The 72089-nt window shown below is 37.5% G+C and overlaps 2 protein-coding genes across 2 annotated transcripts; one reads left to right on the top strand and one right to left on the bottom strand.

Moving 5' to 3' along the window:
• Nucleotides 1–30072: 30072 nt before the first annotated feature.
• Nucleotides 30073–32348, bottom strand: SERP1 (stress associated endoplasmic reticulum protein 1). The gene is made up of 3 exons (XM_008707175.2): nucleotides 31934–32348; nucleotides 31562–31637; nucleotides 30073–30357 (listed from the first exon to the last, which is right to left on the bottom strand). The coding sequence occupies exons 1-3, from the start codon at nucleotides 32015–32017 to the stop codon at nucleotides 30317–30319; spliced, it is 201 nt and encodes a 66-aa protein (XP_008705397.1). The 5' UTR covers nucleotides 32018–32348; the 3' UTR covers nucleotides 30073–30316.
• A 287-nt stretch (nucleotides 32349–32635) lies between these two features.
• EIF2A (eukaryotic translation initiation factor 2A) lies at nucleotides 32636–67078 on the top strand. Its single transcript, XM_008707160.2, has 14 exons — nucleotides 32636–32715; nucleotides 41730–41799; nucleotides 44746–44820; nucleotides 48082–48200; nucleotides 49423–49522; nucleotides 49875–49957; nucleotides 51364–51437; nucleotides 51575–51719; nucleotides 51902–52018; nucleotides 54474–55045; nucleotides 58599–58712; nucleotides 63804–63932; nucleotides 64706–64771; nucleotides 65381–67078. The coding sequence occupies exons 1-14, from the start codon at nucleotides 32688–32690 to the stop codon at nucleotides 65444–65446; spliced, it is 1758 nt and encodes a 585-aa protein (XP_008705382.1). The 5' UTR covers nucleotides 32636–32687; the 3' UTR covers nucleotides 65447–67078.
• Nucleotides 67079–72089: the final 5011 nt, after the last annotated feature.

Raw genomic sequence — 72089 nt, 5'->3', positions numbered from 1 at the left:
GAAGGTACAGTAATGACGAGCCAGCACATGAAAGGGTGCTCAATATGATTAGCCATCAGGGAAATGTCAGTTAAAAGCCCTGCTGTACCCAGTTACCTTTTCGTGTAGGCAAGGCCTTTACAGATGATCCAGCATCTCAAAACACTGGACACAGACTCTCAGACTGTCACTTGCAGTGGGCCTGGGGGAGGCTCTCAGCCTCCACGCCTTGCAAGGCGTTGGGCAATCTCGTCCAAAGGGTCCCTTCCAGCCCCAGGGAACCCAGAGAGCTGTGCCTCTGGTCTCTCCCACCCTCCTTGACCTCTGGCTTTATTGCTTCTCTAGGCTTTTACAAAAGAGCAGAAGAACTTTTGACTTCTGGTTGCTTCTGCGTTATCCTGCAAGAATCCTGGAGGCCTCAAAGCCCTGAAGACCCCAAATTTAGAAAGAACAAACACGACTTTAAAATTCCGTAAGTTATCTTGCCATAGATATCTCTCTCTCTCCCTTAAATAGCCTGATAATGTATTATTCACAAGACTTCAAGTTTATATGTAAGGGCAAAATGTGGAAGACTGCCCTCTAAGTCCTAATTACAGTACCAATAAGCAATCGCATATTTTTTCTCATGTTTTACTTTTGCTTTTTAAAATTATCCAATTATTATTATGGTCATATTGACCACAATATAAACAATTTTTTAAAATACACAAATGACCCTATTTTGGTTTTAAACAAAACAAAACAAAAACAAGGGGGCGCCTGGGTGGCTCAGTGAGTTAAGCATCTGCCTTCAGCTCAGGTCATGATCCCAGGGTGCCAGGTCATGATCCCAGGGTGCCAGGATCGAATCCTCCATCGGGCTCCCTGCTCAGTGGGGAGTCTGCTTCTCCCTCTGCCCCTTCCCCCCAACTCATGCTCTCTCTCTCTCAAATGAATAATTTATTCAAAATATTATTAAAAAATCTTTAAAAATTCTACTTCACACAAGTGTTCAGAGCAACCTGACAGTCTTTCCTTCCCTGTAAATTTTCCATCGCTCCCCCCATTTAAGAAAACAGGATGCTTCCGCCTTTTACCCCATCCCCTTAATCTCTTCTACTTGAAACCCCAACTGCCTCTGTCAGGTGCGTCTCCGTGCAGGACACTGCTGTTGCCTCGCAGACGAAGGCATAAAAAGGCATAAAACCAGTGAAGAGCAGTACCAGCTGCTTGCCCATTGCTGGAGGAGGAGGTCATCTTTCCTGGCTTTTATCCCACCTGACAAGGACTTTTCATCCCTCCAGCTTCTTTAGAGTTGCCAGGGTTGAGCAGGAAGGGCCGCCCCCCACGTGCTCTCAGCTGTCTGGTAATCTTACATTAGCCAAATCGGCTTCATCTTCCTTCCTAGAAACAGGAACCAGAAGGTCCAACCCTGACATCTAAAGGAAAATCCTGAACGTGATTTCATCTCTCAGACTCCTGTTGTGGTTTTCAGAATAAGCTCAGAAGCATGGCTTAGAGTAGTAGGTAGCTGGAGAATGGAGTGTAACCCTAAAGTACTTGTACCCTCTGCGCATTCTGGAAACCAACAACTGCCCTCCGCTACCTGTCACCCACTCCGCTATAAAGAACCTGATACATTAAGGTCCCAAGGGTGACTACAGTCGAGTGTTTATTTATGGCCCCTTCTATTTTCTCCAAAACGTCAAGAGAACGTGGAGGAAATATTAATGTAATTCCTTTTCTTTCTTTACCCCTGATTGCCACCCCCAAGTGAGGCTCCATCACTTGAGCAAAAGATTGGAGAGAAAATGCTGGGTTTTATTACGAAGATAAAGAAACCATTGTGAAGGTAAGGTCTTCTCTGCAACAGAATTACTTTCAAATCCAAGGCTGCGTTCACAAAATGTACTCATGACACCCGTCAAAGAGCAGTAAGGCAGACTTATTCGGGACCATGTCTATAGTTGTAGGGACCACTGAGATGGGGTTTTGCAGGGGGGAGAGATCAGGCTCAACTCCAAATACAATCAGGAAAAGTGGGAACGTATAGCCAAGGATGGACCTGGGGTCAGTGAATGGACAATTACTAAGAGGAAACATCAGCGGGCAGGGGGACTCTGGCTAAGCTGACTTGACAGGATTCTTGCTGAAGGGGGGCAGGGGGATCAGACATCACCAGGGGGATGGTGGCTGAGGAACCCAACCCCACGTCAAAGAGAGGGGATTCTGGCCGAGCTAACTTAGCAGGATTCTTGCTAAAATTGAACAATGAAAAGGCAAACACAGAAGCCCAAAGTCAGGTCCTAGTTGAAAAGAGATGTCTTAGTCTGAGCTGCTACAACAAAAATACTGTTACAGGATTTTTTTCTCTGTTGGTACCTGCAGTTCTTGGTCACGCCGCTTTGACGAATGAAGAGATAGACCAGACAGAGTGGTGGGCAGCAAAGCAAAGTTTATCGAGCGATAGCAAAGTGATAATACAAAGCTCCCAGGGAGGAAGGGGACTCAAGAGGGTTGCCGCCAGTGTTTCTAAGTCTGGGGGGTTTTGTGGGCTAGTTGTCGCTGCTGTTTTAATCTGATGAACCCTCCCTGCGCCTGTCATCCAGTCAGGCTTTTGTCATCTATCTCTCACATGGGGAAGGGTGGAGGGCTCCTTCCAGGGTGCTGTAAAATCCTTTTAAGGATTCCAGTGTTTCCTCTTAGGGTGGGGGCCCCTTATCCCTGCCTGCCTGCCTTCTAATTATCTTCATCAATAACACAGACTAGATGGCTTAAACACCATTTATTTCCCATGTCCCAGAGTCTGGAAAGTCCAAGATAGAGGTGCCAGCATATTTGGTGTCTGATGAGAGCTCATTTTCTGGTTCATAGATGGCCATCTTCTCATGTGTCCTCACATGGTGAGAGAGGTGAGGGGACTCTCTGGGGGCCTCTTTTATAAGGGCATTAATCCATTCTCAAGAGCGCTACCCTCCTGTCCTAATCACCTCCCAAAGGCCCCACCTCCTAATATCATCACTCTGGGGGTGGAATTTCAACATATGAATTTGCAGAGGACACCACATTCAGTCCACAACAAGGGACTTGAGAGGAGACTGATAAAATTTGGTCAAAGAGAGGCTGGCAGTTGAAAGAATATCTGGAAAGAGCAGAAGAGATGATTGGGATTCTTCAAGGCATAACTAAGCCGTATTTAGAGTCCACTTTTGCAGGTACTCTGACTCCAGCCTTTCACTGCCTGTCTGCCACAGTACAATTCTGTAAACTTATGGACAAGTGACAGCAAGGCAAAGTTATCTTGTCTATAGACGTGCAAATATATTGTTGGCGGATGTTTGGGATTGACTTTCCTCCCTCCCACAGAAAAAGCCAGTTTTCCTGTTCGCTTGTAAATTTGTTTCAACATTTCTTTATTCCGTATAAATTTGTGCTCCTTTCACATCTCCTTTGAACTAGATAACATCCTACCGATTCCTTCATTAACAATGAGTTGAATAAATCTTTAATTAATCTTTAGTGTTCATATTATATCTGCATGAATGTTCTGATTTTAGCCTTATTTTAAAACCCTGTTAACAAGGTCAAGTCTCCCAATTCCAATGAGAGAATGGAAAAATCTACCCTTCCGTTCAAAGAATTGCTAAATAAAATATAAAAATAATCCCCTCAGGAGAATGAATTTACAGGCTATAAGGCACCTGGTTCCACATGGGTTAAGCAGGTGGAGGTGAATAAATTGAGCCCTTTAAAGGTCTACACCCTCAGTGAAAGAGTAGATCAGAATGAAATGTGTCCACCATAGTCGGGAAGATGTCAAGGAAGTCTGTCTCTGTTCAGGACTCAGAAAACACAGTCCCAGCTAAAGATGAGTTTACTGTAAAAAATTGTTAAAGCATGAGAAATCATTCCACCATGAGTGACAGTCAGTGAACACAAGTACCAGAAGTTGAGATAACTAAAAAGACAAACTGAAGCAGAGGAACATAATTATCTTTGAAATTATTTAAAATATTTTTTAAATAATCAAAACTAAATAAAACAAGGCCCTATTTTTTAAAAACAGGCAGATTGTGAACAAAATTTGAGAAACAATTGAAGAAATTTTAGAAGTGAAAAAGAGTTATTGGAATTAAAAAAAAATTCACACGACTGATAAGTGAAAAAAACAATTAAACAAAACTAAAGAGATAATTATCAGGCTAAAAGTGTGGATAAAATGATTCAAAATACCACAGAGAGATAAAGAGAAGAGATTATGACCAAAAATGAGGAGACACAGAACACCGTGTGAGAAGGCTAAACATGGTTGGAATAGGAATTCTAGGAGGAAAGAATGAAGAGAGAGAAACTTGAAGAGATAGATGGCAGAAAAATGTCGAGCCTTGGTAAAAGACATGAATTCCCAGATTCAAGGATCACTGTGATGTGGAAATCAGGAAAAATAAAAATAGACCCACTGTCGCAAACACCTGAGTAAAACCGAAAAACATCAAACACACAAAGAAAGTCTTTTGAGACTTAAGATCCCTGAGAGAAAATACCTGTAACTCACAAAGAAAGAGCAATAAACTGATAGATGATTTTACAACAGCAATACTAGAATGGCCAGGAAGTGACAGAATACTGTCCTCGGACTGCGGAAGGGAAAGAAGTGTCACTGTGGACATCAATAACCAACTCATTCCAGAGAGAAGAAAAAATTAAAACATTTTCATATAAACACTCACTGTTAGTTGCTGAAAGAATTACTGAGGGATGTACTTCAGGAAGAAGGAAATGGAACTCAGAAGGAATGAGATGTAAGAAAGAACGGTGAGCAAAGAAATTGATAAACATGGAGCAAAGTAAAAACATGTTCATAAAGCCAGTAATGACTAATTTGGGCAAAAAAGCCCCACTATGCAACATTAGCATAAAATATGGGAGAGGAAGATGATTGAAATCAAAGCATTTTAAGGTCTTCCTTCAAGAAGGAAGACTAATTGAAGATTAATTTGAGACTTCATCAAATATACCAAGTTAAGTTTTTAAAGGGTTCACTGAGTCAATAGAAAAGGAATGTTTAGGGGCGCCTGGGTGGCTCAGTCGTTAAGCGTCTGCCTTCGGCTCAGGGCATGATCCCGGCGTTCTGGGATCGAGCCCCACATCAGGCTCCTCTGCTATGAGCCTGCTTCTTCCTCTCCCACTCCCCCTGCTTGTGTTCCCTCTCTCGCTGGCTGTCTCTATCACTGTCAAATACATAAATAAAAAAATCTTTAAAAAAAAAAAAAAAAAAAAAAAAGAAAAGGAATGTTTAATTCTGAGAAACATGGAGTGGCCCAAAAGGGAAACAAGGAACCCCTAGTTGGCTGCTCTCCCACACGTGCTAATGCTCTCGCACACGCAGCACCCAGCCTCCCGAGGCCACTGTGCCTCATGCACCAAGGAGAGAGGCAGAGACCCAGACCGCCATTGCAGCCATGCCCAAGAATAAAGGTGGAAACAGGTGCAGAGGTAAGAATGAGAATGAACCTGAAATAAGAGAACTAGTGTTCAAGGACAATGGAGCAGTAAGCCCACGTGACCTAAATGTTGGGAAATGGGCAACTGGAAGCAATGTGTTTTGATGGTCAGAAGAAATTGAGAAAGAAAGGTTAGGATAAGAACTTCAGACATGTAAGTGTTGAGTTTACAAGCCTCCTAGACAGCGAAGTTACACATTTTACATTGTATTGCTAATAAAGCTGGAGAGATGAACTTCCAGGACAAGCTACAGTCAGAGGCAGATTACATTTGTTTCCAGAGATGACGTCGAAATCCTGTTTGATGACGGGGATGATGGCGAAGACACTGAGCATATCCAGATTGAACTCAACATTTTACATTCTGATCTTTCTGAGGGTCAGAATTTGGATCATTGCCACGATCCATGAGGGCGCCTGAAACATTGCCAGCAGGAGTGAAGTTTGCTCAGTGGACTGATTTTCGATGTTTGTTTTAAAGTATTCTGTTTCTTTAAAAATTGATGATACTAAATTACCTTCAATCAATGTTAAACCCACTCTGTTCTTTTATTGTGATGGAATTTACTTGGGCCAAAACCCCACAACATCTGCCGCTTAGAAAAAAAAAGAAAAAACTTATTACTAGTTTCCCTGCTGTGGCCGCTTTTCCTCGAGTATATGGATGTTTTGAAGAAATTCTATGCCATATAATTATCATGGATTAAATATAAACCTCTAGTTTTGACTAGTCTGTTCACTGATCAGAGTCCTTCTGAATATTCTATTTACTTTGATGTCTCGAGACTTCAAAGGAGACAGAAATCTGCATTTGAGATCACGATGCATGGCTCTTTCCTTCATGGTTTAGTAGCTTGAGCTTTTTCTTTTTTCTACTAATTTTGATATCACACACATTCTTTGCATAATCTTATGTTGCCATCATAAGGAAATCAACAAAAGCTATTTCCGAAGACAGTTTTGACAAATTGGGTTTGAATTTGTTAGTTTTGTAGTTGCAGAAATTGAACACTGGGTGGCACCCAATCATCAAAAACATTAATGTATTAGGGGTTTTTGTTGTTTTTTACTTGCTATGAATGAAAAATTTCGCAAAGGGACTACCTTTTTAACCTTTTATTAAATATGAAGTTTTAAAACTCCTCCTTTGGAAATAATGTCAAAGTTATAAAATATTGCAAAAATAAAAACAGTACCCCAAACATACATATATCCTTCACCCCGATTTACCTATTACTAGCAGTTTATACCATTCGCTTTTGTTTCTTTTTAAAGTAAAATTAAAAAAAAAATTTTTATTATTATTTTAATTCCAGTATAGTTAACGCACAGTGTTGTATTAGTTTCAGGTGTACAATACAGTGATTCAACACTTCTGCACATTACCCCTTGCTCATGATGCTAAGCATACTCTCTAATCCCCATCCCCTATTTCCCCAGCACCCCCCCCCACCTCCCCTCTGGCAGCCATCAGCTTGTTTTGTGTAGTTAAGAATCTGTTTCTTGGTTTGTCTCTTTCTTTTTTTCCCTTTGTTTTGTTTCTTAAATTCTACATATGAGTGACATCATATGGTATTTGTCTTTCTCTGACTGACTTATTTTTCTTAGCATTATACTTCCTAGCTCTCTCCATGTTGTTGCAAATGGGGATATTTCATTCTTTTTATGACTGAATAAGATGCCATCGTGTCTGCCCACCACATCTTCTTTATCCATTCATCAGTCAGTGGACACCTGAGTTGCTTCCATAATTTGCCTGTTGCTGACAATGCTGCTAACAACATCGGGTGCATGTATCCCTTTGAATTTAGTATTTTTGTATTCTTTAGGGAAATACTTAGTAGTGCAAATGCTGGTTTATAAGGTAGTTAGTTCTGTTTTTAACTTTTTGAGGAACTTTGCATACTATTTTCCACAGTCGCTGCACCAGTTTGCACTCCCACCAACAGTGCAAAATGGTTCCTTTCTCTCCACATCCTCCCCAACATTTCTTGTTTTCTTGTATACCATTCACTTTTATCATTCTCTCTCTCCTTTTCTTTCTAATAAATCTATCTATGTATGTGTACTTTTCTGAACCATTTTCAATAAGTTACATCATGAGTCTTACCCATAAGTATTTTAGTGTGTATTTCCTAATAACGGGAATACTCAAAAGAATATTCAAAATATTCTTTTGATGGTATTTATAGAATAGAGTATAAAATATTAAAATAAAAAATGTTATTCTTTCCAAAAGCCTCATACACTGTAAGATATTGTTTTGTGTGCTTTATGTACACTTAAATTGTGACTTAGAAAGGAAAATAATTTCAAATTAACTTCTACAAAATATGTTTTTCTCCAATTTTCCCTAAGCTGGAAGAGGAGGAAAGAACTACAACTTAACGAAAAGATGATCTCCAATTTCTGAAATAAAAGAGCTACAGATAAAAATTATAATAAAGAAAATGTCATGCAGGTAAGGTATATTTTACCCTTAAAAAGCCCAGAAATCTGAAGTCCCAGTTGATCCAACAGAAGGTAGGAATGGAAGTTAAAATTAAGCAAAATAAAGCAACGATAATGATGATTACAGAAGTTAAAACACAATCAAAATCCAAGTATATGCTATTTAAACTAGACACAAAACATAGTACCATAGAAAGATTGAACATAAAGGGATAGAAAAAGATACTACAGAAACAACATCCAAAAGAAAGGTGAATATATATTTACACACAAAATAAAATATAATAGACAAAGTCAAAAGGCATTATTAGGATGGATACTACATAATGAAATAAACTATCAAAAAAGATATTCCCGAATTAAAATACACCTAATGGGGTGCTTGGGTGGCTCAATCGGCTAAGCATCTGCCTTCAGCTCAGGTCATGATCCCAGGGTCCTGGAATTAGGCACTGTGTCCAGCTCTTTGCTGCTCGGTGGGGAGCTTCTCCCTCTCCCTCTGCCTGCCCCTTCCCCTGTTTGTGCTTTCTTTCTCTCTCCCTGTCAAATAAATGGATAAAATCTTTAAAAAATAAAATAAAATATATCTAACATATCCTCAAAATATTTAGAGTAAAAATATACAGAAACATTAGAAATTTAGAAACCCATAAATTTTTACCAAGAAGTTGAAACACTAATAAAAATCTATATTTAAACAACATAATTAACAATTTGACCAAAGGAGCAAACACAGGACTGGCACCAAAAACTAGAGAATACACATTGTTATTTTTAAGCTTATATGGCACATTATAGAAGGTAACTACATGGGGATATTGGCTAGGAATGTAAAAACAAAGCAAAACAAAACAAACACAAAAAAAAAACGGAAAGGAATTTGCTAAAGTCTGGCTGCATATATTCTTTGACCCAAAATTCTCACTTCTAAGAATTTATCTCAAAAATGTATTTGCACATCTGAAGGCTGGGAAGATGGCAGAGTAGGAGGACCCTAAGCTCACCTCATCCCATGCATACAACTAGACAACACTCACATCAGTGTAAATAATCCAGAAAACAGGCTGAAGACTAGCAGAACAGAAGAACAGACTGCAGCTAAAGGTAGAGAACAGGCCACATTGAAGAAGGTAGAAAGGGTGAAGATGTGGTTTGGGAGCAAAAGAGACTATGACCACTCATGGTTGAGAGAGAGCCAGGTCTTGGAGAAGGGTGAGAAACAGATTATCACACCAGGGAACACAAATCCTTATAACATTTGCCCTTGAAGTCAAGAAGGGCTGAAATTCATGAGTTCTTACAACCAGCAGAACTTAAAGCCTGGAATTTTAAAAATTAGCGGGCTGTGGGAGAGCTCCACGGCATTAGGAAGCTGCGTCTCCACCCTTCGAGAGACAGCTCCACAGCCAGCAGAAATACATCATAGGAGCAGAAATTTGAAAAACACCCATAGCATATGAGATGAAGAGTGATTTACTCATGTCAGAGCATGACGCTGAGAAGCAGAGATCACAGGGAGACCCCTCTGGGAACAAAGAAACTGGTGGGTGCCATTTCTCTCCTGTGCCCCTCAACACAAGCAGGGGGCCACCTGTGGGAACCAGTGCAGTGTGGACATTTGCTGCCTAACTTGCTTACACCAAGCCCTGTCCCCCTGCACTTTGGCAGATCCACCCTTACCAGTTGTGCTTGCCTCAGTCCTGGCACTGCAGCATCTCCCCCCCACCCCCACCTCCACCCCTGGAAGACCGGCACAAACGTCACCAGCACTGTATCTTCTGACCTGCCTTTTGCAGGGCCTCTGTTCTCACAACAGTGGTGGCTGGTCTCATTTTGCAAGCAGACCAGTGCACACCTGGTTAAAATGTGCCCCACCCAGCAGGGACCAAACACTGCCCACAATAGGCAAAGACAGCCTCTGCAGATGACTGGACTAAAGGAAAAAAAGGCCAGGACCCAACAGCAGAGCACACACGACACACATAGGAGACACTCCCAGAACTTCCAGGTCCTGGGGAACAGAGGCACTGCACTACAGGACACTATAGGACCTTTTCTTCGTAAGGCCATTACCTTAAAGAGCAAGAGACATAGCTAACGTTCCTAACCCTGAGGAAGAGGCACAGAGAGGTAGGGAAGATGAGGAGACAAAGGAATATGTCCCAAATAAAAGAACAGGGCCAAATCATAGCAAGAAACATAAACGAAACAGGTATAAGTAACATATCCCCTAGAGAATTTAAAATAATGATCATAAAGATACTCATAGGACTTAAGAGTGGAGGACATCAGTGAGACCCTTAACAAAGAGATGAACCATCAGTGATAAAGAACACAATAAATGAAATTAAAAATACATTTGATGAAATAAATAGGAGGCTAGAGGAAAGAGAAGAATGAATTAATGACTGGAAGACAGAGTAATGGAAAGTAACCAAGCTGAGCAAATGAGAGAAAATATGAATTATGCAAATCGAGAAGAGTCTTAGGGAACTCAGTGATTCTATTAAACACAGTAACACTCCCATTATGGGGATCCCAACAGAAGACAGAGAAAAGAGGGAAGAAATTTTATTTAAAGAAATAATAGCTAAAAACTTCTCTAACCTGGGGAAGGAAACAGATATCCAGATCCAGGAGGCACAAAGATTCCCCCTGTAAAAATCAACCCAAGGAGGTCCACATCAACACATAGTAAATAAAATGGAAAAAATAGCAATAAAGAAAAAATTTTAAATCAATTAGAGAAAAGAAGATAGTTACATACAAGGGGGAAACCCCATAAGGTTATCAGAAAATTTTACAGCAGAAACTTTGCAAGCTAGAAGAAAGTGGCATGATGCATTCAAAGTGCTGAAAGGGAAAAAGCCATCCAGCAAAGCCATCATTCTGAATATAAGGAGAGGTAAAGAGTTTCTCAGACAAATAAAAACTAAAAGAGTTAGTGACTACTAAACCAGCCCTACGAGAAATATTAAATGGGACCCTTTGAGTGGAACGGAGAAACCGTAAGTGAGAGTACAGAAAGAAAAATCACAAAAGCAGTAAAAATAAGTATTTCTATAGAAGTCAGTCAAGGAATTCATAAAATAAAAGGATGTAAAGTATGACGTCAGATACCTAAAACATGGGAGGGGAGAGTAGTAAAGAATGGGTTCAAAGTTAAATGACCATCAACTTACTATAGACTGCTATATGCAGAGGATGTCATATACAAACCTAATGGTAACCACTATTCAAAAAACCAGTAACAGATATGCAAACAATAAAGAGGATCCAAGTGTATCACTAAAGAAAGCCAACAAACCACAAAAGAAAGCAAGAGAAGTAGAGAAAAACTACAAAACAACTACAAAACAAATAACAAAATGGCAACAAATACACATCTATTAATAGTTACTTTGAATGTAAATGGAATAAGTACTCCAATCAAAAGACATAGGATGACAGAGTGAATAAAAAAATAAGACCCAGCTATATGCTGCCCCAAGAGACTCACTTCAGACCTAAAGACATCTGCAGATTGAAAAGTCAAGGGATAGAGAAACATTTATCATGCAAATGGTTGTCAAAAGAAAGCCAAAGTAGCAATACTTCCATGGTACAAAATAAACTTTAAAACAAAGACTATAACAAGAGACAAGGAAGGACGCTCTGTAACATTAAAGAGGACGATCCAAAAGAATATATAACAATTATGAATATTCATGCACCCAGCATGGGAGCACCCAAATACATAAAACACTTAATAACAAACATAAAGGAACTAATTGATAGTAATAAAATAATAATAGGGGACTTTGACACCCTACTTACATCAACGGACAGAGCATCCAAACAGGAAATCAATAAGAGTGGCTTTGAATGACACACTGGATCCGACAGATTTAACAGATATATTCAGAACATTCCACCCTAGAACAGCAGAATACACATTCTTTTCAACTGCACATGGAAAATTCTCCAGAACAGATCACATATTAGGCCACAAAACAAACCTCAACAAATTTACAAAGATCAAAGTCCTACTGTGCACCTTCTGACCACAACACTATGAAACTAGAAATCAAGCACAAGAAGAAGTCTGGAAAGAGGAAAAATACATAGAGGTTAAGTAACATGCCACTGAACAATCGGTATGTGAACCAAGAAATCAAAGACATAAAAAAAACAACAACAACAACAACACGGAAACAAATAAAAATGAAAACACGTAGGTCCAAAGTCTTTGGGATGCAGCAAAAGTGGTTCCAGGAGGGAAGTTTATAACAACACAAGCCTACTTTAAGAAGCAAGAAAAATCTCTAATAAACAACCTAATCTTACACCTCAAGGAGCTAGAAAAAGAGGAACAGCCAAAACCCTAACCCAGCAGAAAGAAGGAAATAATAAAGATCAGAATAGAAATAAGTGATATAGAAACTAAAACAAAAACAATAAAACAGATCAATGAACCCAGGAGCTTATTCCTTGAAAAGATCAACAAAATTGATAAACCTCTAGTCAGACTCATAAAAAAAGGAGAGAGAGAGAGTAGACCCAAATAAACAAAATCACAAATGAAAGAAAAAAACACCATTACAGACATAAAAACAATTGTAACAGAATATTATGAAAAATCATATGCCAACAAACTGGACAACCTAGCGGAAAATGAATAAACTCCTAGACATATAACCTACCAAAACTGAAGGAAGAAGAAATAGAAAATTTGAACGGACTGGTTACCAGCAATGAAATTGAACCAGTGATATAAAGAAATTCCCAGCAAACAAAAGTCCAGGACCAGACAGCTTCACAGGTAAATTCTGCCAAACACTTAAAGAGTCAATACCTATTCTTTTCAAACTATTCCAAAAAATAGAAAAGGAAGGAAAACTTCCAAATTCATTCCATGAGGCCAGTATCACCCTGGTACCGCAACCAGATAAAGACACCACCAAAAAAAAAAAAAAAAAAAAAAAAAAAAAAGGAGGACTACAGACCAATATCTCCAATATCTCTGGTAAACATAGATGCAAAAATCCTCAACAAAATACTAGCAAATGGAATCCAACAATACATTTTTAAAAAAATCATTTAGCACAATCAAGTGGGATATTTTCTCAGGATGCAATTGTGGGTTCAATATTCACAAATCAATCAATGTGATACATCACATCAGTAAGAGGATAAAAACCATATGATCATTTCAACAGATGCAGAAAAAGCACCTGACAAAGTACAATATCCATTCATGGTAAAAACCCTTAACAAAGTAGGTCGAGGGAATATGCCTCAACATAACAAAGGCCTTATATGAAAAACGCATGGCAATCATCCTACGCACTGGGGAAAAACAGACCTTTTCCTCTAAGGTCAGGAACAAGACAAGGATTTCCACTATCACCACTTTTTTTCAACATAGTACTGGAAGTCCTAGCTACAACAATCAGACAACAAAGAGAAATAAAAGGCATCCAAATTGGAAAGGAAGGCTTAAAACTTAAACTATTTGTGGATGACATGATACTATATAGAGAAAACCCTAAAGACTCCACCAAAAAACTACTAGAACAGATCAATGAATTCAGTAAAGTCACAGGATACAAAATCAATGTACAAAAATCTGTTGTGTTCCTATATGCTAATGATGAAGCAGCAGACAGTGAAACTAAGAAAACAATCACATTTACAATTGCTCCAAAAACAATAAACTATCTAGGAATAAACTTAACCAACGAGATGAAAGACCTGTACTTTGGAAACTGTAAAACACAGATGAAAGAAATTGAAGATGATACAAAGAAATGGAAAGACATTCCATGCTCATGGATTGGAAGAACAAACATTGTTACAGTGTCTATACTACCCATAGCAATCTACACATTTAATGCAATCCCTACCAAAATACCATTTTTCACAGAACTAGAAAAAACAATCCTAAAATTTATATGGAACCACAAATGACCCTGAATAGCCAAAACAATCTTAAAAAAGAGAAACAAAACAACAAAACTGGTGGTATCATAATTCCAGGCTTCAAGTATATTACAAAGCTGTAGTAATCAAAACAGTATGGTACTGGCACAATAATAGACACATAGATCAATGGAGCAGAATAGAAACCCCAGAAATAGGGATGCCTGGGTGGCTCAGTTGGTTTAGCATCTGCCTTTGGCTCAGGTCATGATCCCAGGGTCCTGGGATCGAGTCCCACATCAGGCTCCTTCCTCAGGGGGCAGCCTGCTTCTCCCTCTGCCTACTGCTTTCTCTGCTTGTGCTCTCTCTCTCTCTCTCCCTGACAAATAAATAAATAAAATCTTTTGAAAAAAGAAAGAAAAGAAAACCCAGAAATAAACCCATGATTATATGGTCAATCTTCAACAAAGGAGGAAAGAATATGTAATGGTGTTGGGAAACTGGACAGCCATGTGCAGAAGAGTAAAACTGGACCACTTTCTTATACCATACACAAAAATAAACTCAAAATGGGTGAAAAACCTAATATCAGACCTGAAACCACAAAAATCCTGGAAGAGAGCACAGGCAGTAATTTCTCTGACATGGGCTATTGAAACATTTTTTTTAATATGTCTCCTGAGGCAAGGGAAATAAAAGCAAAAATAAACATCAAAATAAAAAGCTTCTGAACAATGAAGGAAACAATCAACAAAACTTAAAGGCAACCTACTGAATGAGAGAAGATATTTGCAAATAACATAACCAATAAAGAGTTAGTACCCAAAATATATAAAGAACTTATAAAATTCAACACCCAAAATATGAATGATCCAATTAAAAAATGGGCAGAAGCCATGAATAGACATTTCTCCAAAGAAGACATTTCTCCAAAGAAGACATGGCCAACAGACACATGAAAAGATGCTTGATATAACTCATCATCAGGGAAATGCAAATCAAAAGTAGAATGAGATATCACCTCACATCTGTCAGAATGGTTAAAATCAAAGACAAAAGAAACAACAAGTGTTGGCGAGGATGTGGAGAAAAAGGAACCCTCTTACACTGTTGGTGGGAATGCAAACTGATATAGCCACTGTAGAAAAACACTATGGAGGTTGCTCAAAAAGTTGAAAATAAAACCACCCTATGACCCAGCATTTACACTACTAAGTATTTCCCCAAAGAATACAAAAATAGTAATTCAAAGGGATACATGCACCCCGATGTTTTTAGTAGCATTATCTACAATAGCCAAATTATGGAAGCAGCTCAGGTGTTCATTGATAGATGAATGGATAAAAAAGATGTGGTGTATAGATACAATGGAATATTACTCGGCCATAAAAAAGAATGAAATTTTACCATTGCAATGAAATAGTTGGAGCTAGAGCATTATGCCAAGTGAAATAAGTCATCAGAGAAAGACAAATACCATATGATGTCACTCATATGTAGAATTTAAGAAACAAAACAAAGGAAAAAAAAGAGTGAGAGGCAAACCAAGAAAGAGACTCTTAACGATAGAGAACTGATGGTCACCAGAGCAGGTGTGGGAGAAGGGGTGGGTGAAATAGGTGATGGGGTTAAACAGTACACTTATCGTGATGAGCACTGAGTAATGTATAGAAATTGTTATACACCTGAAACTAATATAACACTGTATGTTAACTATACTGGAATTAAAATTTAAAAACTGAATAAAAATACATATTTGCAAAAGGCATATACTATAAGGCAGTTTATTCCAGTTCAGTTTTTAATAGCAAGAGACTATAAAACAGATATCTATGAATAGGTTATTGGTTGAAGTTGAATAAATCATGGCACATCCTGAGGAATATCTCCATATACTAATATGCCCTAATGCCCAGCATATATACTTTGAATTTTGTTTTCCTCGATATATTTTATTTATTTTTTTAAGATTTTATTTATTTATTTGAGAGAGAGAGTGAGTGAGAGAGAACACATAAGCAGGGGCAGAGGGAGAGGGAGAAGAAGACTCCCCTGATGAGCAGGGAGCCTGATACGGGACTCAGTCCCAGGACCTTGGGATCATGACCTAAGCCAAAGGCAGATGCTTAACTGACTGAGCCACCCAGGTGCCCCACTCCTGGATATATTTTAAATGAAAAAAGGAAAGTGAAGAAAAGTGTATATGTACAATGCTACCATTTATCTAAGAAAGTGGATGTGATACATATCTACTTAAGTAGATGATAGATAGATGATAGATAGATAGATAGATAGATAGATAGATGATAGATAGATAGATAGATAGATAGATAGATAGATGATAGATAGATAGATAGATAGATAGATAGATAGATAGATAGATAAAAGATAGATGATAGATAGATAGATAGATAGATGATAGATAGATAGATAGATAGATAGATAGATAGATAGATGATAGATAGATGATAGATAGATGATAGATAGATAGATAGATAGATAGATAGATAGATAGATAGATGATAGATAGATAGTAGATAGATAGATAGATAGATAGATGATAGATAGATAGATAGATAGATAGATAGATAGATAGATAGATAGATGATAGATAGATGATAGATAGATAGATAGATGATAGATAGATGATAGATAGATAGATAGATAGATAGATAGATAGATAGATAGATAGGAAGGTAGAATTAGGGAATAAAACAAAACCTCTTTTTAAAAAGTTGTTTACAACCAGCAATTCCCACTTCTAGACATATACCCAAGAGAAAAGAACACACATGTGTCCACACAGAAACTTGAATGTTCATAGAAGAATTATTCATAATAGCCAAAAAAAGGAAACAACCCAATGTCCACCAGCTGATGAATGAGTAAACAAATTGTGTATATCTGTACAATGGAATATTATTCAGCCATGAAAAGGGAACTCTGAATACATTATGCTAAGTGAAATAAGTCAGTCACAAAAGGCCACGTATTGTATTATTCCATTGATAGGAAAGGTCCAGAATAGACAAACTCACAAAGAAACAAAGTAGATTAGTCGTTGCCAGTGTCTGGGGGGAGATGATTTGGGGTGACTGATAAAAGGGGTTTCTTTGGGGGGAAATGAAGTATTCTGAAATTAGATAGTGACTGCTGCACAACTTTTAAAATATACTAAAACCCACTGAATTTGTACTCTTTGAAAGGGTGAATGTTAAACTATATTAATTGTATCTCAATAAAAATTTTTACTTCATCAATAGGCACAGGCAACAGAGTGGAAAGGGCAGGAATAGGAATGGATTTCTCTGAATATATCTCGTTTACTAGATTTAAGTTTAGAATTGTGTAAATATGTTACATAGTTGTACAATCATGTTAAATTTAAAAATTAAAAAGCAACCCTTAAGGATGTACTCCTGGTATGACAACATTAAGACCTCTGTGGTCCCTCTCCACAGTGAAATTGGTGAAAATCACTTTTGAAAATTCATTCTCTAGAAATGGTCTTTGGGCCATTTAGCAAATGAAGAAACTTTTATTCAAGAAAACCTACTAAAGCTTAGTAAGAACAGTAAGAATCCGTGGCATCTGAACCATGACCCTCTCCCTCTCCTTTGCAACTCAGAGTGATGGAAACTCCTCTCTAGATGGATACAGTCAAAAACACAGGGTTCCCTTCTTCCACCCAACTCCCACCCATGAGACAGAGACTCTGTGTTGGGTTAGGCACAATGAAAGTACTAGCGTCTGATTCCCTTTGTCCCAGGTCATTCATAAAGCAGAGTTTCCATGCCCAGGCAAGCAAGCCAAGAATACCAGTGGTTACAGAGCAGAAATGAAAAAAGTACAGAACGGAAAAATAATAGAGAAAATGAATAAACCAAAAAGTTGGTTCTTTGAAAAGTGCAACAAAATTGATAAACCTTTAACTAGATTGATCAAGAAAAAGAGAGAGAAGGCTCAGATAAAAGAGGGAACATTACTACTTACCTTTCAGAAATAAAAAGGATTATAAAGAAATATTATGAACACTTGTATGCAAACAAATTAGATGACTTAGATAAAATGAACAAATTCCTAAAAAGACAAAAATCTGAGTCAAGAAGAAATAGAAAATCTGAGTAGAAAACAGATTGAATTTGTTGTTTTAAAGCAATCCACAAAGAAAGTCCAGACCCAGATGACTTCATTGGTGAATTCCCTTTTTCTCCCCCAGTTTTACTGAGATATAATTGATAGATTATGTAAGTTTAAGTTGTACAACATAGTGATTTGAGGTCTGTATATATTGCAAAATGATAACCATTTACTGGAAAATTCTACCAAATATTTAAAGAACAATTAACATCAATTTTTCATAAACTCTTCCAGGAAATAGAAGAGGAAAAAAATGTTCCCATTTTGTTCTCTGAGACCACTATTACCCTGATACCAAGACCAGACAAATACAACTCAAGAAACAAAAACTATACCATGATCTTTTATGACTATTAGTGCAGAAATTTTTAACAAAAGTGTAGCAAATTAAAATATCTAACTGAAAAAACCACAGCTAACATCCCACTTAATGGTGAAAGGCTGAATGCCTTCCTCCTATGGTCAGGAATAAGACAAAGATAGCTGCTGTTGCCATGTCTAGTGGCAATATTGTACTAGAGTTTCCAGCCAGAGTAATTAGACAAGAAAAAGAAATAAAAGGCATTCAGATTGGAAAGCAAAGAAGAAAAATCATCTCTATTTGCAGATAACATAATCTTCTTCGTAGAAAATCCCAAAGAATCCACTAAAAAACTATCAGGACTAATGAATTAGTTCAGTAAGAAAGTAGGACACAAGGTCAATATAAAAACAGAAATTGTATTTTTATACAGTAGCACTGAACAAATAAAAAATGAAATTAAGAAAACAGTTCTGTTTATAATGAAATCAAAAAGAATAATACTTAGGAATAAATTTAACAAAAGTTAAAAATATACACCCTGAACACTGCAAACCATTGTTGACAGAAATGTAAATAAATGAAAAGATACATGTTTATGGATTGGAAGACTTGATATTGTTAAAATGGCAATGTTCCCCAAGTTGATCTCCAACATCATCCCTGACTGAATGCAAGTCGGCTTCTTTATAGAAATTGACAAGCAGATCCTAAAATTCATATGGAAACACAAGGGGACCAAAATAGCCAAAATAATCTTGAAAAAGAACTAAGTTGGATGACTCAAAACTTACTACAAAGCAAGAGTGATCAAGACATTGTGTTACTGGCATAAAGCTAGCCATATAGATCAATGGAATAGAATTGAAAGTCCAGAAAAAAACCCATTTATAGTCACTTGAGTTTTCAACAAGGATGCCAAGAGAATCAATGGGGAAACAGTAGCCTTTTCAACAAATGGTGCTAAGACAACTGGATAACCACACACAAAATAATAAAATTGGACCCTTACCTCATACTATCTACAAAAATTAACTCAAAATTGATCCAAGACCTAAATGTAAAATCCAAAATTATGAAACTCTAAGAAGTAAACATAGGGGTAAATCTTCACGGCCTTGGATTCAACAGTGATTTCTTGGATATGACACAAAAGCACACGCGACAAAAGATACAGATAAACTGGACTTCATCTAGATTTAAAACTTTTGTACTTCAAAAGACACTGTCAAAAAAGTTAAAAGGACAACACACTGACTGAGAGAATATATTTGCAAATCATATATCTGATAAAGGACTTGTATCTAGAATTATATGAAGACCTCTTACAACTCAATAACAAGAAATAAGTAACTCAATTTTTTAAATGGACAAAAGAGATCTTACATTGAGTATTTTTTTTTAAGATTTTATTTATTTATTTCAGAGAGAGAGCACATGAGCAGGGGGGAGGGGCAGAGGGAGAGGGAGAAGCAGACTCCCCGCTGAGCAGGGAGCCCAATGCAGGACTCAATCCCAGGACCCTGGGATCATGACCTGAACCAAAGGTAGACGCTTAATCCACTGAGCCACCCAGGTGCCCTGTATTGAATATTCTTACTAAACAAAACTAAGCAAAGGATCTCCAAAAATATTTCACTAAAGAAGGTATGCACATGGCCAATAAGCATATGAAAATCATTAGCCATCTGGGAAATGAAAATCAAAGCCACAATGAGATACCGCTTCATACTCACTAGGATGGCTAGAATAAAAAAGACAGTAATAACAAAGGATGTTGACATCCTTTGACAAGGGTTGACAAGGATGTAGAGAAATTAGAACCTTTATACACTGCTGGAATGTAAAGTGGTGTATCCACTTTGGAAAACGCTCTAGTGGTCCTCAAAAAACTTTAAAACTTTAAAAAGTTAAAGCATAGAGTCCACACTTGACCAAACAATTCTACTCCTAGGTATATATCCAAGAGAAATGTAAACACATGTCCACACAAGAACTTGTACATAAATGTCTATAGCAACATTATCCATGATAGTCAAGGGTGGAAAAAACCTTATTATCCATGATAATATCCATAGTCAAGGGTGGAAAAAACCTTAATCTCCATTAAATGATGAGTGGATCCACGAAATATGGCATATCCATATAATGGAATACTGTTCAGCCTTAAAAACGAATTAAGTGCTGATACATGCTACAACATGCATGAGGCTAGTTATAAAATACCACATAGTAAATGATTCCATTTATATGAGATGTCCATAATAGGCAAATATAGAGACAAAATAAATTAGCGGTTGCATTAGGCTATGGAGTGGGGGGAATGTTGAGTGGTCATAGCCAAGAGGTACTAGATTTCCTCTTGAGGTTATGAAAATCTGACCATGGTGATCATTGCACAACTCTGAATATGCTGAAAACCATTTAAGTGCACATTTTAAAAGGGTGAATTGTATGGTATGTGAATTATATCTCAATAAAGCTGTTTAAAAAAAAAACAAAACCAAATCCTGAAAAGCAAAGTCAAATGGAACAAATGAACCTAACTGGATATCAAGTTAGTGGCATAATCACACAGAGAAATTTCAGATGATTTAAAAGCTAGTAATTTGGCTCTATATCCCTCATGAAATATTGCCTAAGGACAAAAAGAACTTCAAAGACATTTTTTCTTTTTTTTAGAAAACTGCTTTCAGTAGTCATATTGTTAATAAAAGTATTATTTTATTTTGAAACTGTTGTATAGTTAGTGGGATAAAGCAACTAAGTAATCACATTATTGTTGTTAGGAACCAAGATTTTCAAATTAAGAAAAAATAAAGAATACAAATATAAAATTCAAGAAACAAGTGAAAACCTGTCATCTTAAATTTGAATTTGAAATACCACTATAAAATCATGATGTACTTTCCCCTAAAAATACCTATTTTTTAGTTTCACTCACTAAAAGTCTTAGAAACAGTGAGAACACAGCTGCAATAAGCTCCCCTAGAGTTTAGATTGTAATCTCTGTAAACTGTAAAATACCATATTGTGGTAAAAAGAACCATGGCTGACAGTTCCAAGTCTAGGGAAGGAAATATCTCAGATGAATTTGGGGCATCTTGCTATGCCAGTCTTTTTCTATGTGCTTTACCTGTAGTTGCTCATTCAATTCATTTGTAATTGAAAAAACAGAATTAAAAATATTGCCCAACGTCACGAGGGAACAAAGTGAAAAAACAAACAAACAAACATACAAATCAGGCTTCAGAGCCAGCCCTTGAAAAGCTGCTCAACCTTGCTAGTAATTAGAGAAATGCATATTAAAATAACTCTGAGCCAATTTTACCCTCTTATTAGAAGGGCAAAAGTTAACGTCTATTGAAATAAAATTTTACAGAGCTCTCAAGAAAATAAAAACTCTTACATATTGCTGGTGGAAACTTAATTTTTCAGAATCTTTTTTGGGTAGTTAATTTACCATACCTAATTACATTTGAAGATGCATATACCTCGTGCTCAGAAATTCCCCTTCCAGGGGCGCCTGGGTGGCTTAGTCAGTTGAGCATTTGACTCTTGATTTTGACTCAGGTCATGATCTCGGGGTTGTGGGATCCAGCCCTGCATCAGGCTCCACACTCAACGGGGAGTCTGCTTGGGATTCTCTCTCTCTCCCTCTGCCCCTCCCCCCTAAATAAATGAATAAATAAAATCCTTTTTTAAAAAATTCCACTTCTAGATGGAGAAATTCTCTATATATTTATACAAGGAAACAATATATAAACATCCCTACTCATTGCAGCCCAGAGTACAACAGTGAACAAGTAGAAACAGCCTCAGCATCTCTCAGAATTCTGGATGCATTAAGTGTGGCTTAGTCATAATAGGTATACTCTGTGTGGCAATTAAAATGAGTGAATCAGATCCACTGGAGAAACCTCAAAATTATGTTGAGTGAAAGGGAAAATTGCATATAAAATGTACAGTTTGATGCTACCTATGTAAATTTCCAAAGTTCTCAAGAGTATGTATTGTTTATGAATTTATGTATGTGTAGTAAGGTACAAAAATGCATATGAATGGCCTACACTAACTTCATAAGGCAAAGAAAGGGTGTTTTTGTCATATCTTTAACATTTCATTTATACTTAAAAAAAGATTTAAAGCAAATATGCCAAAATTTTAACAACTGTGGCATATTGATGATGGCATGTAGACATCCCGTGTTATTTTGCATATATTGGAAATTTTTTACGATTACAATATTTAAAAATCCAAAGCACAACATTCTATATTAAGCACAGTCTGCTCATTAAAAAAAAAAAAAAAAAAAGGAGTGAAGGCTAAGTTGCAATGTGGTAGCTTGCACTGGATTCTAAAACAAAGAAAGGACATTAGTGGAAAAACTGGTGAAATCCAAATAGAGTCCTAATCTAGTTGATAGTACCGCTCCAGAGTTAGTCTTAATTCTGACAAGTGTACCGTGGTTATGTAAGATGTTTACATTAGGGGAAGCTGAGTGAAGGGCACAAAGGAACTTTCTGTACTATCTTTGCAACTTCTCTGTAAATCTAAGCTTATTTTTTTTAGTTTAAATTTAATTAGCCAACATACAACACATCATTAGTTTTTGGTGTAGTAGTTCAAGAATTCATCAGTTGTGTATAACACCCAGTGCTCATCACATCACGTGCCCTCCTTAATGCCCATCACATAAGTTTAGTTTTAAAATGCATGAAAGTGTCAAATCAAATTCCATATATTTTCTCTAAATGTTTTTCTGTTTTCTTTTTTTTTAAAGATTTTATTTATTTATTTGACAGAGAGAGAGACAGCCAGCGAGAGAGGGAACACAAGCAGGGGGAGTGGGAGAGGAAGAAGCAGGCTCATAGCGGAAGAGCCTGATGTGGGGCTCGATCCCATAACGCCGGGATCACGCCCTGAGCCGAAGGCAGACGCTTAACCGCTGTGCCACCCAGGCGCCCCCCTGTTTTCTTTTAACAGGGATCCAAGCATTTCCTAAGGACAAATTTCATGAGCTTATATATTTACCAAGTGCCCTTTCCATGTCTGAGGTAGCATTGCCTGTCGCTGTGAGCACTACCCTTCCCCAGCAATGGCAACTTTGATGCGAGGTAATAAAAGGGATGTCACAAGAGCCTCTAAAGCGGAGATAACCGTGGGGACAAGCAGTTTGTGAGACAATGTATCCCCGGTTTCTCTTCAGCTTTGCAAATGCAGTAGATCTTCTTACTGCAGTCCTAATTAGCGGGATAGGAGTCACAGCCCAGTAAGTTTTGAAACGCCATTCAGAAGGCAGGACTTTGGGAAAGTACAATTACAGTTCAAGGTATATGAATAGCAAGTGACCCTAAGAAATACGTGACTTCCTGCCAAGTCATACACAGAGGCTACTGTTACTTTCTGTTCTCAATGAGGAAGGCCCCTCACCCTATCAGAGATGTCTTGTTTTTTGCAGTTCATGAAGTTAGTGGATCGTATTTATGTAGATAGAGCATTCTAGCTTTTCAAAGTGCCTTCACTACCAAGGTTTCATAACAGTTGCATGAAACAGGAGGGCAAGTGCTTTCTTTTCTGTAGGCAAAGAGAACAAGGCCTAAGGAGGGTAGGTATTTGTTTAGGAACCAGAACTCTGAGACCTCTTGAACACTTCTCAAAGTTTAATTTGTATATGAATTACCTAAGGATCCTGTGAAACTGAAAATACTGATTCAGTGGGCCTTGGGTGAGGCCTAAGTTCTATTCCTAGCAGGCTCCCAGGTTACTGTGGGTCCCCTGGCCACACTCTGAGTGATAGATTAGACCATTGACATAGGCTGGGTATTAAACTCTATTGGTCTACTTTTCCTGCGATAACTTGTTGGTGCAGATGGACTCTAACATAATGTTTAGCAAAGAAAGGGATCTGGCCTTGGAAAGCATTCTTTTTTTCAAAAGGTTTTGTTTCATTCATTTATTCATTCATTCATTCATTCATTTGACAGAGAGAGAGAGAGCGCACCCAAGCAGGGGGAGCAGCAGGCAGAGAGAGAGGGAGAAACAGGTTCCCTGCTGAGCAAGGAGCCTGATGCGGAACTTGATCCCAGGACCCCGGGATCATGACCTGAGCCAAAGGCAGATGCTTAACCACCCAGGCGTCCCTAAAGGTTTTATTTTTAAGTAATCTCTACACCCAATGTGGGGCTTGAACCCATGACCCCGTGATCAAGTCTCATGCTTTACTGACTAAGCCAGCCAGGCACACCTTGAAAAGAATTCTGATGCTGTTCTCAATCAAGCAGAAGTGACTGTTAGACCTTCCTTCTTCATGTAATCCATCTGTAATTAACAGGAAGTTGTGCACAAGTAACCAAGGGTGGAAATATTCTTGGATATTGCCAGTGTTTATTTATCTTTATGATTTGGGCTTTGTCAGATCTGTCTCAATCCCAGAGGCATTTGGACCTTGGCATCTACAGTTGTTCATTAATTGGTGCCTCAAGTATCAGAACACAAACTTGTAAGCTTTGGTGGCTCATCCTAGTCCCATGGCACTCCTGGGTGTCAGGAGTTAAGTGGTTCTCCAAAGCTCCACATGGCTGCATGGACGGCATTTTCCCAAGTGGGCACTGAGAGTTTCCTTTGCCCAATGTATGAGATCTGGTTTGGTAACTACATGACATGGTAAATGCTAGTCAGTGTGCTGTGGCCTTGCTGTAGGGAATTTCTTTGTGAAGGAAACACGCTGTCCCTTTCAGGGACTGGATCTGGTTTGGGAGGAACAGAGCCATCTGGGTTTGCAGTCTGATTTGGAGAAAGGTGCACCCCTGTGACATCCTTGTCCCTTCCTATGCTCTAGGATCGGGTCTGGGACAGAGGACAGCTAACAGCCCACAGGCACCTGCTCTGAACAGTGTGGTTGTCGGACACCTTCCTTATAACTGGACAGACTGGTGTGGTGAGGTGTCAGCTTTCTTTATAAAGCACTTTTTATCGTTTTCTCAATGACACTTATAATGAATGGTTCTCAAATATGCCTGAAGGACAAATACCACTGTTGATGTATTTCCAAATATCAAGCCTATACTGAAAGAGTTCATTTCAAGGGTAGACTTGGATTATGGTGCTGAGCCCAGCCATCAAGCAGAGGTTGCCAAGATTGGAAGTAGTTGGGAGGGCTGTTGTATCAGAGATGGATTATTTTACGAGACATGTTCTTACTTTAAAGATTATTCTGATGTGATAGGGCATTTGGTGCTCTATCATTCATCTAAAACGTTGAGCTCCCCTTATGTGTGTGAAGTTTTGTGCTAGCCTCAGGGCCCCTGGATGGCTCAGTTGGTTAAGCGTCTGCCGTCAGCTCGGGTCATGATCTCAGGGTCCTGGGATCGAGCCCCATTATCAGGCTCCCTGCTCATGGGGAGCCTGCTTCTCCCTCTCTTGCTCCCCACTGCTTGTGCTAATAAATAATCTTTAAAATAAAAGTTTCATACTAGCCTCAAAGGTGGTGAAAGTAGATGAAAAAAAAGAATGAAAAATATGACATTTGTTCTTAAGGATTTCATATTACAGCTGAGAAACTGAGAAACAAAACTAATAAACATGGCAACATAGTAAATGCTGACTGGTCCAGAGTCATCAATCCCAAAGAGTGTTTCTAATTCCCATGACATGGGAAAACTTCACAGAGGTGGAATTTAAGCTGGACTTTGAAGGATAAATAGTATTGTAAAGTAGGGAAAATGAACAAAAAGAGCACAAGGTATTTGAAAAGTGAAAGTAAACTTTTTGGGCTAATTTGGCTGTGGAGAGAAGCGGTGGGGGACAAAGCTGAAAAGGTAGGTTGGGCCATGCTGTGAAGTCTCCTGAAAAATCAGAGCTAAAGAGGTATTTCATCCCCATGGCAGCAGGAAGCCACTGAAGTTTGGTAAAAACTCAGGTTTTACCTTCACAGAACTGTTACGGGGTTTCATAAGATTCATACATAATCTAAAAAAAAAGAGCAAGAGACATTCCTAAAGAATCAGAATTCCTTGGCACTAAATAAAGAGCCAATTTGGTCACCACAAAACTAGTTTTCTAATCCTTGTTCTGCTACTGGTTCACTGACGATGGGAAAGACCACTTCTCTAGGCCATAATTTCCTCAACGGGCTAATCAAGATAATTTCTAAAGTTCCTTCTGGCTCAAAAATCAATTATTTTCATTCTCCTGATTCAGACTTCTTCATAACAATGAGAAAAGAAGAAAAACCTGTTACTAATGCTTTTAATGATATTGGAATCATAGTTTTATTTAAATTTGCAGATTTGTTCTATCTGCATCCCATAGAAGTTTGCACTGTGAAAAAAAAGTCACACGTGATTTATTCACTGAAATTTTGTAATAATATGAGTTTAGGGAGGGCACATGATTGCATTTTTTTTTTTTTGCTACCAGATTATAAGATTTTTCAACATCACAGGTGAAAATTTTTAAAACAAAATACAGTAAGATTATATAACAAAATACTTTTTAAAAATGTACTCTTGAATATGTTACAGTGGATAACATCACTGATTTGATCTATTTTTTGTGCTGTACAGGAAGTATCAATAGTAAATTTGTCACCTAAATTCATTTTCAAAAGAAATTACATCCATATAAGGACAAGTTTTTTTGTTTTTTTTTTGAATTGGCAACATGCAAAAAAATTTTTTAAATTAAGAGTTTTTCTAAAAGCAGAAGTAAAGAGCTTGTGAAAACAGAAGCGTTCTGTGTGGTTGTTCTGCAATCATTCCTATGGTTTCTCTAGGGTACAGTTGAGTCCGGAAATCTTGGTTCTAGTTTCTGCTCTACTTCAACTAGCTCTGTGAGAGTGGACACCATTTATCTGGTTTTACTTTTGAAATACTGACCACAATTATGGTCTTCATTTTATTGTCTTTCCCCCCCACTACTGGACTGGAAGATAACTTCAACGCTGGGACTCTGTATTCACAGCTGTAACTCTGTATCTGGCACATAAATCAATATTCACTGAATAAATGAATTTTTTCTCTGTAAACTGGGGCAGTTGGACTAAACTGTCCATGTCCTTTCTATCTTTAGGATTCTGTACAATGCACAAATTTACTTTGAATTAACGAAGTCCAGATAGTTGAATTTTCCCCTTTAGCTTGGCTTCTAGCCTTTTATTGCTCATTAGTATTCTTTTCAAATTAGGACGTTTCTGTCCTAATTCAACCTGAAGGTAAAGCACTACAAGTAGCTAGAGCGGGATGAAGTTTTGACAGGAAATGATTCTCTAAGGGAGTGACACAGAATTTGCTGTTGAACCCAACTCCTGCTTGTCGAAGTTCTGGTTTGCATCTAAAACAGTAAGCCAAAAAACTAAAAAGGTAGGTAAAGACGAATCGAACTTCCAAACAATTTCTAAGTGGAAAATTTGATGCTCCCAATTTTACAGATGCTGTAAGAGTAATACAATGTTGTTGACGATGACCCTCCCAAGAACACGATCCAGCTCTCCAGGATAGTCCTTTGTGCCAGCACAACCCCAGTAACCTCAGTGAGAAGAGCCGTGGCCCCCGCAGTTGAAGATACACACTTCTTTGATGTAAGTCAAAGCCCGTTACAATACATCCTGTTACAATGAAAAGCTTTCCTTATTTTGGAAGCCCACTCAATTATTTTGAGTAACATTATATACATCCCAACAGATACAATGAAATCATTGACAACTCCTTGAAATGTTAAAGGTAAATGACAGAGTAATTGGATAATGTAGACAACCTCCCAATATTATCATGCTGTGTTTAACGCTGGATGACGTAAAATTCAACTGGGGAAGGGAGACCGAAAGAACTGTGATTTTTCCTTGAATGAGACTTGGATAATGAGATGAGGGTAAATCCTAGGAAAGGAACTATTTAATTCACTGTGCTTTTAATGTATTTCTTGCTACTTATTCCCAGTTATAAACTTTTAATCTGTGTCTCTGGGTACTATTTATTTTAACTCAAGTACAACATAATACTAGGCATTCTTTAAAATAATTTTCTATTGACCATAAAAAGTACACTCCGATAAGAAATCTGTAAAATCATTTCCTTTTAGAAGGCATGAAATATTCAGGGAACTTTATTTTTAAAGGATAAATCAAATAAGACATAGCTTTCATTGACCCAAACATGCATATTCCATCCTTAATATAAAATGTACTCAATTAGGAAATTACACATGAAATACAAAGGGAATGCAACTTTACATATGTAAAATGACTGCTAGCTATAGCAATTTAACAAATTAATAGACATTGTACAATTAAAAACAAAAACAAACACCCTAACATCTTAAAGCCAATTATCTATAGTAAACCAGGGGAAATTCTAATATGGAATGGTTTGACTCAAAGCAAAGAATAAGGCACCTGCTATAAATTTAGAACAATAACTTTCATTTTTAAAGTTACAATAAAATAGAATTAGTCAACCAAGACACTTGCTTCCAAGAGGGAAACAAGTACAGGGTTGATTTCCTGGGTGAGAAAGGCAGGTAACAATGCAGATAAAAACCTGCTGGTCCAAGGTCCTCAAATTCCTTCCCTATTTCTTGAGTAGTTAAGTTCCTAAACATCCTTACCTGCTCCTCTCCCTCATTCTACCCTTATATTTAGGGTTATCAGAAGCTCTCTCTGAGGTTCACACTGTGTATGACTAGGCAGCAGATTTCCCTTCTGTTCCTCTTAAAACAGCTTATTTTAAAAGAGATATCCTGAGGCAATTAACAAAGCAAATGAGCAGCTTTCTTTCCAATTCATTGATACATAAAGACATTTCTCAGGCTTTTTTTTTTTTTTTTTTGGTAAATCAAGTTATACTATGTATTTAAATAGCCAAAACTTAATAATTTTCAACAGTACCAGAAAACCCAAAACCTGCCTTCTCACCCTTACCATTAGTAAAAAGAAACTTTGATCAATCATAACCTATAAAATTATACAACAAGGGGAAGACTAAAGACTGATCCTTATCAGTAAATCCATTTAATTCCAGATGGTACTTTAGTCTGATGTATCTAGTACCCTAACAAAATTTTCATCATAAATCTAAAAAATTATTTCCAAACTAACTTTTTAGTTGATGTGCCTTTTTTGGTATTAAAAGTGCTATTAATGTGCGAAGATGTCTTATGGCACATTGGACTCATCAGTATGTCCTGATGAGACACCCAGTTTTAGTAGTATTTTTCCCTAAAATGTTGTCTAGCATAGTAGACCCCTTTGATATATTAAAGTAATTCTGGTGAAATCAATGGTGACATAAACTCTCCCTGACTTTACTCCACCATGGTAGCTTTTAGTGAAAACGAAGTGACTCATTAAGTTACAAAATGCTCAATCAAGTTGTTTTCTTATGGCATTTCAGGTTAGTATAATTACTCATGCAAAATCCAAGGTAGTGTAACAGAAATAATATTGTTAAAATAGATGTTGTAGCTATAAGCATCTCCCTTTATATTAAGCATTTAGCTTTTTAAAAATTTAGGTGCTAAAGATTATGGGAAAACTAGGCTGTGTAGTTGTTCCATTATAAGCACTTTATTACAGGACAGTTACATGACCCTATGTGGGAGTGTGCTTTCAATTTAAGATACAGTAATAAAGTGCCTAGCTATATAAAAACCGTAACTCCAAATTTTAAATTAAGCTAATTGCATTTACACATTAGGGTTAACAAAATCTAGACCCTGTCTACACAGATTTAATCTAATTACCTATACTGGATACTGTTTTAATAACCACATTAAAAAAATTTACTCTCTACTGACTGAATAAGTAGGGTCCACTACTGTAGCTTAACAATCAAATTTTATTGCTTTATTCATGTGGTGCTTTTGCAAGGCACTGTGGTATGGACTAGAAAACTTGGAATGACTCGTGAAGAAACCTTGGAATGACAAATGAAGAATGATATGAAAAGTCATTCTGAGGCAGGATGCTTTACTGAATTGTTTTTAACCAGGGTATCAAACATCAGGAATGAGTTCAAGTTAAAATTCACAGGAGAATGGAAACATCTTAAGGTCAGTCACTTCACATGCCCATCCTGATACTTTGAATAATCTGGAAAATTGCTGTAAAGAGAAAGAGCAAATGATTTAGTAAGCACATTTTGAATAAAATAGGTCTGGCAACTGACAAATACTTATTACGGTAGTTCACAAGAATCCAAGAGCACCCTTAAAATTACTTGCAAATGCTATGTAACTTCATTGAAATAAAAAATGAAGACAAGCCTACTCTAACAACTGAATGTCTAAATTATATTTTTAAATTTCAGGTTCTCTGAATTTTACGTCGAAATGTCCAAGAGATTTTGCAATACACAATCGTTTTAGAAAGAACTTAAAGCACCAAAGCAAACAGGTTTTTCTAGCATAGAATTATTTTGATTTATTCCCAAAATATTAAGTGTCTTTTTAAGGCCTGGCCTGTAATATAACCATGTTTCCTCATTCTCACAAAGCTGAAATTTGATAATCTTTAGGTTATATAAATTGCTTGGCTCTTGGCCATTTATCAAGAGAGCTTCTACTAGTAAGTTTAGGAGGCAGGCAAAGTGAAATGTTTAAGAGAAACCTCAGTAACTTTAGAATGTCAGAATGTAAAAACAGAAACATGTACTTCAGTATCAACAACTTGCACATTAAAATAATAAATGGAGAGAGGAAAGATATTCTGTAATTTGCAGAGGCAAGAATCTATTAACAGCAGGCTAATCTGATAACTTATTTTTCCTACCATATGCCAAACGTTTCTTTAATCTAAAAACATTTATCTCATACATTAAGTCAGGTCCGTTTCCTTTATGCGGATTCAATTCTTTGCAAGAGCTTTACTTTATAAAATATACCCAATTTTGATAAAAAGACATTAGATTCTGGGACACGTTAAATTAAGTTCAACGTCCATGCATACACCATGTTCCTAAGCTTTTTGCAAATGTATCGATAATGAGGCTGCAAAACATTCTGAATTCTCATTCCATGAAGGTTTTTTGTTTTGGTCTAAATTTCTTCCAACTTGATCATTACTAACTAAGGATCTGACCTCGTTTTCTGATCTCCTGTGAGCACAAATCAAGCTGTGAGAAGTTTCTGGAGCACCACCCTCTGTGCATATGTGGGACAAGGAATTCGTTCGGATGAAAGAGACTTATGTGGTGCTCCCGGCAGGTGAGTTGAAAACTACGCTGGTAGGATTCACCACTGATGGGTCACCACGTCATCCAAACCCTACATCCAACGCCCTACCCAATGGTAGCCCCAAAACACTTACCAGAACCACAAACAACAAAAATGAAGAGAGCCAATAACCAGGGTCCTACAGACGCCTTCTCTTCGGGAGCATTTCTCTGCAAAAATGAAAATTCGCTTTTCAAATGCAAAACCCCACTCCGACCCCGAGCTCCTGCAGCCTACACCTCGGGCCAGGTGACCAGGTCCTCTCACCTCACAGGTTTCCCCTCCGTTCCCGAACCGCCAAGCTCCAGCACCCACGTTCCCGAACCCCCTCCCCCAGCCTGCCCCCGCCAACTTAGAGTCCAGCTCGTGGCCTCGGTCCCCTAGCCTGGGGGAGAACTCGACGCGGCCCTACGACCCGGGCCTGAGCCCAGGCTGCTGGACCGAGGGGCGCCTGCTCTTTCCTTACCGAGGTCTTGGCGACGTTGCCGCGCTGGGTGATGTTCTTGCTGTGCTTCTCGTTGGCCATACGGATTCGCTGCTTGGCGACCATCTTCCCGGCGCCACCACCTGCCCAGCCACCCCCTGGACTCGCTCGCTCGCCTCCCCTTGGGCCGCCGCGACGCTCTGCTCCCGGAGCCTGTGCCGCCGGAGCTAGGAGGCTCTCAGGCGGGGCGCTAGCTCCGGCCGCTGGGCCTGGGCTAGGCGAGCGCGAGTGCCGAGCGACTGACGACGGCGGACTGGCCGGCCGAGAGGCGGGCGCGCGGGACGACAGCAGGCCGCCGGGATATTCTTGCGCCGCCGCTCTGGCCGCCGCCGGGAGCGTGGAGTGAAAGAGGAAGGAAATGCAACGCAACAACCGGGCAGCGCTGTCCGTAGCCTCGAACTACTTCGGGTTCGGCTGCCAACGTCAGCACTGGGCGGGCTCCGCCCCGCGGAAGTGCGGGCTCCGCCTGCTAAAACAGAAGCAGAGGGAGGACTAAGGAGGGCGCACCGGCCCTAACCCAGCCCCCTGACGCTCTTTAAAGTGTTGTTCCGGAGCTGCGCGTGCGCCTTCGGGCTCCTTTTCCGGGGCTCTCTCCAACCGGAAGTGAATTGGCCCCGAGGCTTGTGATACCGGAAACAGCTATGCGCGGTTTCCACGCCTGAGAAGACGTGTAGGGGCCGGGTTTGGCCCTCGTGAACTCTGACCCAAGCGCGTGGGTTTCTCTTTCCGGGACAAGATGGCGCCGTCCACGCCGCTCCTGACAGGTAAGTCCTGAACGAGCAAGGGACTGTTTTTCAGAGCAGTTTCTTTTTGTGTCTTTGCTCTTGGGGATAACTCGAGAAACACTGGTGTCTGATCCACCTTTCCTTGTGGGCTGTAGAAGAGCTAGAGAGCCTTTTGTGTTTCTTGGTGTAGCGTGGCAATCGGAAGTGAGGCCCCCGCCTCTGGGCCTCAGCATTCCCCTCCCTTTTGGCCCATCCATCATTCCTCCCCGTCGCTTCAAGTTCCACTGGAATTGAGGAAGGAAAATAAGATCGGAAAGTGCTAGTTGAATTTGTTGCCCCGGGTGTACAACACTGGTTTTATACGAACCCTTATCTGGTGACAGACCTTGTTGACAGTGAGAAATCGTTTATCTCTTTAATAAGGGACAAACATAAACAAATGACTAAGTCCCTAGAATGAGCACACACATAAAATACACCCGAACTTAAGTAATACCCAATTCTGCGCTGCTTGCTTTAATGAGATTTGTAGGACCGGATAGAGAGAGTAGAGCTGTGGTAGTGTAAATTTAAAGTGATAAAAGTGTGCTCTGGGGTTGTAGCAGTGAGCAATATAGAAGAGATCTAGCAACGTTTGATGTTGAAATGATTATGAGCATTTTCGAATTTGAACATGAGAGGATTCCTGAGATTTTGAAGAGGAGGCAGAGTTTATAATTTTGGAAAAGATAATTAACTTAGTCTTGGACTGTGCCTGGGAAGACTGGACCACGGTAGTGCTTGGGATTCTCATATGAGTATCAAATAAAGAGAGGGAAGTTGGGAGAGAAAAGAATAGAGGCTTTTTTAAAGTCATGGATAGCTTGCACGGAAGGGAAAAAGTCATTAACAGAAAGGTTGTCTACTTTTGAGGAAGGGGGTTATGTCCCCTGAGACTTGAAAGGAACCTTAAAAAACTTTTGCACTTTTTCCCATTCTACATTTTAAGATCTTTATTATTAAACACCACATCCACTCATATCAATCTGGCTACTGCAGTTCCTTCATCAGATATTTATCAAATACTGAGATAATTTGTTAGATGATTATGGCAGGCAGATACTGTTTAAAAGGCATAATTACATAATTAAATGAATTTTTTTCTTTAGCTTCATGAAGATAACTAGTATGTTTTTCACAGTTTTGGAATGCTTATTTGAACTCTAATAAAAAATAGTACATTAAACTTATCTGATAAATTTTCTCTCCTTTAAAAATCCTTACAGGGTCTTCTCAGTGCTAACAGGGTAAATTCCATCCTGTTTAGCATAGCATATGGAACCCTTCATAATCCTTGAAGAGCTCTTTGCATTTCCTTGTCTGCCACCGTATTTTGTGCTTCATCAATATTGAACTGCTTATAAAACCCTCAAAAAATCTACCTCTTCAGTCTAGGACTATCCTGTTCCTCTTAATTTGGCTTACTTCTTTTCATCTTTTAAAATTCATTTCAAACATCATTGCTTTTTGAAGTTTTTCTTCACTCTTCCCAGATGATCAGTCAGTCCCAGGCTATTTTTGTACCTCATATATATTTGAATTTTTTTTTTTCCACATAGGTTAATTATCTGATTGTTTAGATGCTTTTCTGCCTTGCTTGACTGTGAACTCCTTGGTGGCAGGGGCAAAGTTTTACTCATCCCTATCTTCTCAGTACCAGGTACAGGCATGGTAAACAATAGACACTCTAGATGTTTGATGGAGGAATAAAATAATGAAGGATAATCACTTCATTTATAGTCAGATTAATTAAGAATGACAATTTTCTTACAATGCTTAAAATCAAGGACTTTGTAAGAGCTTAAAGGTGAGATAGTCATTCTTTTCCTCATATTCTCATATTCATAGAGGCCCAGAGAGATTCACGTTGCAAATTAGCAGAATCAGGATTGTATTTAGTCATTCAAATCCATGGTCCATTTTTCTTTTACTTGAACACACTGGTTAATTTTTTAAACGTTGTTAGTATAGATATTTCAGCCAGTAATAGATTCTTTTACTTCCAAAATCTTTTTTTTAAACTTAAACTCATGGGATTTTGGAGTTTAAATTAATTTGGACAGTAAATTTTGTTAGTTACAACTTTTAATTGGAAATGACAAAAAGCCCAAGCACGCCTGGGTAGCTCAATCCCTTGAGCACCCGACTCGATTTCAGCTCAGGTCATGGTCTTGGGGTCCTGAGATTAAGCCTCTCACTGTGGGCTCTGCACTCTGGGGGGGGGGGGGCGGTCTGCTTGGGATTCTTTCCATCTTTCTCTCCCTCTGCCCCTCCGGGTTGCATGTGTGCGCTCTTTCTCTAAAATAAATAAATAAATATTTAAAACAAAATTCATTCTCAGGCTAACATTCTCCATATTTACATTCAACCAGCTCAGCAGCCCCAAAGGAAAGCACATTTTTTGCGAGTCTCAATGCTGGTTGACTTTGGCTCAGCTGGATCTTGCTCATCTTTGAATCAGTCAATTTTTAATCGAATCACCAGGACTAAATTATATTCTCACCCTTGGATAGTTTCCCCTGGAAAATTAGAGTCTTCTAAAAGGTGGGTCCTGGATGCCAGGCATATAAAACAGTGGCCCTTACGTGAAACCCATATTTCTAATCAGCTTATTACGTGAAACCCGTATTTCTAATCTGGTTGAGGCCACTGAGATAATTTTTTCAAAATGGAGTTATTGTCCTACATTGATAGGTACTGCACATTCAGTCACTTCTAATTAAAATAAATTCCTCATTAGAAAGTCATATGTAGAAAAATTGTTTTCGTTATTGAACTTTTGAATCCGTACTTATTTTTGCTTTTATTAACTTGTAATATAGTTTATGTTCTGTTATGAATCTGATTTTATGTGTCTTCTTTTTTTTTTTTTTTAAAGATTTTATTTATTTATTTGACAGAGATAGAGACAGTCAGCGAGAGAGGGAACACAAGCAGGGGGAGTGGGAGAGGAAGAAGCAGGCTCATAGCGGGGGAGCCTGATGTGGGGCTCGATCCCAGAACGCCAGGATCACGCCCTGAGCCGAAGGCAGACGCTTAACCGCTGTGCCACCCAGGCGCCCCTGATTTTATGTGTCTTCTAATACACTTTGTATATCCATTTATTCTTGTATAAGTTACTCAAACTGATTAAATCTAGTAAAGTATCTTAGTGTTCCAAAATGTCTTACAGCACTTTTTCATAGTTATGCTTCTGTGTAAGAACGTATGAAATAAAATATTTGCTTTAAATAGTGATTTATATGTACAAACAAGACTGTAGTGACTCAATATGATTTTTATGATGAATTCAATTGATAATTAGTTCCCCTAAAATAGACATATCTGGCATAAAGAATAAAACCAACAGTTTCACCAGTTTTAAAGTAGCTGTGGTTTGTACTTTTGTTTCATGGACTTTATTTTTACCTTAGTACAAAATCTTGATCTATTCAATTTTTTATTTTAATGAAACACTTTTGTTCGGTATTCCCAAGCAAATCCGTTCTTGAGAAATGTTGAAAAACTCTTTTCCAGAGGCACCTGGGTGGCTCAGTCGGTTAAGCGTCTGCCTTCAGCTAGGTCATGATCTCAGGGTCCTGGGATCGAGCCCCACATCGGGCTCCCTGCTCAGTGGGCAGTCTCCTTTTCCCTCTCACTGTCCCTCTGTGTGTCTCTCTCAAATAAATAAAATCTTTAAAAAAAAAAAAAAAGGAAAAAGAAGAAAAACTTTTCCCCAAACTTTTGATTGGTTTAATTTCTTGCCATATTGTGAACAAACATTATTAAAAATGATGGTCTTTTAAAAAGCCTTATATATTGATATAACTTAAGACTTATAAGAAGTTGCAAAAACAATAAAGGGAGTTCTCATGTACCCTTCACCTAGGTTTCTCCAATGATAATATATAACCATAGTACATTATTAATACCAGCAAATCGGTGCTTGTACAGTAGTATGTACTAAACTATAATCCCTATTTGGATTTCACCAGTTTGTGTGTGTATATGGTACTAAGAAATTTGATCACTTATGTAGATTCATGTAACCACCACTGTCAGAATATAGAACTGCTCCATCATCACAAAGAAGACGCTACCCTGGGGCGCCTGGGTGGCTCATCCAGTTAAGCGTCCGACTCTTGATTTCGGCTCAGGTCATGATCTCAGGATGGTGAAGTCAAGCCCCGTGTCAGGCTCTGCCCTGGATGTGGAACCTACTTAAGGTTCTCTCTCTGCACCACCACCTCCCCCACTGGACACATGCTCTTTCTCTCTAGAAAAAGAAGAAAAAGATGCTCTCCTTTTATAGTCAGACCCTCTTTCCACCTCTAACCATGGGCATCCACTGATCTGTCCTCAGTAATTTTGTCATTTCAAGAGTGTTATATAAATGGAATCAGAATGTACAACTTTCGGATTTTTGTTTTAAAACTGTTCTTTAGGGGCGCCTGGGTGGCACAGCGGAAGCGTCTGCCTTTGGCTCAGGGCGTGATCCCAGCGTTATAGGATCGAGCCCCACATCAGGCTCTTCTGCTATGAGCCTGCTTCTTCCTCTCCCACTCCCCCTGCTTGTGTTCCCTCTCTCGCTGGCTGTCTCTCTCTCTGTCCAATAAATAAATAAAATCTTTAAAATAAAAAATAAATAAATAAAACTGTTCTTTATTTAGAATGTGAACATGTGCATGTTGAAAAGCAGTTGATCAATTTGACTGAAGATTTTTCTTCTCCAGAAACACATTAAAACGAGGAAGTGAAAACCACATGAGACTGATTGCTACTTGAGTGACACTCAAGAGTGACACTTTTCACACTGACTTTTCTGTCAAGTGTTGCCTTTTAAGATTTTGAGTTAACAATCTGTATGAAAGAGTGTGGGTTAAGTAGTTTTTGTTCCTCACTCCTGTTCTGTCTTAGTCCATTCAGGCTCCAGTAACAAAAATATCATAGAGTAGGTGGCTTAAACACCATTTATTTCCCATACTTCTGCAGTCTGGGAAAGTCTGCTCCACGGTGCTGGCAGATGTGGTGTCTCCTGAGAGTCCACTACCTGGTTCACAGACAGCCCATGTCTGCTGTGTCCTCGTAGGGCGGAGGGGCAAGGAAGCTTCCTGGAGTCTCTTTGATACGGTGCTAATCCCATTCCTGAGGGCTCTGCTGCCCTAATCTAATTACTCTCAAAGGCCTATCTCCAAATACCACCACATTAGGGATTAAGTTTCAACATTTGAATGAGGAGGGTGATAAACAGTCTATAGTAGATCCTTTGGAGTTTTCCACCTGTCTTAGTTTGGTAAGTAGGTACGAAATAGAAATTTTAGAGAAGGAAAACCTTGTACTGGTTGCCCTGAATAGTCTGAAAGTTCCCACTGTTGTGGTCAGAAGGCTGCCTTCATGGGTTCTGCAGTATAGCTACCACTTTAGTCCAGTCGACCCTTGGACAAATGTGTTTGAACTGTGCAGGTCCACTTACACATTTCTTTTAAATACAGTACAACACTGTAAATTTATTTCCCTTACGATTTTCTTAATAACACTTTCTTTTCTGTAGATTATTCAATTGTAGGAATATAATAAATAATACATACACAAATATGTGTTAATTGACCATTTATGTTATCAGTAAGGCTTCTGGTCAGCTGTAGGCTATTAGTAGTTAAATATTTGGGGGAGTCAGGTTATTCATGCATTTTCGGTTGCACAGGATTCAGCACCCCTAACCCCTGTGTTGTTCAAGGGTCAGCTGTATAATGTACAAACACTTTGAATTTCACCCCAAGTAAACATTGTGGTTGGTGATAACAGCAAAGTGAACAAATATGGAGGACCAAGGTCACTAGTTACAAGTTCATGAGAGCACGAGAAGCTGAGATGAGGTCGATAAAGCTTGTTTTTTCTTTTTTGCCAGTCACTTCAGGCATATGTTCTCAGGGCCAGCAGTTAAGGCAACAGAACATGGTTTGGTTGCATCATCATATGGCACATTTTCTAATTACACAGCAGCTTCATTGGGGCTTCACTGACAATATGCTGTTTTATTTTCCTAGGCCTTTATGTAAATAAGAGAGCCCTTACTGTGTTAAATTTGCAATAGCATCTTGTGGGAGGCACCTCATTAGGCTGACACAATTTTATGTAACCTAGTAATAATGTGTAATCTGGTAACTAAACTCCCTGGTTTGGTAAATTCACTTTTTATTGATCCCTCAAATAAATGTTTGTTAAAACCATTATTATAGTATTAAGAAAAGAATGGCCTATTTTCTTCTAAATGCTAATGTGTCGTACATGATACTACAGCAATTGATTTGGTGACGAGAAATAGCACTATTTTGCCTGTGCAGTAAGAGAATTTTGATGCTAAATGATGAGAATTATAGTTCATAGTTTTAAAATGTTTTAGGAAACATTTTCTGGCACAAAATGTATTTGAATGTCATTAGGTAACTTCAGTGTTTCAGTCAAGGCATAGCAATAGCCTGAGCTCCTTTGAAATTATTGTCTTGAGTGCAGTTATGGATTCATTTTTTTTAAATCCCTAATGCCTAGCACATAGAGCTGTGCAGGGACCAGATCATATAGTGCCTTGTAAGCCGTGTATTGTTAGGAGTTTAGATCTTGACGTATGCAGAACACTTTGCTAGGCTTCATTCTATTCAAGGCCAAATGACCTGTAACAGTTCGACAATTCGGCCTAGTGCTCTGCATGTGAGGAAACATGGTATCAACTTGCATACTTGTGGATATTTAACAAGAAACTCATTATTTAGTGACATGTTTATTTATCTTATGTCCCTCCACTAGAATGGAAGCTCCATGAGGTTATAGGTTTTTGTCTTATTCATCAGTGCTGCTTTTCCTTAATAACTTTCTAACCTTAAATTACTTACTTTGGGACTGTAAGTTATATTACTTTCAATATCTGAAAATTGAGCTAGTTAATTCTCAGGTAGAAAATCAGTGTTAATGAGAAGGGAAATGGAGGCAAGAGTGACCGCTATTTACCAGTTTTGCTTCTTTCTCAGTAAAGAATGGAAGATTTGTGAACAGCTGGCAGAAACGGAAGCAGATAAAATTAAACCATGAACCTCAGTATAAGTTTTTCTTCTATTCAGAGCTTAAACTGTTGCTGCTAGCAAGAATTGTAGCTGATAAAATAGTAACTTATCACCAAGTTCTGCCAGTTTTATCTCCTAAATATTCAACACTCATTCACCATTTCCACTGCTCCCCACCAGTCCAAGTTTCCATACTCTCTTATGGGACCACTGCAAAACTGTCTTGAATAGTCTTATCCACTCTTACTCTCTTCCAGTTTATTCTCTGCACTGGACCAGATTGACCTTTTCAAAATGCAAATCTGGTTCTGGAAATTCACTTAAAACCCTTTTGAAGTTTCCCACCTTAGGCTTACAGACCAGTGTTGCCTAACTTAGGCCACAGGATCTTGCTTGGTCTGAGCCCTGTTTGCTTCTCCAGCTCCAGTTACTTCCATAAAGGCCTTCTTCACATTCCTCTGATGCTCTGTCGTCTCTCTTGCCATGGAGTTTTTGCACTTGTTCCTGTTCTCTTTGCTCGTTAACTGCTATCCATCCTCCCGATCTCTGCACACAAATCCTGTATTCAAGGACACTTTCCCTGATCTTCCATTTTTAGATCAAAACTCCTCTTATTTGCTGGATTAGCCCCATAGATCTTTACTTTGTAGCACTAAGCACACTTAACAGAATTCCATGTATTTGACTAATTATGTGATTAATGAGGTCAGGGACAGGGCTGATTTTCTTCCCTATTGTATCTCTGGTACTCAGAAGAGGGTCTGGGAGGTAGTTTTTATTTTTTACTCAGTAAACATTTTTCAGATGAACAAATCAATTTCTTTGATTCAGCTTTAGAAGCTTCTGACTCAGCCACTTAAAAATATGTAATTAATGTGGAGCGCCTGGGTGGCTCAGTTATTAAATGTCTGCCTTCAGCTCAGGTCATGATCCCAGGGTCCTGGGATTGAGCCCCGCATCAGGCTCCCTGCTCAGTGAGGAGCCTGCTTCTTCCTCTCCCTCTGCCTGCTGCTCCCCCTGTTTGTGCTCACTTGCTCTGTCAAATAAATAAATAATCTCTTTTAAAAATAAAAATATATAATTAATTCTGTTGATGTTTTTGCTTAATCTTGAACTCTGTTCCCACTTTACTTTTTAGGATATTACTGTTACTGGGAACTTAGTAAGTGAATGTGTCTCATCCCACTTGTTCTCTTAGTTTGAGAAATTGTAAATATATTAATAATGCCTTACATTTTTTAAGAACTTTGAATATATTCTGTATTTTTATGTTTTTTTTTTTTTTTTGTATAAAGCACACAGCCACCCTGTTTTCTAATATTTCCTCTTCTTCCAGGTTGCAGACTGCCAACTTTTTATTGTAGCTTTACATGGCAGAAAGAAAGCTAGCTAGCTCTCTGGGGCTCTTAGAAGGGCACTAATCCCATTCATGAGGTCTCTACTCATGATCAAATTGCTTCCAAAAGGCCCCAGTTCCAAATACCATCATCACATTGGGATTAGGGTTTCAACATGAGAACTTGATGGGGGGGGGGATAAACATACATTTTACCTATTGATTTCTCAGTAGTTGCATGATTTCATGCAATAGGGTTAAGAAAAATGTACCCTTTTTTAAAATTAATTAGTTTTTTGGAAAATGTACCCTTTTAAGGCTAACATTCTATAGTTCTATGAAATGTTTAATAATTTCATTGATACTTTGAATTTTTTTTTTTAAGATTGTATTTCTTTATTTGAGAGAGAGAGAGTGAGAGAGTACATGAGCTGGGGGGAGAAGCCGCCTCCCCAGTGAGCAGGGAGCCCGATGCGGGACTTGATCCCAGGATCCCTGGATCAGGACCTGAACTGAAGGCAGACGCTTAACCAACTGAGCCACCCAGGCACCCCTAAAAGCTTTTTGTTTTTTAAAATATTTGTGATTACTGAGTATTTGTTAACAAACTAATGGTGGTTCTTTCCATTTTGTTTCTGTAGTCCGAGGATCAGAAGGACTGTACATGGTAAATGGACCACCACATTTTACAGAAAGTGCTTTGTTTCCAAGGTATGGTTTATATTGTTGACTGATGTTATAGGGAACTATATGATACATCCTAAATTATTTTTGTTATTGTTATATTCTGAACAAAAAAGGAAGAACAGATAGGCTGGTTTCTTGGGGTGTGTTATATAATATTAACAGAAGATGGAACGAATGCATATTCTTTATCAAGAAAAATGATCGATCTTTAGATTTGAAAATAATAGCTTCAGCATGTTTAAAAGAAAAAATGTAGACATTAGTATATTTGAGTTCAAGCCTTTAGCTCGATTGTCATCTTTAAACACCGTTCTTTACTAACAGGAACTAGTTCCTTGCAGAAGCAACTGACTTTAGGTCTAGAACAGAAGACATACAGATTGAGCTAGAGACATCTTGGGCCAAAAAGCAAGGAAGCTATAAAAGACAAACAGGACTTTGTTAAAGGGTCATAGGAGTCAACTTTAGGGGGTTCACACTAACTTAAGATGAGACATTTTGAGCATTGGGAAGAATCATGACTGAACGAATTAAGACATTCAAGTATATAAACACTCTCCCCAAAATTCCTCTCTCTCCAAATCTTATTGGTCAACATTGGAGGTTGATGGGGTCCTCATTCGTTACTTTGAAACCTGATAAATCAAGAGAAGGAGTCAAGCATTTATTTTGCCTTTCCTGTACAAATAGTTTTTCAGAGTAAACAAATTATTGATGAGGAAATCTTATTTATAGGGGAATTCCAGTTAATACAAAAGGAATGATGGGATTAGATAATCATTGTAATCTTAAAGAAATCATGTGTCAGTGGTTCTCAGACTTTAACATGCATCAGAATCATCTGAAGAGCTTGGTAAAACACAGATTGCTGCTCCTTCCCCAGATTTTCTGATTCATTGGATCTGGGGTGGGCCCAAGAATAGGAATTTTTAACAAGTTTTCCAGTAATGCCAAAGCTGCAAGTCTGGGGACCCTACTTTGAGAACTACTGATCTGGGCAAATGATCATCAAAAGATGCTGAAATTGTTAGATGAACCATCGATGGGGAACTGTATAATAAGGCTGACATCACCTGAATCTATTGCCCAATTTTTTTACTAGACCCAGTTCTGTAGAACCATGATACAGGAAGTATGGGCCCGAGAACAGCTGTATTGGCTTCACCTTGAGCCAATGCAGAAATACAACATCTCAGTCCCTGATTCAGCTTAGTGAATCAGAACCTGTGTTTTAGCCAGATCCTCTGGTGATTTGTATGCATGTTGATATTTGAAAAGCACTGCTCTAGTAAACAAGTCTGTTTTAGAGCTTTTATGCTGCATGCCCTTCACTGGGGTGTATAATCCCAAGGCAGCAGGAATGGGGGGGGGGGCGAAGAGAAGGGAATAAGTCAAGGAAGACGTGAAAGCAAATATACTGTGAGGTGCACTGAGCTGACCACAGATTCACAAAATATAGCCAGGCTGCTTGGTCATGCAAAATGTCTCTGGAGAGGCTATAAGGAACCACTGTGCCCGAGAACATTCAGTTGTGGAGAGGAAGCGTAAGAAATGTATCTGCAGCCGGAGCTGCTTTTGGTCTATTCAGGTCGAATTTGAGTGTCGGAACTCCTCTTCCTGCTACTGCAATAGGCATAGCGGAAGCCATGCTAAAATGTGGCCCTCACTCCTAGAGAGTCTGAGGCAGCCAGTGGTGTTAGGAGATGAGGTGGCCAGGTCTCTTCATTGAATAACTGATGCCTGGAAGCAGGAAAGGTAAGGTGAGTCTGAGCAGGCACATACGTAATGAGTCCAGCACAGTCTCAGCATCACTAAGAGTAGAACAAGGAGACGGTACGTGTCTCCTGGTGGGTAGTAATGGGAACTACATGATACTTAACTTCTATGCAGGTTGAAATAAAAAACAACCTGATTCTAGTCAAGCTTTTAGATGAGTGGTTCTCAAATTTGGCTGCACGCTAGAGTGACATGGGGATTTTTTAAAAACCTGGATATCCAAGGACTGGGTATTAAACGAAATAAGGTGCAGCACAAGTGTAGGATGGAGGACCTCTTGGTCATAGTTGTTTATGTGAGAAGAGGACAAAAAATAATGTTTCAGTAACCACATGCTGAGTATAAGCTACCATTATTATGTGATTGCAGAAACACAAATGTCATCTTTAGGTGAATTAATAATGTAAAGATAGTATCCAGTTTAAGGGGAATGTACTGGTCAGTTCTCAGTGCTTGTTATTTAATAATTTAAATGGTTATTGGCTATGAAGTTCTGGTTTTCTGTGACTACACATATGGACAGCCTACGTGTGCCCACATACACGTTTCTGTTTGTGTTCCTTATCACTGGGAGTTGTACTCCTAGTAGCCATCTCCAGCTAAGAGATACAGCACTTAGAGTTTGGTCATTGGATAGAATATTGCTAAGAAGTCTGATTTCCTAGGTCTATTTTTATAGAGAGTCTTGTATCCACACTTACTGTTGTTATACTTCCTGTCTCTATACATCAGAAATTGATGGAAGATCTTTGTCCTTCAAATCCAGGGACACTTCATGGCTACTTGAGGATATTCTGTCCATAGTTATGTTGGTATGCAGGTGATCTGGGGCATTCTTCACAAAGTCTCCCTATTGAAATCCTTCAGCCCTCTCAAGATTAGGGCTGACAGCTAGTGACTTCCACGTTCGCTTACATTTTTGAGTTCTCACGCAAACTAGTTATTCACCCAAAAGGGCTCTGTTTTCTTCTTAAGATTGATCTGTTGATGTAACATCAATTTCCACCTTACTTTACAGTGGTTGTTGGCACTGCATTTTAAGAGATAAGGCATTTGGTAGACTAAAGCATTTTGGAATTACTTAAGTTTATGTAAGTTCATAATCATTAAATTAGTAGTAAAATTGTAAATTTTTAACCATATTTTTTTGAAAAGTAGTAATGCTTATTAAACTTTTTTTCTTGTCATTTTCAGGGAATCTGGGAAAAATTGCAAAGTCTATACCTTTAGTAAGGATGGCACCTTGTTTGCCTGGGGCAACGGAGAAAAGTTAGTGTTTCTTTATATAACATATTTTATGTGTGTATCATCAGTATAAAACAAGTGGCATTATTTGAATAATATGTGTTGGGTGTCATTAATAAAGTCCGTCTTTTAATGTCATGGTGTAGTTAGGTATTATCTCCAGTGCAACTCCCATAGAACTCTGAAGTGACTAGCTTCTGTTTATGTGCCGTGACTTGACTTACCTAGTTTCTTAGGATTAAAAAGTAATATATGAAAAGGGGCAATTAATTTAATGCTGGAGAAGCTGAGAAGTTGTTTTAAGTAGTGCTCTACATGATCGGTTAGGGTTTCTTAAGTTCTGCACTAACACTTAGAGAATAACTCTTCGTTTGTTTACCTTAGACTTAGATACTTATATCTGTGCTATTAAATTAGTAACAACTGTCTACAGTTATTTCTATGAGTTTTTTAATGTATAAAAATATGTCATTTAAGTATTTTATAAATTATTCTAAAGTATATTAGTATAGTCTATATTATATAATATAATCAGATTACAAAACCGGTTTTGCAGGAAAAAAGTATTCTGATTAAATACTCATAATTTCACTAAGAAAATCACTCTTTGAATTTTTCCATAGTCACTACAACATTTCAGTTCAAAGAACCAGGAAAATGCCTAAATATTTGTTGCTTGATTTTTTTTTTTACATCTTTTTCTATGTTCTCTCTCTTTTTTAAGATTTTATTTATTTGCCACAGAGAGAGAGAGAAGGTGTACAAATGGGGGGAGCGGCAGGCAGAGGGAGAAGCAGGGTCCCCGCTTAGCAGGGAACCTGATGCGGGACTCGATCCCAGGACCCTGGGATCATGACCTGAGCTGAAGACAGACGCTCAACTGACTGAGCCACCCAGGCATCCCTGTTGCTTGATTTAAAGTTATTTTTATTGTTGTTTTTAACCAGGTTTTTTAAAATGGAGAAAATGTATGCATTAGTATGAAAAGTACATTTTAAATGTTTGTTACACAGTGGTGATGGATTCTGAAGTCAGGTTGGATTAAACACATGATTTTTTTTAAATTAATGCTAAAAAGATAGTGTTGAATTAGATGATTCACTTTTTTTTTTAGATGATTGACTTTTTATGACTATGAGTAGCTGGTAGAATTAGTTTTTGTAATTAAAAATGTTAGTCACTTTATTATTTTTTTAAGTTATTGAATCCAACCAGTATACTACTATTCATAAATTATTAAGAATATAATCATATTGGAGGTGCCTGGGTGAATCAGTCAGTTGAGCATTCGGCTCTTGATTTTGGCTCAAGTCATGATCTCAGGGTCCTGGACTCGAGCCAAGTGTTGGGGGCTGCATGTGATGTGGAGTCATCTTGTCCCTCTCCCTCTGCTCCCCCCTCCCGCTCACATTCTCTCTCTCAAATGAATGAATACAATCTTAAAAAAAAAAAGAGAGAATATAATCATATTGGGTCTCATCCACAATATTAACAGACAGTCTTAGTCCCAAAGAATGTACTCTCAAATTTTCTTATTTTTGGTGTAACCTATTGTCGGTTTTGAGTTTTATCTTTTAAAATCTATATTTTAGTTTATACTATGAGTAATGAGTTAATAGAAATTTACTCTCTAAAGGGGCATACCATACTTCCTTTCATTGTCTATTATCTTTTTGAGGTATTCCTTATTCTACTAGCTTAGAGTTGGTTGAATAAATCTGTTTTCACCTTCACAATTATTAATTATTTTATATATTTCATATCCCCACTTGGCTTTCTATTGGATTCAACTCTGAACCCTTTTAATATGTGCCATTTGTTGTGTCCATCTTTTTAATAGATATTTTCTATCCCTGTTTCTAGCATTTATTTCCTTAAAGTGCTGTGGCCACAACAACAGATAATGTTCCTGGGGGCAAGAGAAACAGATGTAGTGTATTGATTGTGGTCTTTGCTGAGGTCATAGTTAATTAATCAGAAACTATAACTGATTTTTCCTTAAATATGTGGAGTTTTTTAGTGTAAATAAATACTCTTTATTAAACTAAGAATAAGTATTAAAGGCTATCAACAGCAACAAAAAGTTTCATGTAATTCTAAAATACGTAATTTATATAATTTGTGAAGAATCCTCTGTGTGTGTGTGTGTGTGTGTGTGTGTTTAAACAGTATGCAGTAATTGTTCATTCTTACCAATTTCTGCTTATCCTAAACCAGTGGCACAAACTTGAGTAGAACAAAGTAACTTTAGGGGCGCCTGGGTGGCTCAGTCATTAAGTGTCTGCCTTGGGCTCAGGGCGTGATCCTGGCGTTATGGGATCGAGCCCCACATCAGGCTCCTCTGCTGGGAGCCTGCTTCTTCCTCTCCCGCTCCCCCTGCTTGTGTTCCCTGTCTCTCTGGCTGTCTCTCTCTCTGTCAAATGAATAAATAAAATCTTTAAAAAAAAAAAAAAGAAAGAACAAAGTAACTTTAAGCAATTTCTAAAGTAAGATGGAGTGCCATTTTTTTTTCTTACCCCAAAGAGTACATAAGATAAGTCAAGCCAAACTGGTTTTAAAACTTGACTTTGGCATTTTCAGTGGTATGATCTTGGACAAATCATCAAATCATTTATTTATCCAAGCCTCACTTTTACCATTTGTAAAATGGAGATGATAATACCTATCTTATAAGTCTCTTGTAAGGATTAAATGAGAAAATGTACATAAAGTGGTTAGACCAGAACATGGTTCATAAGAAGTATCCAAAAAGGGAACTGCTTTTATTATACAATTATTATAATTTTTATCATTATCATATCATAATTCTTAGTCTTATCTTTTGGAGATTGCTTCCGAGATTTTAATAGACATCAAAAGTCTCCTTGATGATTTCACAGCTGCTACAACTTCCATTTAGTCAAATTAAAAAAAATACTTTTGGTTTAGCACCTCTGTTTTCCCTTGGTTTGACACACCTCAGGTTATCTGTAGGTTAGCTCTGTGCCCACTTAAAGGCCTGTTGTTTTCTTTTCAGCTAAAAATGGAATCTTCTATTATATCCTTCTACTAAGTCTGTATTTCCCAATACCAACCTTACATAGGGACATTTTGGTAAAATGTACACTTGGTTTTTGTTGTTATTAAGGTGTTTTTTGGATATTTTCTAGCATTAACTGAAAATTTATTTTTATGAAAATGACCACCTTATAGCGATCTGTATTTGAAAAGAGGCATGAATGTTTTGGATAGTGCTGTTATTTTAAAACAATATTTCATTGCTGAAGTAATTTCTTTTGAAACCAGAATAAATGTTATCAATGTCACTAACAAGGGACTGCTGCACTCCTTCGACCTCCCAAAGGCAGTTTGCCTTGAGTTCTCGCCAAAAAACACTATCCTGGCAACGTGGCAGCCTTACACTAGTAAGTATTTTCCAATTGTAAAAATATTGACAAGACCAATTCGATTCAGTGGGAAAAAAAGAGAGGGTTTATAACCTTATAAGAGAGTAATTAATCATTAGATAGTAAATAGTGTTTGTGAATATCTCTACTGAGCAATGAATCTTGTATTGCCCCAATATAATGTACTTTAAGTAATTTCAGGTTAGTGAAAAGATCCATCATGAGATAGAGAAAAAGAAAAAGCTCAAGTGAATAACCACTGGATGGAGAAGATCTCAAAAATTAAGGATAATAATGACCCTTAAATGAAAAACCTTTCCAATAATCATTGTCAATGAAAGAGGAAGTACAATAGACACAACATGTAAGAAATGTGTATGGTGTGACAAAGAGTAGGAAATTGTGTGTCATTTTTTAACACATTTAAAAAAGATAAGATAGTATGTTACATGAGCATTTTATATGGCTGTGCTTCATAGATGAATAATAATGTAGAACTGGTATAGGGACTTTTTAAACATGTTTTAGTAATGTGGGCATTGTTAAGTATATAATAGTCCATTGTTGGGTTAATAAACCTCTAGGTTTATTCTTCCAAGAGACATAGACTTGAGTGAATCTTCATTTCTAAGAAAATAAAAGGGAAATTGAGAATCTCGAGTAGTTTATGAAGCTTTGTGTGTTTGTGTGTTTGTGTGTGTGACTTACAGACACAAGATTTCATAATAAGAGAATTTAATCCATTTACCTGCAAACCGTGTCAAACTTAATAATCAAGTCTCTTAAGTATTCTTAAAATCTATAGTAATTAACTCATTTCAGAAATGCTGAACTTTTGGGGTGCCTGGGTGGCTCAGTCGGTTACACGTCTGCCTTTGGCTCAGGTCATGATCCCTGGATCGAGCCCCGTGTCGGGCTCCTTGCTCACTAGGGAGCCTGCTTCTCCCTCTCCCTCTTACTTATGGTCTCTCTCTATCAAATAAATAAATAAAATCTTAAAACACACACACACACACACACACACACACACACAAAACTGAACTTTTGCTTAAACAGCTGTCATGTTGTCATGGCTTTAGGAGTGGATGATTAAATCCATAATTAAAGCTAAAAGGGAAAGTTGATTTACAGCAACTCTTTTACTTGATTTTTATAATCTTACTCAAAGTTCTAAGAATGAATTCTTTTTACTAGTGTTAAGAGACAATTAGTGAGAAAAAAAATTTTGTTTTTATTTTAGCTTCTAAAGATGGCACAGCTGGGATACCCAACTTACAACTGTATGATGTGAAAACTGGTACATGTTTGAAGTCTTTCATCCAGAAAAAAATGCAAAATTGGTAAATAAATGCTTTAAAACACTAATTATTTACAAACTATTTTAAATATCTTCATTATATAATATTTTTTCTCAGGTACTAATATAGGAAATTATTTGTCAGACCAAAATCTTGATCTTTAGGGATTTTGTATGTGGGAACGTAATAGAGGAAAAACTTGATCTTTCTTTTGCTTAGTATTTGAGTGAAAAAGAATGATATCTTTCTACTACAAATGCTGTTAGGATCTGACTTGACATCATATTTATAAGTGTTTTTCCTTAAATAGTAAGCAATATCACAAACTTCAGTGTATTAACGTGTGAAGTTACACCTATCTAAATTTTGTTTATATTCTTTCTTTTCAACATAGGTGTCCATCTTGGTCGGAAGATGAAACTATCTGTGCCCGAAATGTTAACAACGAAGTTCACTTCTTTGAAAACAACAATTTTAGTATGGAAAGATAGATGAAATAAGTTTATTATTTACTATAAATGTGTATAGTTTTATTGCCTTATATGGCATCATAGCGTTCTCCTAAATACTGTTAATATTTTAATAATTGCTATTAATTCATTTGAATAACTTTTCTAAGCCTAAGTGCTAACTAAAGAAATTCTATAACAAAGATTTTCTTTTATAATAAGCTTTTATTATCTAATAATTGCTATAAAATTAAGACATTTGTATACCTCTTTCTGAGTTTAGTTGTTGAAATTCTGTGATACAAAATTTTTAAATGTTTTATTATTTAGTATTTAAAACATAAAAGTAGACATCTAGTCCCAGTAACCTTCAACCCATTGCCAGTCCTACCTCATCCATATATCTCTCTATCTAACATCTTTCTTACTCTGCTAAAGCAAATGCTAGACATGGCATCATTTTCCCTATAAATATCTCATTATGTGTCTTTGAAGATTAGGGCTCTTCAATTTTTTAAAACTTAGCCACAATACCATTATCACATTATAAAATATCTGGTCAGTGTTCAAATTCTAATAATACAAATGTTACAAAATTTTTTTTTTAAAGATTTTATTTATTCATTTGAGAGAGAGAGAGACAGCCAGCGAGAGAGGGAACACAAGCAGGGGGAGTGAGAGAGGAAGAAGCAGGCTCCCAGAAGAAGAGCCTGATATGGGGCTCGATCCCAGAACTCTGGGATCACGCCCTGAGCTGAAGGCAGATGCTTAACGACTGAGCCACCCAGGCGCCCCTGTTACAAATTTTTTTTAAACTTGGGCTCCTATCCTATAGTTTAACGTGTTCATCTGTCCCCTAAATAGCTACTTGGATCTAGAACTGGTTAGCTTCAGATTCTTTTTTTGGGGAGATGAGGGCAAGTCTGCCTTATAAGCGGTGCTCAATTCTTTTATCAAGACCATAACATCTTATGGTCTTTAATTTCGTAGGATTAGCTGACATTAATGTTCAGTGCCTAGATCCACTATTTCATGAGTGGTTGCAAATGGGTGATTTTCCAAGTCTCCCCACCTCCTCTATCACTTATAAACTGTATTACTTCTATAAAGAGAAATTCCCACAGCTACTACTCGGTTACCGAGTGGTACCATTTATATAAAAAAGAGCACTGTTCTCTTAAAATCAATCAGTGGGAGTTAGATGTACAGTCCCGTTACTTACCCAAGGTCACCTGCTAGTAAGTGACTAGGTAGGAATTCAAGTGTAGGTCTGTGTTCCCACTCCACATTTTTTCCACTATGCTGCCTTACCTACATGAGACTTCCAATGAGTAGTATCAGTATGTAATTACATTAGTCTTCTATAATGCATTCAGGTTTGATCATGTTCCTATTAGCTTCTCTCTTCCATCTAACACTATTTGCTTTTTTCAGACACAATTGCAAATAAATTGCATTTGCAAAAAATTAATGATTTTGTGTTATCACCTGGACCCCAACCATACAAGGTAATTTCTATGTTTTTGTTCATGTGGAATGTTATTAAATTAAACCTTTTCCTGGTTCTTAGAGACTGTCAAAACAAGTCCATCTTGGTTTATACGCCTCAGAAAACTAAGTAATGATTTATACGTGTGTATTTCAGGTGGCTGTCTATGTTCCAGGAAGTAAGGGTGCGCCCTCATTTGTTAGATTGTATCAGTACCCCAATTTTGATGGACCTCATGCAGCTTTAGCTAATAAAAGTTTCTTTAAAGCTGATAAGGTTACAATGCTATGGAATAAAAAAGGTATGATAATTATATTTTATCTCATTTATCAAGTATTGAGACATATTCCTGTATGTTTAGAAAAAATGAATTTTAGTGCTTATATAATGAAAATGTGCTCTGTTACATTTTAAAATATTTTTTCTTATCAGCATTAGTTTAATTTGTGTTTTAAAATCTAATCAAAGTTTTTACTGTTGTAGCTACTGCTGTGTTAGTAATAGCCAGTACAGATGTTGACAAGACAGGAGCGTCCTACTATGGGGAACAAACACTGCACTACATTGCAGCGAATGGAGAGAGTGCTGTCGTGCAATTGCGTGAGTATTCCGATAGTCTTCTTGTGATAAAACAATAAAACAATAAAAAGAATAAACAATAGAAAGAACGCTATGCTATAAGGAGGATCACGTGATAAAACTCAACTATTTTAATAACCATTAAGGTAAAATTTCTCTTAATTAATAAACTTAAAATCATCCCCGGGCATAGATTATTTTGACAAAATCCAATTAATTTAGTTCTGGGGAGCTTGGTGAGTGAGGTAATTTCATTGTAGTAGTTCTTTGGGGACTTACTTATTATGACAGGAAGTTGGTCTAGTGAGTTTAGCACTGTATTCAGAACGGAGGAATGTTACCATTTCATCTTTTATTTTGATGAGCTAAATTACTTTAGAATAATACAGTTCTAAAATTCTGTGGGATGTTAAACTCCCTGACTTTTCATTTTGAATTGAACATGTAAAAGTAAGATAAACTTCCTTATAAATATACTATGTATTCCCTCTGAAGTCAGAAAGGGAACAAGGATGACTCCTCTTTTTACTATAATTTAACGTTCTGAAAGACCTAGTCAGTGTAACTGATCGAAAGAATAAATACACAATTTTGGAAGGAGAAAACAGAATCATTTGTGCATGTACATGAAATCACAGTATAAACAGCCACTTAAAAAACATAATGAAAGGAAAGATCCCATACAGACTAACAAAAGGCAAGAAATATATAGGACTAATGGGAAGAAAACTTTAAAACTTCTAAGGGATAAAATGTGACCTCTATTAAGAAGAGTTTTATAGGGACACCTGGGTGGCTCAGTCAGCTAAGTGTCTGCCTTTGGCCCGGGTCATGATCCCAGGTCCTGGGATCGAGCCTTGCTCAGCGGAGAGCCTCCTTCTCCCTCTCCCTGTGCCGCTCCCCCTGCTTGTGCTCTCTCTCTCTCTCTGTCAAATAAATAAATAAAATCTTTAAAAGAAAAAAAGAGTTTTATAAAGATGTCATTTCTCTCCAAATTAACCTAAAATTTAAAATGCCAGTAGGGTTTTTTTGAGCTAGATTAACTGGTTCTAAAGTTGGTGTTTCTTGCCTTTTTTTCTAATCTTTTTTTCTTTTTAATTTATTTGAGAGAGAGAGAGAATGAAGGAGCATGAGCAGGGAAGGGGCAGAGGGAGAGGGAGAAGCAGACTTCCCGTTGAGCAAGGAGCCCAATACAGGGCTCAGTCCCAGGACCCTGAGATCACGATCTGAGCTAAAGTCAGATGCTTAACTGACTGAGCCACCCAGACACCCCAACCTTCTTTCCTAATCTTAAAAGTGAAAAAATATTTTCTAACAAGGCAGAATAACAAGGGAAAAGTGAATATATAAAATATAGATTTCTACATGGGGGGAAGAAAAGTCCATAAACTAAGCAAGTCAAAAAAAATGGAAAAGTTTTTTAGACAGACAAGGGATGAATATGAGAAAGGTGAATTTTGTTAATCTATCAAGTAAATCAGTAAAAGACCAATAACTGAACAGAAAAAGAAGCAGTAAAAAATAGTCCACAGAAACAGAAACAAAATTATGTATAAATATATTAAAAGGTGCTTAGTTTATAGTAAAAAATAGAAGGAAGATAAGAGAACGGTTTTTCTCTTACGTTAGCAGAGATAAAAATATGAAACTACACAGGGTGAGGGAGAGGGGAAAATACGTACTCTCAAGAACTGGTGGGGCGGGTGGCTCAGTCAGAGGAGCATGTGACTCTTAATCGTGGGTTGTGAGTTCAAACCCCACGTTAGGGGTAGAGATTGCTTAAAAAAAAAAGAATAATCTTAAATAAAAACCTTTTGATAGTATAAAATGGTACATCTTCTCTGGGTGGCATTTTGGTATTACCAAGTAAATGTACACACCTTTGAGCAACCAGGTTCACTCCTACAGCTGTGTTTGTGTGTACTTACAGTTGAGAATATACAGGAATACAGTACCACTGGAAGAGTGAGGCAGATCTTAATGTGCTTATATGGAAGAATCTCCAAGATAGAGTACCAAATGAAACAGCAGAGAACTTTAGTGTGAGTGTGTATGCGTGTTTAAGAGAGATGCTTGATTTCAATAAAAATACTCTGAAAGCATATACAAGGAATTTAGTACAGGGTTGCCTTTCTGTAGAGGGACTTATTTCGTGGAGTATCATTTCATGTAATTTGTATTTTTATTACTATGTGCCTATTTTACCTCTTCTAATGAAAACTAGTTTATTAGTAGGACTAATAATGTATGTTTCTGTGAGCCTACATTGCCAAAATGTTTAAAAGAAATAAAGATAAAGCATCAATCTCCATAGTATATCATATAAAAATATTTTAATTGTAACATATCTTGAAATTTTTGGATTTTTTTTACTGTTTGAGATGTTTATGAGTATTGTACAGTTATAACTTGGCAAATAAATATTGTATTCATGTAATGATTTATTGCTAATTTGGGTTTTATATTCTTTTTATAGCAAAAAATGGCCCCGTTTATGATGTCGTTTGGAATTCTAGTTCTACTGAGTTTTGTGCTGTTTATGGTTTCATGCCTGCCAAAGCAACGATTTTCAACTTGAAATGCGATCCTGTGTTTGACTTTGGAACCGGTCCTCGGAATGCAGCCTACTATAGCCCACACGGACATATATTAGTACTAGCTGGATTTGGAAATCTGAGGGGACAAATGGAAGTGTGGGATGTTAAAAACTACAAACTTATTTCTAAACCAGTGGCCTCTGATTCTACCTATTTTGCTTGGTGCCCTGATGGTGAGCATATTTTAACAGCCACGTGTGCTCCCAGGTTACGTGTTAATAATGGGTACAAGATTTGGCATTATACTGGCTCTGTCTTGCACAAGTATGATGTGCCGTCAAATGGAGAATTATGGCAGGTTTCGTGGCAGCCATTTTTAGATGGAATATTTCCAGTAAAAACAATAACGTACCAAGCAGTTCGAAGTGATGTACCCAGTGAAGAACCTAAAGTTGCAACAGCTTACAGACCCCCAGCTTTACGAAATAAGCCAGTCACCAATTCCAAACTGGTAAGTAAAGTTATACTACTTTGGTGGGAAAAGATTTTTTCAGTGTGTGGAGTTCTTAAGACCTTTTTCTCATGCACGTTCTTGCATTACTTAGCACCTGATTAGAATATAAACTCTAGAGTAGAGTCATGGAGGACCTACTGCTGAAGACGGTGGACAGCTCCCATTGTCAAGTTGACAGAGTAGTCAATTTAGAACAGTTTACATTTTACATCTGTGGGAAAGGGAACAGAGTATGACATACCGGCTTTATAGAGATCATGTGCTCAAATTCAGATGCCTGTCAGGCTAGGCTGGTAGTGTAAGGCTTTGGTGCCTGGGAGAGAATGGTGAAAGGGAGAGACCATGCCCTCTCTAAAGGCCATAGCAACTGCACAGCAGCAGCCAATTGTTTCCATAGCAGATTTAGGCCCAGTTTGCCAAAATGTTTGATTTTTCAAGACAAAACAAGTCTGGATGCTTATGTAAAATTTCTCAATTTTTAAAACACTGTTGGTCAAACAAAACATATTTGTTTTCCTTAGGCTGTCAGTTCCCATCTGTATCATAAAGTTAGAACCAGAGCATTGGTCAGATTCTGATGTGCTTTAAATTGTTAGCATTTCAGAGCTCCGGGGAAGCATTTATTAATGACCTGAGTTTCTGGGATGATGTTAAAGAAGAAAGAACAACGGTATTATTGGTATTATAAAGGTGACCATACAATAGGTATACACTGGAACCAAGTAAACAGGGATATATAGCCACTTAAATATTAGGCACTCAGGGAAGTAGATACTTTTTCAGAGGACAGATATTCCTATGCCTCCCTCATGCCACTCCTAACCCTCCCAAAAACAAAAACAAAAGAATAACCCTTTCTCCTCCACAAAATCTAGCAGTGGTCTGTAACTTCTTGACTTCATTGAAATGTTCTGTTTAAACATTTTTTGTATTATTTACTAAAAACATGTAAAAGTTTATGAACAAATTAAGCCCCATTTATGATACTTGGCATTTAGATTTAAAAAAGGATGTAGTAGTCTTTGCATTTGTCTTACCTCTGTATGAAATTTTCCTTACCTAAGATAAAAACAGAAATAACCTCAACATATCCTGCTTTCTAAATATCTGTAAGGTAGCACAAGAGGAATAAATTCTGATTCAGTATATATTTTTATTCTCTGATTCAGAAAACTAATTTGTTTTGATAGGGAGAGGAAGAGAGAGATACTTTAAAAATAGTGATAAAACTTGGTAAGAATGTCTTAAAACCATTGTTTTAACATTTAAGATTTCCACTAAATTTTTGATTTTCTATGTGACATGGTGATTATGTGTTCCTATCAAATCATTTTAGTTGAAGGAACCACACGCACAATGAGAAATTTTTGTTTGTATCAAATTCCAGAAATGAGCTAAATGGCAAAAAAATACTGTCAAGAAATTGCTAGGAACAGAGACATTCTAGTAAATAACTTCACAAAGGAGGAGGGTTATATAGCACAAGGGAAAAAATAGATGGGATTCTCTCCCAAGAAAAAACTTACTTTTTTAATAAATAAAAATTCACATATGAATTATACTTATTTCTTGGCTTTCCAAAAAAACCCTTCGCTTTTACAATGTATTCATCAAAACCGTCCCATAACAATTGACATAAATGAAAAAACAAATTTTATTACTAGGGATGAAATTATATACAGTAGGCACAGTACTAAAGCCGGAAAAGCTCATGATCCCCAGCAGCCATGTGGATTTTGTGTGTGTGTCTGGAACGAAGGTCTGTCAGTGACTACATCGTGTTCATAGTGTAGAAGACCTTACAACACGTCCTTTCTTACATCATTTTTAATTGCTTTGTCAGTTTTTGGAGTTGTCATGACTAGAAACTTCTCACCCAAAGCGAGGTACTGCAGGAGAGCCCACTATGGAAAGAATTTTGATATGTGAAACAAATATTCAGCTGCTGTGTCCTAACTAACGTTGTGTACAGTGTGGATAACAAAGAAGTGAAAGAGACTTGCCGTCAAGCTGTCCGTTGTGCGAACGTGGGTTCTCAAATATTCAGTTACTTCAGGGAGAACACGTACACACACAGCTTTTATGACCTGAAAGAGTTGATGCAGCTAAGATAAAGTCACAGCATGGTTTCTTATTTCTTCCTCCCTAGCTTCAGTGTTTGAGCTCTGCCCATTTCCTTACAGCACTTCTAAGTACCACGTGGATCTGAGATCTGGTATTTAAGAAACTTCCTGGGGGCGCCTGGGTGGCACAGCGGTTGGGCGTCTGCCTTTGGCTCAGGGCGTGATCCCGGCGTTCTGGGATCGAGCCCCACGTCGGGCTCCTCCGCTATGAGCCTGCTTCTTCCTCTCCCACTCCCCCTGCTTGTGTTCCCTCTCTCGCTGGCTGTCTCTATCTCTGTCGAATAAATAAATAAAATCTTTAAAAAAAAAAAAAAAAAAAGAAACTTCCTGGAGATCTGGTTCTTGGATGTGCGAGTATGATAGAGTCCAAGAGACAGTTAACACTGAGATAACAGCAGTTTGGAGGGCAATCAATAAGTAAACGTGAACCTGATAAGAAGCTGTAGTTTGATCACACATGCCCCCTGTTGCCTCGAGCAACTGTGGAGATGACTTAAACCAGCATACGTATATTCTTTTATTGAAATATAACTGACTTGTAAACCTGTAAGATATTTAAAGTGTACATCATGGTGTTTTGATACATGTATGCATTGTGAGAGGATTCCTCCCATCTGGTTAATTAATGAATCTATCACCTCACTTTTTTTTTTTTTTTTTTTTGGCGAGAATATTTGATTTCTCAGCACATTTTAATTATATGATACAGTGTTACCAACCATAGTCACCATGTTTTATACAAGCTCCTCCTTGATCCTATCCTTAATTCACCCTGTCTGTTGTGGAATGTAGCCGATGGATGGTTATATAAATATCTCATGAGGGAAATGATTATCTGTTTTTAATATTAGGGTCTGAAGTGTTCTGTGGGCCTCTTCATTATGTTAATCCTGGATTTACAAATATGCAGTTACCACTTCCTATTTGGTTTTTTTTCTTCTGGTCTGTTTTAGTTCTTAATTTGCTTTTATTTTTAATCTTCTAATCTCTGATTTTACATGTAAAGACCTAGCAAGTAATTCTTGTGCAGAGAAAGCAAATGAGGCAACAGGGTTTCTGTTGGCAGTAGTCAGATCCGAGAAGACCCTTGAAGGAGCTGTTGTTAGCATCGAATTTGATATGAGGCACATGTCGGTAGTCGTACCTAAGAAAAGTTCCGTTGCTTTAACAAAACTATACTGTATTTGCCAGCACTTGTATAACTGAAAGACATCGTGTATCAACTAATAGGAAGATGCTCATTAAATCCGTCCTGACTCTTGGAGTGTGCCTGCTACTGATAAGAGTTTTGAAATACTCTTTGCCAGTCATCTTAAAATAAATTTAATGAAATAAGTTTTTCCCACAATAACAATACTGTATAATTTGTGCATGTTTTTAAAAACATGGATTCCATTTCACAATCCCTTATTTTACATTTTCCACAGCATGAGGAGGAACCACCTCAGAATATGAAACCACAAGCAGGAAATGATAAGCCATTATCAAAAACAGCCCTGAAAAATCAAAGGAAACACGAGGCTAAGAAAGCTGCAAAACAGGTATTTGGGACACTAATCTTTTCAAAACAAAATTTTCAAAATCAATTAAATTAGCTTAATTTAAGCCTCAAAGTTTAAAGATTGTAGTCCTAAAGACTCGACTGTTATTGGTTGGTTTTTTTTTTTTTTTTTTAAGATTTGTGTATTTATTTGAAAGAGAGTGCACGCGCATGGACACGAGCAGGGGCAAGGGCAGGAGAGGGAGAGAATCCTCAAGCAGACTCCCCCGCTGAGCACAGAGCCTGACAGCTCAGACAACGCAGAGCTCGATCCCAGGACCCTGAGATCATGATCTGAGCCCAGATCAAGAGTCGGCCACTTAACCGGCTGAGCCACCCAGGCGCCCTAAAACTTGACTCTTATGTTATAAAATGTAGTTGGAGTTAGACTTAAATAGCCAGAATGCCTTTCTTTTGTGTTTGCCTATGAGTTTCTAAGTAGTTCTGTTTGTATAATGAGGCATTGAGGAAACTGGACCTGGCCTTAAAACCTGAAACCCTAATGGGATTGTGTAGTAGGTTCCTTGTTATAGACCCTTTTGTTGGAGCCTGTGTAAAGTGGTATAGTTTGCTCTCTGAAAGCATATGTTTGTTAAGAGAGATCAGGAATTACATGACCATAAAGCCATTTTGTTACTCAGTATTACATTACTATAGGTAATTATTCAGCTGGGAGTCTAACACCAGAGTACCCAAAACAGTGGAATTGTTCTAAAGTAATTTTTTATGTGATTTTATAGTTGAAAAACCACAGCAGTGTAATAATTGATAAATTGTGATTGTGTATGGCTTATGGTGATAGTGCAATCAGCTAGGCTAGGAGTATCTGGTTAGTAAAGTCATCATGATCACATTTTTAAGATTCAGATAATGCAGTCTTGCGGGTAATGCTTGAATTTTGACAATTCTAGGTTGCTTATGTGTTTTGGTAGGCAATTACTATTTTAAGGCATAGAATTGCATTATGCAACCATAGTCTGCTGAAATCTGAACTTTAAAAAAAACCAGTGTGCTCTTTTGTAGTTAATATATTTCATCTCCAGAAATATCTTTAAATAGGTCAGGTTCTAAGCATAATGTTCTATTCCATGTATTTGACTTGTATAAAAGCAGAAATTGTTCTTTCATCCGTATGAGTAGAGATCTTTTACTGGCCCTGAATAGTACAAGTTAGTAGTATCCTTTTAAGTACTGGCAGATAAGATTTCTTCTTTTTTTATTTTTTTCCTAGCTAATATTTTCAGGCATAATTGACAAAAATTTTTAAGTGAACAAAGTGGTAAGTTGTTATAGGTAAACACTGTGAAAAGATGCCCACAATTGAGTTAACTAACACATCCATCACTTTACGTATTTACTTTTTGAGAGGTGAGGACACTAAAGTTCTACTCTTTAGCAAATTTCAGTTGTAAGTACAGTATTTTAAGCTGTGTTCACCATGTTATATATTAGATCCTCAGACTTTATTCATCTTATAACTGTAAGTTTGTACCCTTTTACCAATCTGTCCCCATTCCCCCTACTCCATAGCCCCTGGCAACCAGCATTCTACTCTTTGTTTGTAAGAGTTTGACTTTATTTTTAATAGATTCCACATATAAGTGATCCCATGCAGTATTTTCTTTCACAGTCTGGCTTATTTCACTTAGCATAATCCCTCCACGTTCATTCATGTTGTTGCAAATGGTAGGATTTCCCCTCTCTTTTTCCCCCCAAATATTTCATATATTTATTTATTTGAGAGAGAGAGAGCATGCACACTCGAGAGAACACAAGCAGGGGGAGTGGCAGAGGGAGAGGGAGAAGCAGGCTTCCCACTGAGCAAGGAGCCCAACGTGGGGCTCAATCCCCGGACGCCAGGATCATGACCTGAGCCGAAGGCAGACACCTAACCAACTGAGTCACCCAGGCTCCCCTGAATAATAGTCCATTTTATATATATATTCCACATTTTCTTTATCCATTCATCCATTGATGGACACTTAGGTTATTTCCACCGTGGCTATTGTGAATAACACTGCAATGAACATGAGAATATAGGTATCTCTTTGAGATAATGATTTCATTTCCTTTGTTTTATCTCCAGAAGTGGGATTACTGGATCATGTGGTAGCTCTATTTTTAGTTTTCTGAGGAACGTCCATACTGTTTTCCATAGTGGCAGTATAAGATTCCTTCTCATTGAGATTTAAGGGCCTTCTGAAACCCACTCAACTTAATCTTATTTTTATAAATGATGTGTCTTCCTTTTACCAGAAATTAATTAATTAATTTATTTATTTATTTATTTTAGAAGATTTTTTAAAGCTTTTATTTAAACTCCAGTTAGTTAACATACAGTGTAATGGCAGTTTCAGGTGTAGAATACAGTGATTCAGCACTTCCATACAACACTCAGTGCTCATCACACTTAAGTGCCCTCTTTAACCCGCATCACCTGTTTAACGCATCCCCCCCCCACCTCCCCTTTGGTAACCATCAGTTTGTTCTCTATAGTTAAGGGTCTGTTTCTTGGTTTGCCTCTCTCTCTTTTTCCCCTTTGCTTGTTTGTTTTGTTTCTTATATTCCACATATGAATGAAATCATATGGTATTTGTCTCTCTCTGACTAATCTCACTTAGCATAATACACTCTGCCTCCATCCATGTCTTTGCAAATGGCAAAATTCATTTTTTTTATGGCTAGGTAATAATTTCATTGTATGTATATACAGCATCTTTATCCATTCATCTGTCGATAGACACTTGGGTTGTTTCCGTAATTTGGCTCTTGTAGAAAAATGCTGCTGTAAGCATCAGAGTGTATGTATCCCTTTGAATTAGTATTTTTGTATTCTTTGTGTAAGTACCCAGTAGTGTGATTGCTGGATCATAGGGTAGTTCTATTTTTAACTTTTTGAGGAACCTCCATACTGTTCCAGAGTGGCTGCAGTAGTTTGCATTCCCACCAACAGTGCAAGAGTGGTCCCCTTTCTCCACATCCTTGCCAACACCCATTGTTTCTCTTGTTGATTTTAGCCATTCTGCCAGGTATGAGGTGATATCTCATTGTGGTTTTGATTTGTGTTTCCCTGATGATGAGTGATGTTGAGCATCTCTTCATGTGTCTGTTGACCATCTGTATGTCTTCTTGGGAAAAATGTCTATTGAGATGACTGGTTGGAGTTAGTTATGGTCGTGTGATAGAACAAAGGTAAATGGTCCATGACAAGATCCACTTTCTCAGCCCTGACTCTGAGTTAAGTAATCAAAGATAAAAGAGTCAGATGTATATAATCTAACCAAGTACTTTTATAAACTGGCAATGACTTTATAAGCTTATGAACTTTACCAAAAGGAATTGAAACTAATAATTTAATCTTACCATATATGCATCATTTTCAGAGAATGACCAGAATTTAAGTATAATAATGCACACATTTTAACTTACTGTTGGTTATTTAAAATATGGTGGAAAGTTAAATTTCATATTTCACTTAACTTTAATAGTTTTTCACATGTATTGACATTAAGCTTCTTTCCTAGAACAAAATTTTCCTCAGCTCTTTGCAAACTAAATTTTAAAAATTGTTTCTTGATATCAAAAGTGAATTTTGATAGGCAAAATGTTTCTCTTCTCCTTTTACCCACTCTTCTCCTTTAGTTTACTATTATGAAAATACCAAACTGAATATTATTAGAACTTACAGGCTTCTTAAGAGTAGAATCTAAACAATTTCTTTCTGACTACTTTAAGCGCTTGCTCAGTACTGTGTTTTTACAAAGAAGGTTAGAAATTAATATTTGTTGAATTGAAATGTACAAAAAGTACAACTAACATAACTTTAAAAAGAAAAAGTGACTCCAGTTCTATACTCTCCAAAAACTACCAGGCAGACATTTCTAGATATGAAGATACAGGAGTGATACCCTGTTTCATGTCCACCTGGGATGCTTTGGCATTCAGAGCATTTTACCCAGAACTCTGAGTAAGAGTTTTAGCCTTGGGGCTTTATGTATTCCACTGGAAACTCTATAAGGAAGAAGTAGAAGTCCTGTCTTGGGGCCAGTAAAGCCTTAAATAACTTCTTTTTCCCCCGCTTGTCAAAATGTATGTCTTGTCATAATTACAAAAGGAGAGTGGTTCCTTGACTACTTCGTTTATTTAGCATGTGCAATAAAGCAGGTCTTACGCTGGGGGCACAAACAGAACAGTGAACAAACTCTGGTGCAATCTAATGGGGGATAGTACAATACACTGTTAAAGTAGGGATACATACCATGTGTTGTGCAACTAATCCAGTCTTTTGGATTGGGAGAGAATTTTCCAGAAGGCCTAAAGGATAAGTCGGGTCAGCCAGGTAGCCTGAAGCTGTTCTAGCATACACAAAGGCCACGAGACAAGTATACAGCACGTGAGGGGCAACTGAAGTGGTTCAGAATCAGAGGTCTGATCACACTGAGAGCAATATCCGTCTGAGTTTTCCTTGGCACTTTGTTGCAGAGCTAAACTGGTCTGATTATAAATAAATCTCTGTATGACTTATCCGGTAACATTATCCATTACATGTACTTGATCATACATACTCATTAGAGTTTTGAAGGACGTCACAAAAGTGAAACTTCAAACACCTTAAATTAGAAAAGCTCCCTCGTATTTCTAAACCATTCATAGTGGCACATCCCAACATATCCAAAAATTTGGAATGCTAATTGGCTGATATAGAAACCTCCTGGTTTTTTCCGCTAAAGTCATTTCTTTTCATTTGTCCTTTTATTGTATTACTAACATAGTGTTATTTTTTATTATTATACTACTTTAACTCTAAATTTTAGATCTAGCAAAGTGTTCCCTATAACGATTACATAGTAAAAACCTTTTGGGTTTCTCCTTATACTGTGATTTTCTTTTCTTTTCTTTTCTTTTTTTAAGCTGTATTATATCTTTCTGTTATGGGACAATGTGGCTATTTCATGAGACCTTCAATTCAGATCATTTATATAAAGTGTAATATAAAAGATAAAATCACGTTTTATATAACAAGGCTATGTTGGTTGAAGTACCTTAATGTTTTCATTTTAGAAAATTAACTTTTTGAAAATATTTCCTGCAGGAAGCAAGAAATGAGAAGAGTCCAGATTTGGCACCTACTCCTGCCCCACAGAGCACACCACGAAATACTGTATCGCAGTCAACCTCTGGAGACCCTGAAATAGACAAAAAAATCAAGAACCTAAAAAAGGTGAGACACTTAAGTAAAAACCAGATGTGTTTATTGAAAGAAATCCATGAGAAATGTATAAAGGTAGGCATCTAAGAAGTTTGTAGCAGCTCTGATTATTGCTTTCTCACTATGAAATACTATAATTTGGGAATGGCACTGATTTTAGTTCTTTTCACAAATGTCTAAAGACTATTATTAGACTTTATTATTGATTTTTGGAGTAGTAAGAAATGTACATTTGTACAGAAATACACTAAACACTTTTATACTCAGTATTTCATCAGACATTTGTGAGATAGGTAGGAACAGATATTTATCCCAGTTTTAAAGATGAAGAAACAGAGACAAAAAGAAGTTTATTAATTTGTCATGTTGCAGCCAGTTTGTGGTGATGGCCCTGGGGTAAAACGAGGTTTCTAGAGCCTTCCCAGGATGCATTACAAAGTATCTCATAAAGCCAAAGACATTGTCCAGGTACAGTGAAGTGCTGGAATAAATGGTAAAGTTGGTGATATATTTACATACTTGTACATATATAATACCATTACTTGAAAGCTTGAAAAATTTTTTGCCAAATCCCATGTTCTTAAGATTTAATTTTACATCTAAGTTAAAAACCAAAAAATGTTACCTTAGCATTTTAACAGACTATCCTGATCCAAAGGTAAGATAATTGATTCTCCTTACTCATTTTTCCCATTTGTGTGACTGAGTTATAACAGAGAAAATTTGCATTCTGAAATTACTTATTCTTCCTTCCTCTTGACTCATAATATATTTGATGTTTGCAGAAACTGAAAGCAATCGAACAACTGAAAGAACAAGCAGCAGCTGGAAAACAGCTAGAAAAAAATCAGGTCATTTTTATGTGTTTCATGTATGCATGTAGTCACTACCACTCTTCCCCTTTTCATTATAAACAGTTGTTTAATCAAGTGGGAGAGCGTATAAATTTAAGAATAATTTTGAAAACATATGGCATATATTTGGTAAAATATTTTTACACTGAAACAGAAAAGCATAGGGGAAGATATGATGTAGATCATGATGAATGAGAGAATCATTATTCCTGAGAGGCATACTGAGGCCATTGCTATTAAAAATAAAGGCAATTTATTAAAATAAATAAACATAAGATTCTCTTCCTTCGTTTATCTCAGGTTACACTGCTCTGTTTGCTCCTTTCCTCTCCTTCTGAGGGAAGCCCAAGTGTAGAATGGAAAATTTCTTAGACCCTCAGTGTTGCAATAAGACAGCACCTGTCCTTTGCCCCCTTGATTCATACCAAGAAACAAATTAGAATTTGTTTCTCTGTATTTTTAAATCTGTATTTTCCAGTAGATCTGTTAAAGTGTCAGAAATATTCTTTTTATAAATTGTTTCTCCTTTGCTGCTTTGACTGTAGATCCGATAATTATGTTATTTCATTTCCTATTCAATAATTTTGTTGTTTTAAACTTTTCTAGTTGGAGAAAATTCAAAAAGAGAAAGCCCTTCTCCAGGAGCTGGAAGATTTGGAATTGGGTATTTAAAGATTCACAGAAAGCAAGTTGTTACCAGAAATCAGTGCAAACACATTTTCTGTTAAACCCATTGGAGGACATGAAATATCCATGTGCCTACATTTAATGTTCATCTCTAATTCTAACCATTTATCCAAGATTCTGCATATGTGTGAAATTATTTAATAATGTCTATTAAATTGATTTTTACATCCTGCATCCTATACCATGTCAACACAGGATTTAGAAAAGAAACACATGAATTTTTTAGTAAGTTTGACAGACTGAAAGACAATGTCATTGGTTTTTTATTAGGGGACAGTATTTACTGTACATGTGAATAAAAACATTTAAATTTAATCATCATTGGCTTTATTATAAGTTCCTAAGTTAACAAGTCCTTTATTAATAAGGCAAGTTGAGGAAATTTTTCCTTTGAATATATAATATGGCTTTTTTTATCCTAAAGAATTATTATATTATTCAAATTTTAAAGAAAAGCCTTAAAATCTGTACTAAATATATTAAATTGATTATATTATTTGTAGTATTTGAAATAGTTTTTCTGATAAGTTCTAAAGTAAATATAGACTTTAAAAATAGAAAATAGTAAAATATTTTATTTTGATATTTCAAATAATCTAGTCATTTAAGGATTAAGTAAATATTTTCAAAACATGAACTATGATTATTTTGCTATAGTCAAGTCGATTATTTTGATTGTTTATTCATATGAAAAAAAGATGTAATGATAATGCAAGATACCTATGAAAACTAATTTATATATAGTATTAGAGTCTATTATAATTAATTTTTTTTAATCAGGCTCACATTTGAAATCACTTTTTTTAAAAGTTTGATTAATTTAAGTAATGTCTACAACCAGCTTGGGGCTGAACTCATGACCCTGAGATCAAGAGTCACACACTCTCCTGACTGAGCCAACCAGGCACCCCAACATTTGAAACTGCTTTTATTTCATTTGCATTAATACAGGTTTTCATTTTCCAGAGGTAATCTCTAAACTGGTAGGTAAAGAAATACAGAAACAGCTTGAGAGACAAAAATAGGTAACTGAGTTTACTGACACCCCAGAGCTTCTACTAAGATTTGGTAATTCATTACAGTTGAGTGGTATTTTGACACGAAGCAATAGTCCAAGATGGTGGAGGAATAGGAGACCTTAGTTTCATCTGGTCCCAGGAATTCAGCTAGATATCTAGCTAACAAATCATTCTGAATACCTGCGAACACGACCAAAGATCTAAGAAAAAGCTGCAACTCTACAAATAGAGAAGGGACAACTTTCTGCAAGGTAGAAGGTGCAGAGAAGTGAATCTGAGGCAATAAATGGGAAGGTAAACTGTGGGAGGAGGGAGCCTCTGTCAGCAGCCCAGGAAAGTGATATAGCAGCAGAGCACAAAATCAGAACTTCTAAAAGTCTGCTCCAGGGGCGCCTGGGTGGCTCAGTCAGTTAAGCGTCTGCCTTCAGCTCAGGTCATGATCCTGGGGTCCTGGGATCGAGCCCCATGTTGGGCTCTCTGCTCAGCAGGGAGCCTACTTCTCCCTCTGCCCATTGTCATCTGTGCCCCCATGTCAGCATTCCCCCCCGCCCCGGCTCGTGCTCTCTCTCTGTCAAATAAAGAAATAAAATAAAAAGTCTGCTCCAGTGAGGAACGTCCCTGCCTGAAAGGCGCAGAGGTGGTGGAGCAGGGTGGAATCCTAGGTGGACAGTGTGGTCTCAGGATCCTTGAGGTCACAGGAAGGGGGGGAGGGGGGTGTGCCTGCATGTGGCAGAGTTCCCAGGCATCGGAGCATGGAAGCCAGCTGCAATCAGCAAGCGCAGGAGTGGGTTCTCAGCTCAGGGTGGCCTTCAACCAGGAACTGTGGCACAGTTGGGCAACCACTCTCCAAGCAGGGGCCCAGCAAGTGGCAGAACTGCAGCGAAACCGCCCCCCACTTCCTCCCCTGGGAGGAGTTGTGTGGGTGCACACCATAGGAGTCCACAGGGTTTGGAGACTAGAAACAGGGTCACGTGCCTGAGATAGAAACTCTTGGTCACAGGCTGGGTGAGTACACAGTGTGGTTGGAGACCAGGGAGACAGGAGTGATTGACTGCAATTTTCAGTTTTGTACTTACATTCTGTCCTTTCCGTGTATTTAAGTTTATTTTTGTATATATATGTAAGTTTTTCTTTCTTTAGAATTTTGGGAGGCAGTTTCCTCTAACAGACCAAAATACACCCAGAATCTAGTGTATTGCTCTGTTTTCATCACCTGTCTGATAACATTCTCTCCTTTTTTTGGAGTTTTTTCAAAATTTTCATCTTTACACTTACATTCTGTCCTTTCCATATATTTAATTTCATTTTTGTACATATATAAGTTTTTCTTTCTTTACAATTTTGGGATCTAGTTTTCTAACAAACAGACCAAAATACACACAGGATCCAGTGTATTTCTTCATTCTGTTCATCTGTCTGATTATATCCCCTGCCACTGTTTCAGGTCCCTTCTGATTTGTTTAGTGATTTAGTGATTTGTTTCTCTGGGGTCATTGATGACATCTTAGTATTTTGTTCTGTTGTTCATCTGTTCTTCTCTGGACAGAATGACAAGATTGAAAAACTCACCTCAAAAAAGAGAACAAGAGGCAGTACTGACTGCCAGGGACCTAAACAGTATGGATATAAGTAATATGTCAGAACTAGAGTTCAAAATAATGATTTTAAAGATACTAGCTGGGCTTGAAAACATACAAGACCCAAGAATCCCTTTATGGAGAAATGAACTAAAATGTAATCAAGTCAAAATAAAGACTTAATGAGATGCAATAAAAAATGGAGGCTCTAACTGCTAGGATAAATGAGGCAGAAGAGAGAATTAGTGATATAGAAGACAAAATGATGAAGAATAAAGCCGAGAAAAAGATTAACTACTGGATCATAAGAGGAGAATTTGAAAGATAAGTGATCCATAAAGTGAAGCAATATTAGAATAATTGGGATGCCAGAAGAAAAGGAAAGGGGGATGGGCAGAAAGTATACTGGAGCAAATTATAGAGAAGAACATCCCTAATCTGGGGAAGGAAACAGGCATCCACGTCCAGAGAACTCTTCTCAAAATCAATAAAAATAGGTCACAACCCAACTTATGATAGTGAAACTCAGAGATCTCAGAGACAAAGAGAAAATCCTGAAAGCAGCTCAGGACAGAAGTCCCATAACCTACAAGGATAGAAGCATTAGACTGACAGCAGACTTATCCCCAGAGACCTGGTAGGACAGAAAGGACTGGTATGATATATTCAGGGTGCTGAATATGCAGCCAAGAATACTTTATCCAGCTAGGATGTTGTTCAAATAGAAGGAGAGAGAAAAAGCTTCTAGCACAAACAGAAACTAAAAGAATTTGGTCACCAAACCAGCCCTACAAGAAATATTAAGAGGAATCCTTTAAGCAAAGAGAGAACCCAAAAGTAACGTAGACCAGAAAGGAACAGAGACAATATACAGAAATAGTGACTTTATAGGTGATACAATGGCACTAATTCATATCTTTCAATAGTTGCTCTGAATGTAAATGGGCTAAATTGCCCCAATCAAAAGACACAGGGTATCAGATTGGATAAAAAAGCAAGACCCATCGTTATGCTGTCTGCAGGAGACACATTTTAGACCCAAAGACTCTTCCAGATTGAAAGTGAGGGGGTGGAAAACCATTTATCATGCTAATGGACATCAAAAGAAAGCTGGGGTAACCATCCTTATATTAGACAAATTAGATTTTAAACCAAAGACTGTAATAAAAGGTAAGAAAGGACAGTATATCATAATTAAAGGGTCTATCCAACAAGAAGATCTAACAATTGTAAATATGCCCCTAACATGGGAGCAGCCCATTATAGAAACCAATTAATAACAAAATTAAAGAAACATTGATAATAATACAATAATAGGTGGCGCCTGGGTGGCGCAGTCATTAAGCGTCTGCCTTTGGCTCAGGGCGTGATCCTGGCGTTGCGGGATCGAGTCCCACATCGGGCTCCTCTGCTGGGAGCCTGCTTCTTCCTCTCCCACTCCCCTGCTGTGTTCCTTCTCTTGCTGGCTGTCTCTCTGTCACATAAATAAATAAAATCTTAAAAAAAAAAATCCTCTTTTTAAAAAAATAATAATAATACAATAATAGTAGGAGACTTTAACACCCCACTCACTGCAATGGACAGATCATCTATGTAGATCAACAAGGAAACAAGGGCTTTGAATGACACATTAGACCAGGTGGACGTCAAGATATATTCAGTGCCTTCTAACCTAAAGCAACAGAATACACATTCTCAAGTGCACATGGAACATTCTCCAGAATAGATCACATATTGGGTCACAAATCAGGTCTCAACTGGTACAAAAAGATTGAGGTCATATCATGCATATTTTCAGACCACAATCCTATGAAGCTTGAAGTCTACCACAAGAAAAAATTTGGAAGGACCACAAATACATGGAGGTTAAAGAACATACAACTAAAGAATGAATGGGTCAACCAGAAAATTAAAGAAAAATTTTAAAAATTCATGGAAACAAATGAAAATGAAAGCAACAACTCAAAACCTTTGAAATGCAGCAAAGGCGGCCCTAAATGGGAAGTATATAGGATTATATGAGCACTCTTCAAGAAACAAGAAAAGTCTCAAATACACAACCTTATACCTAAAGGAGCTGGAGAAAGAACAGCAAATAAAGCCAAAACCCAGCAGGAGAAGAGAATTAATAAAGATTAGAACAGCAATCAATGAAATAGAAATCAAAAGAACAGTAGAACAGATCAATGAAACTAGGAGCTTGTTCTATGAAAGAATTAATAAGACTGATAAACCCCTTGCCAGACTTATCAAAAAGGACCAAATAAAATCATGAATGAAAGAGGAGAGATCACAACGAACACCAAAGAAATATAAGAACATATTCTGAACAGCTATATGCCAACATTTTAGGCAATCTGGAAGAAATGGATGCATTCCTAGAGACATATAAACTACCAAAACGGAACCAGGAAGAAATAGAAAACCTGAACAGACCCATAACCACAAGGAAATCAAAGCAGTAATCAAAAACCTCCCAAAAAAACAAAGAGTCCAGGGCTGGATCTGGATGGCTTCCCAGGGGAATTCTACTAAACATTTAAAGAAGAGTTAATCACTATTCTTGTGAAACTGTTTCAAAAAATACAATTGGAAGGAAAATTTCCAAACTCTATGAGGCCAGCATTACCTTGATCCCCAAACCAGACAAAGACCCGACCAAAAAGGAGAATTACAGACCAATATCCCTGGTGCATATGGATACAAAAATTCTCACCAAGATACTAACCAATAGTATCCAACAGTACATTAAAAGGATTATTCACCATGACCAAGTGGGATTTATTCCTGGGCTGCAAGGGTGGTTCAACATCCACAAATCAATCAATGCGGTACGCTACATTAGTAAAGGACAAGAACCATATGATCCTCTCAATAGATGCAGAAAAAGCATTTGACAAAGTACAACATCCTCTCTTGATTAAAAGTCTTCACAGTGTACAGATAGAGGGGACATACCTCAAGATCATAAAAGCCATCTGTGAAAAGCCCACAGCAGATATCTTTCTCAATGGGGAAGAACTGAGAGCTTTTCCCCTAAGGTCAGGAACATGGCAGGAATGTCCACTATCACCACTGCTGTTCAACTTAATACTAGAAGTCCTAGCCTCAGCAATCAGACAACAAAAAGAGATAAAAGGCATCCAAATTGGCAAAGAAGTAAAACTCTCACTCTTCATAGATGATGTGATACTCTATGTGGAAAACCCAAAGACCACCCCAAAATTGCTAGAACTCATACAGGAATTCAGCAAAGTAGCAGGATATAAAAATCAAAGCACAGAAATCAGTTGCATTTCTATACACTGAAATAGAAGAAAGAGAAATTAAGGAGCCGATCCCATTTACAATAGTACAAAAAACTGTAAGATACCTAGGAATAAACCTAACCAAAAGAAGCAAAGGATCTGTGCTCAGAAAACTATAGAACACTCATGAAAGAAATTGAGGAAGACTCAAAGAAATGGAAAAATGTTCCATGCTCATGAATTGGAAGAACAAATATTGTTAAAATGTCTATGCTACCTAGAGAAATCAATACATTCAGTACAGTCCCTATCAAAGTACTATCAACTTTTTTCACAGAGCTGGAACAAATAATCCTAAAATGTGTATGGAATCAGGAAAGATCCCATTGAATAACCAAAGGAATATTGAAAAAAAAAAAAACCAAAGCAGGTGGCATCATAATCCGAGACTTCAAACCCTATTGCAAAGCTGTAATCATCAAGACGGTATTGTACTGGCACAAAAGCAGACACATAGATCAATGGGACAGAATAGAGAACCCAGAAATGGACCCTCAACCCTGTGGTCAACCAATCTTCAACAAAGCAGAAAAGAATATCCAATGGAAAAAAGACAGTCTCTTCAACAAATGCTGTTGGGAAAATTGGATAGCCACATGCAGAAGAATGAAACTGGACCATTTCCTTACACAATACACAATAAATAAACTCGAATGAAAGACCTAAATGTGAGACGGGAATCCATTAAATCCTAGAGAATACAGGCAGCAACCTCTGTGACCTC

The sequence above is a fragment of the Ursus maritimus genome, unplaced genomic scaffold (assembly GCF_017311325.1).
Source record: "Ursus maritimus isolate PB19 unplaced genomic scaffold, ASM1731132v1 scaffold_20, whole genome shotgun sequence".
NCBI lineage: Eukaryota > Metazoa > Chordata > Mammalia > Carnivora > Ursidae > Ursus > Ursus maritimus.
The sequence above is the reverse complement of the archived record's forward strand: the minus strand, read 5'-3'. Positions and strand labels throughout refer to the sequence as shown.

Bases quoted from the DNA above. Each gene is read 5' to 3' on its own strand.
- SERP1 (XM_008707175.2), bottom strand. From the start codon at position 32,017: ATGGTCGCCAAGCAGCGAATCCGTATGGCCAACGAGAAGCACAGCAAG. The intron at 31,638-31,933 runs GTAAGGAAAGAG...TCATTTTTGCAG, and splicing joins GCAACGTCGCCAAGACCTCG to AGAAATGCTCCCGAAGAGAA. The intron at 30,358-31,561 runs GTAAGTGTTTTG...TTCTCTTTACAG, and splicing joins TTTTGTTGTTTGTGGTTCTG to CAATTTTCCAGATTATTCAA.
- EIF2A (XM_008707160.2), top strand. From the start codon at position 32,688: ATGGCGCCGTCCACGCCGCTCCTGACAG. The intron at 55,046-58,598 runs GTAAGTAAAGTT...CATTTTCCACAG, and splicing joins CAGTCACCAATTCCAAACTG to CATGAGGAGGAACCACCTCA. The intron at 64,772-65,380 runs GTCATTTTTATG...AAACTTTTCTAG, and splicing joins AACAGCTAGAAAAAAATCAG to TTGGAGAAAATTCAAAAAGA.